The 72,089-nt window shown below is 44.5% G+C and overlaps 1 protein-coding gene across 1 annotated transcript; it reads left to right on the plus strand.

Moving 5' to 3' along the window:
• The first annotated feature begins 6,847 nt into the window (after positions 1-6,847).
• mdfic2 (MyoD family inhibitor domain containing 2) lies at positions 6,848-58,413 on the plus strand. Its single transcript, XM_078413886.1, has 4 exons — positions 6,848-7,051; positions 7,673-7,760; positions 55,592-55,861; positions 56,775-58,413. Exons 2-4 carry the CDS (start codon positions 7,673-7,675, stop codon positions 57,029-57,031), a joined length of 615 nt encoding a protein of 204 aa, XP_078270012.1. The 5' UTR covers positions 6,848-7,051; the 3' UTR covers positions 57,032-58,413.
• Positions 58,414-72,089: the final 13,676 nt, after the last annotated feature.

Raw genomic sequence — 72,089 nt, forward strand, 5'->3', positions numbered from 1 at the left:
ACTTCCAGAGGGCGTTTCAATAGACAATAGACAATAGGTGCAGGAGGAGGCCATTCGGCCCTTCGAGCCAGCACCACCATTCAATGTGATCATGGCTGATCATTCTCAATCAGTACCCTGTTCCTGCCTTACCCCATACCCCATGACTCCGCTATCCTTAAGAGCTCTATCTAGCTCTCTCTTGAATGCATTCAGAGAATTGGCCTCCACTGTCTTCTGAGGCAGAGAATTCCACAGATTTACAACTCTGACTGAAAATGTCTTTCCTCATCTCCGTTCTAAATGGCCTACCCCTTATTCTTAAACTGTTTCAAGTGCACTCTCGTAATATTGTCCGGATTAAAGGAGGTGCAAAAGGAGGATTAAAGGAGGTGCCACCAGTTGCCTGAAAATCGGTGGTGGACCTGCGATTGAAAATAAAATTTCTTCGGACAGTCCAGTTAGTTACTGGTCTACAGTGATTGGCAAAAGAACCAGTGATGGCTTGAGAAAATGTTTTTTTTTAATGCTGCAAGTTGTCACAATTTGGAATCCAGTCCTTAAAGAATTTGCAAAATAAAATTCCACCGTAACATTTCAAAGAATAATTACATAAATAATTCAAGGTAGAAAATACTGGCTAATGGAAGAAATGTAAGATCGTGAGTTCAATTGTAAAAACCTTCCATCGTACCTGTAGAAGCCATTTTCCAAGCTGCTATATTCTATGTTTTGAACAATGTAACAGCTAGTCTGAATATAATACTAATAACTAAGGACAAAGTTTGTAACAATCTAATGTTCAATATTCTGTCTTAAAGGTTACTTTTATGAACCATGACATCATGGTTAACATGAAATAAGAATGCAGCCTGGATAGACTAGATGTCAAGCCAAGTCAAGTCAATTTTATTTGTATAGCACATTTAAAAACAACCCACGTTGACCAAAGTGCTGTACATCTGATTAGGTTCCAATGGAAAAAAAATGAAACATACAGTAGCACGCAAACAGTTCACAGCGCCTCCTCAATGAGCCTCAAACGCTAGGGAGTAGAAATAAGTTTTGAGCCTGGACTTAAAGGAGTCGATGGAGGGGGCAGTTCTGATGGGGAGAGGGATGCTGTTCCACAGTCTAGGAGCTGCAACCGCAAAAGCGCGGTCACCCCTGAGCTTAAGCCTAGACCGCGGGATAGTGAGTAGCCCCAAGTCGGCCGACCTGAGGGACCTGGAGTTAGAGAGGGGGGTTAGAAGATTTTTGATGTAGGGGGGGGAGTGTCCATTTAGGGCTTTATACGTGAATAGGAGGAGCTTGAAGTTGATTCTTTCCCATACAGGGAGCCAGTGGAGAGAGGCCAGAATCGGGGTGATGTGGTCCCTTTTACGGGTACCCGTCAGGAGTCTCGCTGCGGCGTTTTGGACCAGTTGCAGGCGGGACAGGGAAGATTGGCTGATCCCAGTATATAGGGAGTTGCAGTAGTCTAGGCGGGAGGAAATGAAAGCGTGAATGATTTTTTCTGTGTCGTCGAATTGGAGGAAAGGTTTGATTTTAGCTATGGTTCGAAGTTGGAAGAAGCTGGCTTTTACCACAGCGTTGACTTGCTTATCAAATTTTAATGCAGAGTCAAATATCATGCCAAGGTTTTTGACATGCGGTTTGACTAGGCAGGATAGACTTCCAAGACTGCCTGTTATCAATTTGATGGAGTCGGGGGGGCCGAATAGGATGACCTCAGACTTGCTCTCATTTAATTGGAGGAAGTTCTGTGCCATCCAACATTTTATGTCCTCAAGGCAGTGTGAGAGGCTGTTTAAATTTGACTGGTTGTTGGGTTTCAGGGGGAGGTAAAGCTGAGTGTCATCGGCATAGCAGTGGAAAGAAGTGGAGAGGATGCTTCCACTAGTGGGAGAGTCTAGGACCAGCGGGCATAGCCTCAGAATTAAAGGAAGTTCCTCCCAAAGGAGAAGAGGATAAATTTCTTTAGTCAGAGGGTGACAAATTGCCCCATGGTTTGTCGAGAGGACACATGAAAATGGGATAATAGAGAACTAGCGTGAATGGATGATCGATGGTCGACGTGGACTCGCTGGGCCTAAGGGCCGATTTCCATGCTGTATCTCTAAACTAAAGTACGCACTATATTTCTGGTGCACTAGCCAATGCAAAACAAAAGACAATGTGTAGGAAGCAACTGCAAATACTGGTTTAAACTGAAAACAAATACAAAAATCCTGGAGTAACTTAGTGGGTCTGGAGTAACTTAGTGGGTCTGGAGTAACTTAGCATCTCTGGTGTAAAGGAATAGGTGACGTTTCTTCAGAAACGTCACCTATTCGTTTTTGTCACAAAAGCCAATGTGTTCTGCCAAACATTTATAGAGACATAGAGTCATAGAGTGATACAGCGTGGAATCAGGCCCTTTGGCCCAACACGCCCACACTGGCCATCATGTCCCTGCTACACTAGTCCCACCTGCCCGCCTTTGATCCATATCCCTCCAAACCTATGCTGTCCATGTACCTAACTGTTTCTGAAACGTTGGGACAGTCCCTGCTTCAACTACCTCCCCCGGCAGCTTGTTCCATACACCTGCCACCCTTTGTGCGAAAAGGTTACCCCTCAGATTCCCATTAAATATTTTCCTCTTCACCTTAAACCCACCTCCTCTGGTCCGCAATTCACCTACTCTGGGCAAGAGACTGTGTGCATCTACCCGATCTATTCCTCTCATGATTTTATACAGTTTATTTGAAACTGAACCATTCAGATGTTTTTTACTAGAACCATTTATTCTAGTAAGATAGCAAGCCTGGACACCAACATAGCTAGATGTCTTCCAATTCTTCCAGAGTACCCTTTACAAAGTTAGAATCATAGATCAGTATACCCCACCCTTCTCCCATATTTCCCTCTCCCTCGACATGTTGTCGAGACTTTCTGGTTTTATTCTAGTAATGATGATTGATAAAATGCTGGAGAATCCCAGGGCCATAAAATACTTTACTGATACGGGGACATAAAAGTTTATCATGATAGACACAAAATGCTGGAGTAACTCAGCAGGACAGGCAGCATCTCTGGAGAGAAGGAATGGGTGACGTTTCGGGCGAGACCCTTCTTCAGACAGTTTATCATGTTGGTGAGACATTCTTCTGTTTCCTGATTTAATCTGTTAAAAATAAATAGGTCGGTATATGCAAATTCGCAGTTTGATATCTTCTAATATCACTCAATTCCCTTCACAGCCCTCAGACACACTCCTAGACTCAATTAATAACATTACATCAATCAGAAAGGGAAAGATAGGTGACACGGTAGCGCAGCGGTAGAGTTGCTGCTTTACAGCGAATGCAGCGCCGGAGACTCAGGTTCGATCCTGACTACGGGTGCTGCACTGTAAGGAGTTTGTACGTTCTCCCCGTGACCTGCGTGGGTTTACTCCGAGATCTTCGGTTTCCTCCCACACTCCAAAGACGTACAGGTATGTAGGTTAATTGGCTGGGTAAAATGTTTTAAAAAATTGTCCCTAGTGGGTGTTAATATACGGGGATCACTGGGCGGCACGGACTTGGAGGGCCGAAAAGGCCTGTTTCCGGCTGTATATATATGATATGATGATATGATATGATCTATTCTTTACTAATAAAAGAAAACATGACAAGTCTTAACTCCCTAAAAGAGCAGTGGGAAAAGGATCTGGGCATGACAATTTCAGACTTTATCTGGTCAAAGATGATTGGGGGTATATACACACCTTCGATATGCATGAAGCATACTGTTATGCAGTTTAAGATTTTCCACCGATTGCACTGGACCAAAGCTAAGCTAGCCCAATTTACACCCAATATAGACTCCACGTGTGACCGTTGCAGGCAGAACCAAGCCACTTTAATTCACATGTTTTGGGATTGTCCTAAGTTATCTAATTTTTGGCAATTAATATTTGATATGCTCTCCCAAACTACCAATGAATCTTTTGAACCATCAACCCCCTTGCTTTATTCGGTGTGGTAACACAAAATCTTGCATTAAATAATAATAAAATAAATCTTTTGTCTTTTGCCACGATGGTGGCCAGACGACAAATCTTGATCAGATGGAAATATTGTAACCCTCCAACATTTGCACAGTGGATTAGGGATATGTTGTATTTTATTAAATTGGAGAAGATTAGGTATACTGTTAGGGAATCAGCTGACAAGTTTACATTGATATGGCAACCTTTTCTTAGTTGTATTGATGCTTTAGGCTCTGAAAATTTTATGGTTGGGTAGCGTCTTTGATATGTGTGTATGTAATTAAGAGTGGAATTGAAATATTAGAATGGTCCCTGATATGTCTTAACATTCCGATTTTTCTGCTTCCCTCCTCTCTGGGGTTTTTTTTTGTTGTGTTTTTTTTGTTGTGTTTTATGTTTAGTATATTGAATGGTATTGCGGGTGGGGGGGTGGTGGGTGGGGGGATACTTATTAGCATTAATGTGTTCATGCATTGAATTATCAAAGCTGTATTAATAAAAATCAGAAATAAACTTTGTTAAAAAAATAAATAAATAAATAGGTCGAGTCTCCATCAAAGTTTCAATAGACAATAGGTGCAGGAGTAGGCCATTCGGCTCTTCGAGCCAGCACCGCCATTCAATGTGATCATGGCTGATCATTCTCAATCAGTACCCCGTTCCTGCCTTCTCCCCATACCCCCTGACTCCGCTATCCTTAAGAGCTCTATCTAGCTCTCTCTTGAATGCATTCAGAGAATTGGCCTCCACTGCCTTCTGAGGCAGAGAATTCCACAGATTCACAACTCTCTGACTGAAAAAGTTGTTCCTCATCTCCGTTCTAAATGGCCTACTCCTTATTCTTAAACTGTGGCCCCTGGTTCTGAACTCCCCCAACATTGGGAATATGGTTCCTGCCTCTAACGCATCCAACCCCTTAATAATCGTATACGTCTCACACAGGGGAAGCCCCGATGGTGCCAGGACTAGAGGGTGTGAGCTATAGGGAGAGGTTAAGTAGGCTGGGTCTCTATTCCATTGAGTGTAGGAGGATGAGGGGAGATCTTACAGAGGTGTACAAAATCATGACAGGAATAGATCGGGTAGATGCACAGTCTTTTACCCAGAGCAGGGGAATCGAGGACCAGAGGGCATCGGTTCAAGGTGAAGGGAAAAAGATTTAATAGGAACCCGGGGGTACCTTTTTCACACAGATGGTGGTGGGTGTACGGAACAAGCTGCCGGAGGAGGTAGTTGAGGCTGGGACTATCCCATCGTTTAAGAAACAGTTGGACAGGTACATGGATAGGACAGGTTTGGAGGGTTCTGGACCAAGTGCAGGCAAGTGGGACTAGGGTAGCTGGGACATTGTTGGCCAGTGTGGGCATTGGGCCAAAGGGCCTGTTTCCACACTGTATCAATCTATGACTCCATGAATGATTTAGGGACACAGCTATCTAGTGTGTCAATAAACATATCTATGCATTCTATTAATATCACTGGCATTATTGACATTTTTCTCTTTTCACAAGTAATTTAATTGGGAGGCACAGTGGCACAGCGGTAGAGTTGCTGCCTTACAGCGCCAGTGACCTGGTTCGATCCTGACTACGGGTGCTGTCTGCATGGAGGTCTGTATGTTCTCCAAGTGACCACATGGGTTTTTTATGGGTGCTCCGGTTTCCTCCCACACTCCAAAGACATGTAGGATTGTTGGTTAATTGGCTTTGGCCCTCCCCCTCTCTCTCTCTCTCCCCCTCCCTGTTCCCTCCTCACTTCCCATCCCCTCCCCTCCCCTCTCTCTCTTCCTCCCTTTTCCCTCCTCACTTTCCATCCTCTCTTTTTCTTTCTCCTTTCCTCCTCTTTCCATCTTCATGTCCTTTTGCTTTTCACCATCCCCTCTCGTGTTCCTTTCTACTCTTTCCATCTCCGCCTCCCTTCTTTTTTCCTTCCCCTCTCTCTTATTTCCTTCCTTTCCCTCTCTTTTCCTTTCTTCCATCGCTTCTCTCTCTTTTTCTTTCTTCCATTCCCCTCTTCTTTTTTCCTTTCCCCTAATCTCTCTTTTTTCCTCCCCTCATCTCTTTTCCCCTTCCCCCCATCTCTTTCCTTCCTTCCCCTCTCTTCATCTTTTTTCTTCCCCTCCTCAAATATTTTCCTTCCTTCTTTCCCCTCCTCCTGTGCGTCTCTCTCTCTCTCTCTCTCTCTCTCTCTCTCTCTCCCTTCTTTCCCCTCCTCCTGTGCGTCTCTCTCTCTCTCTCTCTCCCTTCTTTGCTCCCTTTTTTCTTTCCTCCCCTCCTCTCCTCCCCCCTCTCTTTCCCTCCCCTAATCTCTCTTTTTTTCCTCTCCATCTTTTTTCCCCTTCCTCCTTTCCCCTCCTTTCTCTCTCCCTCTCCCTCTCCCTCTCTCTGGTCCTCCCTTCCTCTCCTCTCCCTTTTATCTTCCCTTCCTCTCCTCTCTCTCTTTCCTTCCCTTCCTCCTCTCTCTTTTTTCATCCTCCCTTCCCCTCCTCTTTCTCTCTTTCCTTCTTTCTGTCCTCTCTTCCTTTTTTATTTTCTCTCTCTCCCCCTCTCTCTCTCTCCCCCCTCTCCCCTCTCCCCCACTCTCTCCCCCCCCCTCTCTCCCCCTCTCTCTTCCTCCCTCCCCTCTCTCACCCCTCCTTCTCTCTCTCTCTCCCCCTCTCTCTTTCTCCCCCTCCCTTTTTTCTCCCTCCCCCTCTCTCCCCCCCTCTGTCCCCCTCTCTCTCTCCTCTTCCCCCTCTCTTTCTCTCCCTCTCTCACCCCTCCCTCTCTCCCTCCCCCTCTCTTTTTCTCTCCCTCTCTCCCTCTCTCTCTCCCTCCCTCCCTCCCTCCCTCTCTCCCCGCCTCCCACTCCGCTGGTTCGCCCCCGGCGGCCGCGTACACGCCCTGTGCCGGGCTGCGGGCTGTGGTCTGCGGGCTGTGGGTGAGCGATGCCGGCGGACGGAGCCTGCAGCGGAGAGGGGCTCCTGCACTGGGGCAGCAAACTGCACTGCTGGGGCCGGGTACCCAGCGCTGTTCACCGAGGGAGTTGCATTGCTTCAAGACCCTGCTGTCTCCGGTACTTTGCGCCCTGCACTAATTAATATACGAATAAATGCCTGTTATCATCTTTGCAGATTGTAGTTATATTTTACATTCACTGGTTTAAAATGCCCTCTCAGCTTGTGACTTTTTTTTGTAATGATTATTTCTGATATAAACTGTGCAATGGGTGAAGTCAAACAAGGAGTCTAATTCTTTGTTGACAGGCAATGAATGATATGTGCCAATCCTGTTCTGAATGTCTAGTGGTACATATAAATAAGGTGCAACTAACGGTTTGGCAGTGAATTGAGACATCCAGTATTTCAAGAGTGTGGTGTAAATAATTTTGATTAAAGTATACATTTGATTTTGCTGTAAAATAATAAAAAACGATCAAATTCACTGTTGTTCAGAAGTGCAATTTAGCAATAACTCCGGCCTCAACTTGCAAAGTTGCAACTTAATTTTTCTTTGGGCATTAACACGTTGACTTAAGGAGAAGGGGGATAGAAAGAAGCAAAAGTTATGAAAGAAACCCAGAGAATGTTTACATTGCACAATTTTTAGTTTTACTTTATATAAAGAAATAGACCTTTGCCATTTACAATCCATTGAAGCTTTTTTTTGCTGATTCTTGATTAACCTGCCTTTGTAGATGACTGAATTTGCAATGGATGGGAAAGAATTAATTCTTCCAGAATGCCCTGGCCATCGAAAAGAAAATTGCTCAATGCTCAATAAGGGTGAGTTATGGAACCAATTCTGGTTAACTTTGGAAGTACTACTGAATTTTGCATGGAAGAACAAACACACAACATTATTTTGCATTAGTTAGATGTGTATTTAAGTTTTAAAAGGTAAGCAAATAAAATGTGACTGTGTTATCTATTTTGAACCTGTTAGGTTGCTATGAATGGATATTTTGCACCATTTATTCTTTAAATTTTAATGTACAAACACAACAAAATGTATGTTCTAACAAGATTTACATTCATGCAACAATTTAAAGGTTTATTTACAACTTTTCGTAGAACATTAATGTTTGTATAATTCATGTGAGATGGAGCAGGGAAATTTTCAGAAACAAGGACAACACATACATACATATAATTGCTTTCAAGAAAGCAAATATTATTACATTCTTCAGATGCTGAAGGTTCAGTATAAGTAATGGGTTTCCATTTTATTTTTCTGTAAGTCCAGGAACCTTAATTGTTTTATCAGCTAAATATATTGGGATAGATACTAACATTTATGCAGGCATGATACAAATGACAAAAGTGAACAAATATACAAGAACAGCTTAAACAATATATTTAAGGGTAATGTAAATAGAGGTTTTGCACCAGAGGTTCTTCTGCAGTTGTATAGGGCCTTGGTGAGACCACATCTGGAGTATTGTGTACAGTTTCGGTCTCCTAATTTGAGGAAGGACATCCTTGTAATTGAGGCAGTGCAGCGTAGGTTCACGAGATTGATCCCTGAGGTGGCAGGACTGTCATATGAGGAAAAATTGAAAAGACTAGGCTTGTATTCACTGGAGTTTAGAAGGATGAGAGGTGATCTTATAGAGACCAATAAAATTAGAAAAGGACTGGACAAGCTAGATGCAAGAAAAATGTTCCCAATGTTGGGGGAGTCCAGAACCAGGGGCCACAGTCTTAGAATAAAAGAGGGGGCATTTAAAACTGAGGTGAGAAGGAACTTTTTCACCCAGAGAGTTGTGAATTTGTAGAATTCTCTGCCACAGTGGGCAGTGGAGGCCAAATCATTGGATGAATTTAAGAGAGAGTTAGATAGAGCTCTGGGGGCTAGTGGAATCAAGGGATATGGGGAGAAGTTGAACACAGGTCACTGATTGGATGATCAGCCATGATCACAATGAATGGCGGTGCTGGCTCGAAGGGCCGAATGGCCTCCTCCTGCACCTATTTTCTATGTTTCTATGTTATTTAACCCAAGATGATGAATGTTGTACACTTCATAAATGTGAGCTCAAGAAATTTAAGGGTATGAACCATGGAGGGAGGAGAGAAGGGAAGAGGGGGAGAATAGTTTTCTGAAGAAGGGTCTCGACCCGAAACATCACCCATTCCTTCTCTCCAGAGATGCTGCCTGTCCCGCTGAGTTACTCCAGCTTTTTGTGTCTCTCTTCGCTTTAAACCGGCATCTGCAGTTCCTTCCTATACAGATTTTGTCATTCACTGTTTAGAAGTGCATGCTTAAAATAAATATATACAATGATGGGTCAAGGATGTCACTTAATGGCTTCAGAGTTTCTTGAATGAGGAACGTAAACAGCCAGAAGTTGTGACCCCCGTATCAGTACCAACAACGTGGATTGCAAGAGGAAGGGTGCTCTGTGAAGGAGTTTATGAGAATGGAAAGTAGTTGAAAAGCAGGACCTCAAAGGCAGCGAGTACAGAATTTGGGAGAAAGAACCGCTGAATTTTTGGTTGGATGTTGTAGAAAATAATTTTTAGATTCTTGAGGAATTGTTGACAGACAAGTGGGACCTTGGCAAGGGTGAGTGACAACAGAAGCAGGACCAATATCCTTGTTATGGGATACGTTTACTCATTCTGTTGGGGTTGGTGTAAGCATGTTTGGCAGGAGGATAAGAAAGTTTAGATAAAGGGGCAATTAAGAAAGCAGATTAAAAGTATTCAGAGGAATATATTTTTGGTGTTGAATGAGCCCTGATTTAGATTTTTTAAAAGATTTAGAGATACAGCGCAGAAACAGGCCCTTCGGCCCACCGGGTCCACGCCGCCCAGCGATCCCCGCACACTAACACTATCCTACACCCACTAGGGACAATTTTTACATTTGCCCAGCCAATTAACCTACATACCTGTACGTCTTTGGAGTGTGGGAGGAAACCGAAGATCTCGGAGAAAACCCACGCGGGTCACGGAGAGAACGTACAAACTCCATACAGACGGCGGCCGTAGTCAGGATCGAACCTGTCTTCGGCGCTGCATTCGCTGTAAGGCAGCAACTCTACCGCTGCGCCACCGTGCCACCGTGTGCGGGGATCGCTGGGCGGTGTGGACCCGATGGGCCGAAGGGCCTGTTTCTGATGCACTATTACAATAGCATATAGAATGATATGCTTTTCACTCTATATCTTACTGTATATATAAACCCATCCATAATCAGAGCACAGAAAATAATTTTATTTCATGAACATCCAGATAAAAATTGACAACTGACACAAATCTATCTATCTAAATCCTGAGATGCTGCCTGACCTGCTGAGTTACTCCAGCATTTTGTGAATAAATACCTTCGATTTGTACCAGCATCTGCAGTTATTTTCCTACACGAATCTATCCCATGTTCCTGGGAGGTCACAACATTCTGAAGAAAAAATGATAATAAGTTTTGAGAACTGCTGCTAATAACCAAGACAAAACTATTCATCCATTCGATATGGATACTAGAAGGATGAAGATTCCCATTGAGAATATGATTAGATGTTGAACTGATTTAATGGACAATATACTATGCCAGCAACAACTCGCACTTAAATAGCAATTCTTTCTGGAAATTCAGAGGGTGTTGGGGCAAGGGAAATATTATATAAAGGGCATCAAGAAAGTTGGGAACAAAGAACTGTAGATATTGATTTTCACCAAATATAGACACAAAATGCTGGAATAACTCTGGAGAAAAAGAATGGGTGACATTTCGGCTCGGAACCCTCCCGATGAAGGGTCTCGTCCCGAAACGTCACCCATTCCTTTTCTCCAGGGATGCTGTCTGGCCTGCTGAGTTACTGCGGCTTTTTGTGTCTATTTTCAGTTCAAACCAGCATCTGCAGTTCTTTCCTACACCTGCTACATGTACCTTCTCCTCAACTTGCCAGTTGTATTAGTGAGAGTATTTATTCACAAATTGCTAGAGTAACTCAGCAGGTCAGGCAGCATCTCGGGAGAGAAGGAATGGGTGACGTTTCGGGTCGAGGCCCTTCTTCAGACTGATGTCAGGGGGGCGGGACAAAGGCTGTTAGTGAATTAGTGAGAGCAGCCCTTCAAACAGTCAGTCATCAACTCAATGTAAATATTCTCCAGTGAACTTAAGTCAATCAAGACCAAGACTTGGAATCAAAATGCCTCAATGGATCAAAGTATTGGGAGATACTTCCAAGTGCCTCTTGACTTGTGTCACTGAGGTCCCACACAGTAGTTAGTTGTCAAATACTGCATAGTAGACGGAGGACAACCCGAAACGTCATCTATTCTTTTTCTCCAGAGATGCTGCCTGACCTGCTGAGTTATTCCAGCATTTCTTGTCTATCTTTGGAGGAAAAATATTGTTTGCTCAGATGTATGGTTGGATTCCTTTACAACTTTCATTCCATTTTCCAGGGTTAAGTGATACAAATATTTCTATTCAGAAGGCAAAGTCATTTATGGGTTAGTGCTATGATATTTGTAATACTGGGACTGTGTCATACCAAGTATAAAAGACTTTTGCCCCGAGACTGTCTAGAATTAAGTGGCCAAACAAATTTAGTTAATTTAGTTTTGAGATACAGCACAGAACATGCTGTATCACCCCATACACCAACACTGTCTTACAAATTATGGGCAATTTACAGTTTTACCAAAGCCAATTAACCAACAAGCCTGTACATCTTTGGAAAGTGAGAGGAAATCGGAGCACCCCTCGAAAACCCATGCGTTCACGGGGAGAACGTACAAACTCTGTACAGCTCCCGTGGTCGGGATCAAACCCGGGTCTCTGGCGCTGTAAGGAAGCAACTCTACTGCTGTGGCACAACAAATATGTATTGATTCTAAACCAGCTTAACAGAATACTCATAAATGTAAGAGGTGGGAGAATTGAAATGATCGTTCCCCATGCTGCATTTATTCACAAAATGCTGGAGAAACTCAGCAGGTCAGGCAGCATCTCAGGAGAGAAGGAATGGGCGACGTTTCGGGTCGAGACCCTTCTTCAGATTCCTGATGCTGCAGGTTGCTTCAGAAGATAGAAGTGTAATTTGGATGGAGCTGGGAGAGAGCCTGGTTTGCAACTCTGGGTCGGAAGACAAAAATATGACATGTACCATCACGTGGATTGTAAAATTTATGGCATGGATGAAAGACGTTGGAGTAGACAAAATGCCTTTGTATTCTTGACTCATGAGAAACTCGTGAATATAAGAAAAACCTTTCACAATATCTTCCTTACATACTGCCTTACAAATGTTTCTTGGAATACATTATAAACACCAAAGGTAAGGTTTATTTGCATATGGTGTGGCACAGTGCGCAGCAGTAGAGTTGTTGCCTTACAGTGCCAGAAACCCGAGTTTGATCCTTACTATGGGTGCTGTCTGTGTGGAGTTTGTACGTTCACCCCGTGACCGCGTGGGTTTTCTCCGGGTGCTCCAGTTTCCCACCGCACTCCAGAGAGGTACAGGTTTGTAAATTAATTCGCTTCTGTAAATTGTCCCGAGCATCTTATGTAGGATAGGATAGGAGCGGCATATGGGTGATGGTTGGTCAGTGTGGACTCGGTGGGCTGAATGGTCTGCTTCCATTCTGAATCTCTAAACCAAGCTAAACACTGGCCAGAAGTGTGATATAGAAACAGAAAATGGTGAAAACCTCAGTGGAGCAGGAGAGGACACATCTGTGGTAGAGTTGCTGCCTTACAGCGAATGCAGCGCCGGAGACTCAGGTTCGATCCTGACTACGGGTGCTGTACTGTACGGAGTTTGTGCGTTCTCCCCGTGACCTGCGTGGGTTTTCTCCGAGATCTTCGGTTTCCTCCCACACTCCAAAGACGTAGAGGTTTGTAGGTTAATTGGCTGGGCAAATGTAAAAATTGTCCCTAGTGGGTGTAGGATAGTGTTAATGTGCGGGGATCGCTGGGCGGCGCGGACCCGGTGGGCCGAAGGGCCTGTTTCTGCGCTGTATCTCTAAATCTAAAATCTAAATCTTAATATATCAGGCCTATGGTCTTTCATCAGAATCCAAAAGGTGATAAAAGACATGTTTAAAACTGCATAAATGAGGAAGGGTGGAAAGAGCAAGGGGAGAATCTGCAATAGGGTGGAGAACACAAGGAACTGGTGCCACAGATGCTGATGGTGCCATTTAAGAAAAGGTGCTATACTCTTGTTGGTTAACACGAGAACACGTTTAGCCAGTAAAATTAGGGCAGTGGCAAAGGGGGAATGGAATATTCTTTTAAGGAAGACCTTCCTGCTATAGGATGGAGATGTAGAAGAATTGGAATCCATGGTGAACATAAGTTGGTGGTGGCCAGGAAACTGGACATTGTCAAAGTGGAGTGGGCATTTGAAATATCATGAATGTGAAACATTGAACAGTGCAGCACAGGAACGAGCCCTTTGCCCCACAATGGACGTGGAAAGGGACTGGACAAGAAGAGTCCAGCAAGGAAGAAATATGTTCGGTGGACCAAGACCAGGCTGAAACAATGTGTCTACCAGAAAAGGACACAGAGGTCAGGCAACATCCCAGGAGGACGTGGATAGGCGACGTTTTGGCTCAGGACCCTTCGAGTGCCAACCCTAAACACCACCGATCTATGTTCTCCAGGGATGCTGCCTGACCTGAGTTACTCCAGCACTTTGTGTCCTTGTTTTTTTAAGCCAGCACATTTAGTTCTTTGTTTCTACGTTCAAGGAACACCACCTTGTCTTTCGTTTCGGACTCCGGCTACAGTTCTGATGTTATCGATCCACAACATGGACTCGTTTTTTTTCTCCCTCCGCAGAAGGTACCTGATCTGCTGAGTATCTCCTTTCTTTTAAATTTTCAGCACTTAGTTTCCACATCATCCTAAACCTTTCCTCTGTTCGCTCTTTAGACTTTCGAGATACAGTGCGGAAACAGGCCCTTCGGTCCACTGAGTCCGTGCTGACCAGCAATCACACCGTACACTAACACTGTCCTATACATTAATGACATTTTTTTTTACACCTGCTGAAGCCAATTAACCTACAAATCTTTGGAGTATGCAATGAAACCAGAGCATTCTTGAGAAAACCCACATGGACACGGGGAGAATGTACAAACTCTGTACAAACAGCACCCTGGCGTTGTGAGGCAGCAACTTTACCACTGCACCACCGTGCCGCCATTCCATCTGTTCCAGCCCCACGGACTAACTCCTCATTTTCCCAATTCTGATAAAAGACCCGCGGACCTGAAACAAACAAAGTTCTCTCTCTGCGGATGCTGCCTTACCCACCGAGTACCTCCAGGACGTTTTATTCTTTTAAATTTACAAGATGTGCAATGCTTGTACTTTTAGTTTATGGGTCAGAAATGGATTAGTTTGGTTTCTTGCCATGCAGACATCTAAAAGCATGTGATGTCCAAGCTGCCCATTATCGGGCTGAAAGCATTTACAAAGAAATGTGTAGATATCACAGAATTCTAGCCAGCATCTGCAGCGTAAATGGATTAAGTAGCATTAGAACAAGGAGAGACAAAATGTACTTAGTCTGCACACTGCAGTAATATTGGTAAATGTCCAAAAATGGCAACTATGCCCGTTCTTTTTATAAAATATTGCTGGAAGCTAGAAATTATGATTCATTTTGTCACTCCTCTCCAGGTGAAAATTTCATGTTGTTAAGTATCAGTATTCAAGATTAAAATCTCTATATAGCAACATGGTTTTTTTTAATGTTTGATTTATGGAAGTGTCAGCAGAAGGCAACTAATTTATACAGTTGAAACCACTTAATGTATTTGCTTATAACAGGAAATTCTTTTATGGTAGAGGGAAGGAAATGCAGATGCTGCTTTACAGCACTTTGGAGAACATGGAAAGGTGACGTTTTGGGTTGGGACCCTTCTTCCGACTAACTGAGTTTAGTTGAGTTTATTCTCACGTGTATCGAGGTACAGTGAAAAGCTTTTGTTGCATGCTATCCTGTCAGCGGAAAGACAACACGTGATTACAATTGAGCCGTCCAGAGTGTACAGGTACATGATAAAGGGAATAACGTGAATAACGTGTAGTGCTAGATAAAGCCAGTCAAGTCTGATCAAAGATAGTCTGAGGGCCTCCAATGAGGTAGATAGTAGTTCAGCTGGAAGGGATGAGGGGCAGGACAAAGCCAGGCGAGTGATAGGTGGACACAGGTAAAGGGGAGGGGGAGGGTGTAAAAGGTCGAAGGTTGTATGGCAGGTATTGTCATGTACAGCTATTTTCTCACAGGTTTATCAACAAATCTAGTTGGAAAACCAGCTATTGTTAAATGCTGACCTACAGAGTCCAGATTTGCTACATACCTGATAAATTATGCCTGATATGGCTTCTGCCATGTACTTCGAGGTGAAGGCCTTGTATGTTTAGTATTCATAACATGGTGACCATAATATTTGAAACTTTCTCCACTTCATGAAGTAATAGGTGACTGCACTAGCTTTATATCAATGGGTTATAAGCAAGTCCTGATAAATCATGAAAAATAGAGTTTAATTTTTTTACAGTTAGCAATTATCAATTATCGTCTATAAGGATAATGGTTTTTTTATATAAGCAGTTTAAGTTATAATAGTTTCTTTTCAATTAAGTATAATACTTAACTTCTATTCATTTCACAAATTCCCACAGAAGAATTACCATCAAACATGTAAAGGTGAAAGACTCTGACAATTGGCTGATGATGATAGAGCATTCAAAAAGGTTAATGAATGGTGATGTGATGCCTTTTATATAAATGTAATTGTCATATCATTGAAGTTTAAAAATAATCAGAAATTGGTAGAAGCACTGAATTTCAAATTTTTTTTGTCAAAACTTCTCAATTTAGTGATTTAGTCTTTTTTTTTTCCAACAATTATCCTACAACAATTTAATTTAGTATTTCAAACTTTGCAGTTACCAGATAGAGGAAAAGATCAGAATTAGCAAATGTTGGCAATTAAATGTATACCTGCTTTTGCTGGAATTTCAGGTGGAGTGAGACCATGACATGATTGCAGTGACTTAAAAACAGTTTAAGCAATCCAGGATTTTAGTTTAGTTTAGTTTAGAGATACAGCGTGGAAACAGGCCCATCGGCCCACCGAGTCCGTGCCGACCAGCGATCCCCATACACTGGCACTATTCTAGACACACTAGGGACAATTTACAATTTTACCAAGCCAATTAGCCTACAAACCCGTGTGTCTTTGGAGTGTGGGAGGAAACCGGAGCACTCGGAGAAAACTCACACAGGTCAAGGGGAGGCAGAGTAAGGCGGCAACACTACCACTGTGCCACTGTACCACCCCCAGCATTAAATCGTGTGCAAGTTGCTCAACGGTAAACCGTATGCAAGTCAGTCATTGCTGGCGGGCACATCATTGGACAGCTATTATTATTGGCATTATTAGCCATTAAACTCACTGCTTCCATCTGGAAAAGCAGGGGTTAATCAGAGAAAACCGACTCATTGTTAAAGGAAAACCACTCATGAACAGTGTTGTCTCCTGAAGTTAAAAAAAAAATCAGGGTTCTGCAATAGATGTGCCTGTGGTGTTTTAGGGAGATATGACCAAAGCCAAATGGAACATTTTTTTCAGAAAATAGAAGTCCATGTAATTAAAACAAAAAATGTGAGTGTGAATATGGATTTGGTTTGGTGCCAGGGAGCAAAGGATGGGGCAGAATGGATGTATTCAAATTGAGCTGTGGTTTGCGGTGTTGTTTGCCAAGGGAAATGCATTGGAGATGCATTACGCTTGATATCATTTATTTATGAACTCACCAAAACAAGGAGCGCAGAGCAGTATTAGAAAGTCTGCAGATAATACAAAAGTTGGCAGAGCATTAGTTGGTCTCAAGGTTTGTAGGTGTAGACGTCATCATGACAAAGGCAGGTTGGTTAAATGGGCAAACGCACTGGAATTCCATGCACAGTAATGTTAAATTAAAATGGCCACAAAACGTTGGAGTAACTCAACGGGTCAGGCAGCATCCCTGGAGAAAAGGAATAGGGTCAGACTGAGAGTCAGGGGAAAGGGAAATGAGAGATGTAGACAGCGATTATAGAGAGAGACTAGACCAAGTGGACCCGTTGGGCCCAAACCTCTCCTGCATTGGTGCAGTACCCTCTCCTCTCACTCTCCCCATCCCTCCATCACCCCCTCCCCCCTCCCTCCTCCCCTCTCCCCTTCCCCCTCCCCTTCCCCTCTCCCCTTCCTCCCCACTCTACCCCCTCAACCCTCCTTATCCCCCCTCCTCCCCCACTCCCTCCCTCCCCCCTCCAATCCCCCCTCCAATCCCCCCTCCCTCCCTAGGAGATAGATTTAAACTTTAAAATGTGAATAACTTAAAAAATATAACACCGATTTCAATGAAACTTCTTCCATTAGCACCAAAGGGACGACGGTGAATACGGTGGACCTAAAATTGTCACGCTATCGTGTACCGTTTCGGCTTTAGTTCAGGAACAAACAAACAAACGTGAGTTTTAGTATATAGATATAGCACAAATGAATGAAAGATATGCAAAAAGTAATGACGATCAGGGAAAAGTGGAGCCCACAATGATCCATAGTTTGCTGTGAGCTGGGTATTAATGAGTTGCACAGATAGTGAAACTCACCAGGACGACAGTGAAACTAGTACGAAGACTAGGGTGGGTGAGGGATGGAGAGAGACGGAATGCAAGGGTTATTTGAAGTTAGAGAAATCAATATTCATATTGCTGGGTGGTAAGCTGCCCAAGCGAAATATGTGGAATTTTAAATGATACTATTTGGTGATATTAAGGTAAGACCATGCTCTATGTGGTCTGACTTTGTAAAAAGTGTAATTGAGCAGAGAAACATGAGAGTTCAAATACATAGATCTTTAAAAGTAATATAACAACTTGATAAGCTACCGATCAAAACAAGGCCTAGAAATTCAATGTTTTACCAAAAAATACCGTTAAATAGTACTGCATTGATTCTTTGCACTGTTTTAAGAATGTATAGTGAGAGTTTAGAGAGATACAGCATGGAAACAGGCCCTTCGGCCCACCGCGTCCATGCTGATCAGCGATTACCCGTGCACTAGCACTATCCTGCACACTGGGGACAATTTTCAATTTACAGAAGCCAATTAACCTACAAACCTCGTACTAGTTTCACTGTCGTCCTGGTGAGTTTCACTATCTGTGCAACTCATTAACACCTAGCCCACAGCAAACTATGAATCATTGTGGGCTCCACTTTTCCTTGATCGTCATTACTTTTTGCATATCTTTCATTCATTTGTTCTATATCTATATACTAAAACTCTCATTTGTTTGTTTGTTTGTTCCTGAACTACAGCCGAAACGGTACACGATAGCGCGACAATTTTAGAAACCTTTGGAACGTAGGAGAAAACCGGAGCACCCGGAGAAAACCCATGGGGTCACAGGGGGTACAAACTCTGTATAGACAGCACCCGTATTCAGGATTGAACCCGGGTCTCTGGCATTGTAAGGCAGCAACTCAACTGCTGTGCCACTGTGCAGCCCTTCCATATTTCCTTTTGTGGGAAATGCACGGCCCACTAACCCTTCTGGTTTATTTTTGTCACGGGGGTGGCTGGTAGTTATGCAGCCATGGTGTTGAAGGGGCCTGCACAACTTATCACTTCTGCACGTGGCCTTATATTCATCAGGGCAGGGAGTGAGCAACATGGGCTCACATTACTAAAGGCCGGCCCACACCTTGATGCCTGAATGGAAAGGATCTACACGAGGAGCAAGGTCCTTCATGCCAGGTTCCAGGATCATTCAGCACCATGGCCTGGTCTTCTTGGTGGTGCCACTGACTTCCAGCAGTGAAATGGGGACCAAAGCAGGAGACGTTTCACGACCGTGCAAGATGTGAACTTGAGAACACCATTGATAGACATAAAATGCTGGAATAACTCGCATGTCTAGAGATGAAATGGGTGACATTTCGGGTTGGGACCCTTCTTCAGATCTAAAACGACACCCATTCCTTCCCTCCAGAGATGCTGCCTGTCCCGCTGAGTTACTACAGCATTTTGTGTCTATCTTTGGTGTAAACCAGCATCTGCAGTTCCTTCCTGCACTTTGAGAACACCATAGATGTGGTTTCCAAGTGCCACAAGCTGACCATGCAGGCAGCAGGTCTTATCTCCCTACACAGAAAGTCCAGTGGGTTCCAATCCCTCAACTCCCTCGTAGATGGCCTCTAATCTCCAATTTAGAAGGATGAGAGGGGATCTTATCGAAACATATAAGATTATTAAGGGGTTGGACACGTTAGAGGCAGGAAACATGTTCCCAATGTTGGGGGAGTCCAGAACCTGGGGCCACAGTTTAAGAATAAGGGGTAGGCCATTTAGAACTGAGATGAGGAAAAACGTTTTCAGTCAGAGAGTTGTAAATCTGTGGAATTCTCTGCTTTAGAAGGCAGTGGGGGCCAGTTCTCTGAATGCATTCAAGAGAGAGCTAGATAGAGCTCTTAAGGATAGCGGAGTCAGGGGGTATCGGGAGAACGGGGTACTGATTGAGAATGATCAGCCATAATCACATTGAATGGTGGTGCTGGTTCGAAGGGCCGAATGGCCTACTCCTGCACCTATTGTCTATTGTCTAACATTCTCCACACTCACTTCTGGTTCTGGTTGGTTACTGCGCAAACACCTCATGAGTGGTTATCTCGCGCAGGTCGGAGTGAGTAGAGTAGTGATTGAATTTTGAAGTGGGTCTTTTTGACCAAGTTGAGGAGATCTAGTTGCTCAATCCTCTTTTTAAATGACTTGACTTCGGGAGCGGCGCATGTGTTGGGTGGTAACATATTCCAGTCCCTTATCGTCATATCATATTATATACATACAACCGGAAACAGGCCTTTTTTCGGCCCTCCAAGTCCGTGCCGCCCAGCGATCCCCGTACATTAACACTATCCTACACCCACTAGGGACAATTTTTACATTTACCCAGCCAATTAACCTACATACCTGTACGTCTTTGGAGTGTGGGAGGAAACCGAAGATCTCGGAGAAAACCCACGCAGGTCACGGGGAGAACGTACAAACTCCTTACAGTGCAGCACCCGTAGTCAGGATCGAACCTGAGTCTCCGGCGCTGCATTCGCTGTAAAGCAGCAACTCTACCGCTGCGCTACCGTGCCGCCCTCCTTGGGTAACGGGAATATTGGAGCAAAGTTTATTGAAATTCAGCGAGTTGATGATAGACAATAGACAATAGGTGCAGGAGGAGGCCATTCGGCCCTTCGAGCCAGCACCGCCATTCAATGTGATCATGGCTGATCATTCTCAATCAGTACCCCGTTCCTGCCTTCTCCCCACACCCCCTGACTCCACTATCCTTAAGACCTCTATCCAGCTCTCTCTTGAATGCATTCAGAGAATTGGCCTCCACTGCCTTCTGAGGCAGAGAATTCCACAGATTCACAACTCTCTGACTGAAAAAGTAGGGACCGGTATTTTGCCTCGTTTCATGGCAGTTGGTGCTCTGGGATGATGGAAGATTTGATGGCGTGATTTTGTGAATCTCTTTGTAAATTGCAATAAGTCTTAGCCTGATTCTGCTGAGCTCTAGGGGTGTCCCATCCGAGAGAAGTCAGCATATTATTCACGCTTGATTTGCGCTTGTAGTCATTACATTCAAAGTGGACTGCTCGGCGTTGTACTTTTTCCAGGGTGATCCTGTTGTTGTGGTTGAAAAGATCCCATAGGGCTCCACAATACTCCAGTTTGGGCCTGACCAAGGACTTGTCGGCGTTCTCTTTGACGGATGTACTACATGCGTGAACATTTCTTTTAAGAAAGCCGAGAGTTCTATTTGCTTAGTTAGACACTTGACTAATATGCGACGCCCGGTGACTGCACCCTGCCACTCCTATCCTTATCTAAAGCCCCTTTGTCTCCTTTTTACCCCTAGCTATTATCACTTGCTCCACCCATCCACTAATCACCACCCACCCCTTGCCTGTATTCGTCTGTCAGTGGTAGAGTTGCTGCTTTACAGTGCTTGCAGCTCCGGAGACCCAGGTTCGATCCCGACTACGGGCGCCGTCTGTACGGAGTTTGTACGTCCTCCCCGTGACCACGCGTGGGTTTTCTCCGAGATCTTCGGTTTCCTTCCACTCTCCAAAGACGTACAGGTTTGTAGGTTAATTGGCTTGGTGTATGTGTAAATTGTCCCAAGTGTGTGTAGGATGGGGATCGCTGGGCGGTGCGGACTCGGTGGGCCGAAGGGCCTGTTTCCGTGCTGTAAACTCTAAACTAGATGAAAACTTGAATTGAATTAAATTGAATAATTGATTGTCACATGTCACAAGTCACAGTGCAAGAAATTCTTTGCTTGCAAACCATGTCACGGTGTGCAAATAGTCGCCTATTAGGGCACTTACAAAGTTACAATTCTCCCCCCTTCCTCCCACGCCAGATCCCCCTTTGTTCTTCCCCCTCTCTCACGGCAGTCCCCCCCACGCCGGGTCCTCGTTGCCCTTCCCCCTCTCTCACGGCAGTCTCCCCCACGCCGGGTCCTTGTTGCTCTTCCCCCTCTCTTATGGCGGTCCCCCCAAGCCGGGTCCTCCCTTGTTCCTTTCCTCGGCAGCCGCGTCCTCACTTCCATGTGGTCCATCCTCGTCCATCGGCCAGTGCCCCCGTCGACAGCCGAACCCACCTCTCTGCCATCGCTTGTCAGGTTTTGGCCCACCCTCATCTCTTTTCCAGCTTTCTTCCCCCCTCTTCCAACCGCCCCCCCCCCCCTCCCCACGCCGCCACAACCCCCCGTTCCAATCAATCTGAAGAAGGGTCTTGACCCAAAACATCATCTATCCATTTTCCCCACAGATGTTGCCTGACCTGCTGATTACTTCCAGCACTTTGTTTTTTTTTGCTTAAGGTTCCAGCATCTGCAGTTTCTCATGTCTCCGGTCTACTTAAGAAGTTTTCTTTGTAAATAATGGGGGACAATTCAAGGTAAAGATTCCTGAACATCCTCCAGAAATTAATAGCAGGAGTTTTTATCCTTTCACCCTTCCAGTTGTGTGACTTCCTCTGAGAGGAAGAGAGATTTTTTTTTAGTTTAGTTTAGAGATACCGCAGGAAAACAGGCCCTTTGGCCCACCGAGTCTGCACCGACCAGCGATCCCCGCACACTAACACTATCCAACACACACTAGGGACAATTTACATTGATACCAAGCCAATTAACCTACAAACCTGTATGTCTTTGGAGTGTGGGAGGAAACCAGAGCTTCCAGGAGAAACCCCACTGAGGTCACGGAGAAAATAGACAATAGACAATAAGTGCAGGAGTAGGCCATTCGGCCCCTCGAGCCAGCACCACCATTCAATGTGATCATGGCTGATCATTCTCAATCAGTACCCCGTTCCTGCCTTCTCCCCATACCCCCTGACTCCGCTATCCTTAAGAGCTCTATCTAGCTCTTGTGCAAACTCACCCGTAGTCAGGATCGAATACGGGTCTCTGGCGCTGTCAGGCAGCAACTCTACCGCTGAGCCCCAAAGGGTGCTCGTCCAGGATTTGAACCAGGGACCTCTCGCACCCGAAGTGAGAATCATGCCCCTAGACCAACGAGCCGCTGCTTTTTGGTAGCAGAGGATGGTAATGGTTATGGTGAGGAGGAGTGAATGAAGGAATGATGAGAGGGGACTGTGTAAAGAGAGAGAGAGAGATCATGGCAGTCTAAGATTGAGAATGAGATGGAGAATGAAGAGAGAGAGAGTCAGAGATTGCAGAGAGAAATAAAAAGCCTGCAAAAATGAATACACACTTGCCTGCTTGCTTTCCTGAGATTGGCCGCACAACTATTATATCAAACTCCATTAACCCAGAGGTAGCCAATTTGAGGTTTATAATCTTATTTTCCCATCCAACTCAAAGCCACTAACCATTAGAATTAAAAAGTAGGTCAGAGTAAAATGCATTCATTGTGTGCACTGATATTACACAGCGTGAACCAACAAGCAATCTTTCGTGCAATGAAAGTCATATTTTGATGGTGTTTACAAAACAGAATATGCATTTGATGTAATCTGGTTTTAAAACTAAGCTGAAATTTGGCTTTTTTGGAATAATACTTAGTAATACCTTTAAACTACCCTGTGTTCCTTACCAGAAATGATCCCCAACACAAGGATATACAGGTTTGTAGATTGTGTAGGAAGGAACTGCAGATGCTGGTTTAAATCGAAGGTGGACACAAAATGTTGGAGTAACTCAGTGGGTTTAGGCAGCATCTCTGGAGAGAAGAAATGGGTGACATTTCGGGTCGAGACGTCGGCCCGGGTCGGGTTGGGTCTGACGAATGGTCTCAATAGACAATAGACAATAGACAATAGGTGCAGGAGTAGGCCATTCAGCCCTTCAAGCCAGCACCGCCATTCAATGCGATCATGGCTGATCACTCGCAATCAGTACCCCGTTCCTGCCATCTCCCCATACCCCCTCACTCCGCTATCCTTAAGAGCTCTATCCAGCTCTCTCTTGAAAGCATCCAACGAACTGGCCTCCACTGCCTTCTGAGGCAGAGAATTCCACACCTTCACAACTCTCTGACTGAAAAAGTTCTTCCTCATCTCCGTTCTAAATGGCCTACCCCTTATTCTTAAACTGTGGCCCCTTGTTCTGGACTCCCCCAACATTGGGAACATGTTTCCTGCCTCTAATGTGTCCAATCCCCTAATTATCTTATATGTTTCAATAAGATCCCCTCTCATCCTTCTTAATTCCAGTGTATACAAGCCTAATTGCTCCAGCCTTTCAACATACGACAGTCCCGCCATTCCGGGAATTAACCTAGTGAACCTACGCTGCACGCCCTCAATAGCCTGTCTCCTGCCGAAACGTCACCCATTCCTACCAGGTTTGTAGGTTAATTGTCTTGCGGTACATGTTTTTAAAAAAGTGTCCCTAGTGTAGGATAGTGTTAATGTGCGGGGATCGCTGGTCAGTGCGGACTTGGTGGGCAGAAGGGCCTGTTTCCGCGCTGTATCTCTAAACTAAACTAAACCAAACTAAACCAAAGCTTTGGAATAAAACCTAGATTTTCATTAAAACTTTGTGCTGCAAGTATATTTCTTTATTTTAATAAGAATTTTTTTTCCAGTACGTGTCCTTTTTAGGTAGTGGTTTGCACCTCTATTGATTTTAGCCTGCAATATCTTTCTGTCAATAGTAATACATCTTAACAAATGTTGCTGTGGTGTTAGACAACTAATCAATTCAAGTAAACATCATATTATATTCTACTTAAAATAAGGCTGTAAAAGCTAGATGTTCCACCATTAATTTCTGTGAATACTTGTTCCTCGAGGCATATAATAATAGTAATTTCTGTATAATTGTGCACTCCATCCACACAGTATACAATTAAATAGATTAATGGCCTTGTTTTTACCTTTCCAAATGTTAATCCATCATTCACCTATAAATGGATTTCTCTTACAGGCTGGGAAAAAAAATCGGCTCTTCTGCATTTGTATTTTAATCAACTTCTAATCACAATTGTACTACAGTGGGCGCGTAAAGCTGTGTTTCAGCGCATATCATCTCCGCATTGAAGAAACTGTTTAATGACTTACTTCACAGAGATGAACCATTGTGTCTGCACAGGAGCACATTTGTGCTTGTAAATGCCAATAAATTAAACATATGGCAAAAACATCTTCATTGTCCAGAATACCTGTGATACCATCTCTGGCTGTTTTGAGATGGAAATTCGTTCTATCTTCTGCGTGCAAACATGCCACGAAAGATGGCGCAGCGGTAGTTCCTGCCTCACAGCGCCAGAGACCCGGGTTCGATCCTGACTACGAGTGGTGTTTGTGCGGAGTTTGTACGTTCTGCCCGTGACCGCATGGGTTTTCTCCGGGTGCTCCAGTTTCCCCCCACACTCCAAAGACGTACAGGTTTGTAGGTTAATTGGCTTGTAAATTGTCCCCAGTGCGTAGGATAGTGCTAGTGTACGGGGTGATCGCCGGTCGGCGTGGACTCAGTGGGCCGAGGGTCTTGTTTCCACGCTGTATCTCTAAATTCTTAAGTCTAAAATCATAACAAGTGGGTCAGAGCCTCAGGTGTCTTCAACATTAATGCTTAATTAAAACAAACATCTTTTAAAAAAAGTTTGAATTGATATTAGTGGTGAGGAAGACAATTTACATTTAAAAGGAAGAGAGGGAGCTGAAAAAATTCAGACACTTGTCTAAGAGGTAGGTTTTAAATAAAAACACTTTTGTTTCAGGATAGTGCTCTCCAAATTTACGTGCATTCCTTGAGATGATACCTAATTCTATCTTATGTGTGTAAACACTCCAAGAAAATCATCAGACAGGGAACAAGCTGGTCAGGCTCAAGTGCCTTCAACATTATTGTTTAATTTAAACATAAACTTAACCATCTTAGAGTTTGAATTGAGTTTTTGTGGTGAGGAAAACAATTTACATTTAAAAACAAGAGAGGCAAGAGCTGAAAAATTGAGACAAATGGCTCGAGTCCAATGGCTCAGGTAGGCTTAAAAAAACCTATTTTGTTCAGGAACTGTGCTCTCCAAGTATCTACCGTAATCTTTATAAATTAACCTCACAAACAGGTTGTCCTACTCGGGTTGCACAGTGAACTAGATATAGATTGGTACAGAGTCAATTGCAATTTTTGCTTGACTCGACTGGAAGTGCCTTTCAGGTACTGATACATCCTTCAGGCTTCAACGTTGAGATTGTCAAAGAATGCCTTTCAGGAAGCGGCAGTACAAATGTTTATTTAAAATGGATCGCACGCTCCTGTTAACTAATACCTTGTCTGTGGTGACAAATGGGAAGCCAAATCCTACCCAAAAGCCCAACAAATGTTAGATCTGAACAGCCCAAGCTTGTCATTTGTGAATTGACTTTGAAGAAATAACGACAAGTCTGGACTAATTCCAATGTCGGGTAATAGCGCAACAATGTCAGAGCTCAACAGTGTGCCTCCACCTGGCGCACAGTATTCAAAGTATTCTCAAGCAGCATCAAGATGACACTTCTATTCCCTTCATCAATTGTCCTCACAAACTGTCAGAAAGTGATTGCTAGTTGAGTGCCACTGTGCGATCAATTTTATGCTGAAAATTCACACCCACTAGAAATACATTTTGCATGGGATCATTATAGTCATCAAAGAGAAGAGATTCCCCCCTCCCCCCCCCCCCCCCACATCAGTCAGGGCAGCTTTCAAACACAGTTCTTCCATATCTGTCAGCACATAACAATTTATTCTGCTACTTTGAAAAAAATCAATTCAAGCCATCTTTATGTCAAGTTTGCTTTATCATCAGGTGTACCCATCACCTTATCTTTTTTTTTTGCTGACTCCTCAGTCCTGTATTTCTCCCGGTGGAATCTTCATGTCATTGTTTACCCGTTGATTGAGTTCGTTTTTTTTTTAGTTTTAGAGATACAGCGCGGAAACAGGCATTTTGGCCCACCGAGCCCGCACCGACCAGCGATCCCCGCTCAATAACACTACCCAACACGCACCACGGACAATTTTACATTTATACCAGGCCAATCAACCCACAAACCTGCACGTCTTTGGAGTGCGGGAGGAAACTGAAGATCTTGGAGAAAACCCACGCAGGTCACGGGGAGAACGTACAAATTCCGTACAGTCAAGCACCTGTGGTCAGGATCGAACCCGGGTCTCTGGCGCTGTAAGGTAGCAACTCTACCGCTACGCCACCGTGCCGCTCATTTTGACTCTTTGCGTTCGTCCATCTGTGCGCTCTTTAGCTTGATCCTCACCTTTGTTTTACTCCCTCTGTCGGTTAACCTACCTCAGGCTGAACGTGTACATGAAAACGTGCCAGCAAAGAAAAAGGGCTAAAGTCTAATCCCTATTGCAGATCAAATTTTTGGAAATCTTTATTAATAACATTTTTGAGAGGCTCTGAGAATGATATAATTATAGACAATAGACAATAGGTGCAGGAGGAGGCCATTCGGCCCTTCGAGCCAGCACCACCATTCAATGTGATCATGGCTGATCATTCTCAATCAGTACCCCGTTCCTGCCTTCTCCCCATACCCCCTGACTGCTATCCTTAAGAGCTCTATCTAGCTCTCTCTTGAATGCATTCAGAGAATTGGCCTCCACTGCCTTCTGAGGCAGAGAATTCCACAGATTTACAACTCTCTGACTGAAAACGTTTTTCCTCATCTCCGTTCTAAATGGCCTACCCCTTATTCTTAAACTGTGGCCCCTGGTTCTGGACTCCCCCAACATTGGGAACATGTTTCCTGCCTCTAACGTGTCCAACCCCTTAATAATCTTATATGTTTCGATAAGATCCCCTCTCATTCTTCCAAATTCCAGTGTATACAAGCCTAGTCGCTCCTGTCTTTCAACATATGACAGTCCCGCCATTCTGGGAATTAACCTATTGAAATTGACCCAAGGGGTAATTTTCACCCATTATGCTGTTATTCAGAAAACTATACCATGTGACTACATATTGGGAAAAAATTGGCATGAACTCTGTTTCTTCACGGTTCAAAACTGCACGCAGTGTGTCATCAGCTTTCTCTATTAATTAATGACAAAGCCTCTCACCACCAGAGAAAATTATTCTTTAAAAATATCTTTTAAATTATGAAATGGTTTTGTGTACTGGGGTACTAGATTAAATGTGGGGCATTGCTAGAGATTTAGTATCAATATATATATACGAATATCACAAATGAGAGGTTTTGTTCAAATGAATGTTTTTTTTGTTGTTGCTGTGATATAGTCGTTGTTGGCAATGTCTTCACTGTAAAGCCTTGCTATAACGGACTGCAGGGTGGTGTCCGTTATTGCCGATTGTCCGCTATAACCAAGTGAGGGGGGTAAAGTTATAACCAAGGCTGGGATAAAGAAACCTGGCGTTGTAGGGATTAAACAAGCGATAATTCATAGGATGAAGAGATAGGAGTAGAATTAGGCCATTTAGCCCATCAAGTCTACTCCGCCATTCAATCACGGCTGATCGATCTCCCTATCGAGTTAGATAGAGCTCTAAGGGCTAGTGGAATCAAGGGATACAGGGAGAAGGCAGGCACAGGTTACTGATTGTGGATGATCAGCCATGATCACAATGAATGGCGGTGCTGGCTCGGAGGGCCGAATGGCCTCCTCCTGCACCTATTTTCTATGTTTCTATGTTTCCTAACCCCATTCTCCTGTCTTCTCCCCATAACCCCTGACACCTGTACTAATCAAGAATCTATCTATCTCTGCCTTAAATATATCCACTGACTTGGCCTCCACAGCCTTCTGTGGCAAAGAATTCCACAGATTCACCACTCTCTGACTAAAGAAATGTCTCCTCATCTCCTTCCTCAAAGAGCATCCTTTAATTCTGAGGCTACGCCCTCTAGTCCTAGACTCTCCCACTAGTGGAAACATCCTCCCCACATTCACTCTGTCCATGCCTTTCCCTATTCTGTACGTTTCAATGAGGTCCCCCCTCATTTTTCTAAACTCCAGCGAGTACAGGCCCAGTGCCGACAAATGCTCATCATAGGTTAACCCACTCATTCCTGGGATCATTCTTCACAGGCCTCGGAGCCACTGATCCCTCGGCCCCACACGCTCGCGGTGCGACGGACGGGCCCGGTACTCACGCCATCTTCACGTGGCTCACGCTCTTCCCTCCTGCCACGTGGCACCAGCTCGTTATAAGCGGAGCCTCGTTCCACTATAACTTAAATCCACTACATAGAGGTCCATTATTGCAAAGGTTTACTGTACTGTATTTGAGAAGCTGGTTGTGAAGGTCCAGGCCCTTTCAAATTGAGCAATATGGAAACTACGCCTTACCTGGCCATTTCAGCGGTCAATTAAGAACCAAGCACATTGTTGTGAGTGAGGTGTCCGCAAATTAGACAGACCAATGCGAACTCTAGACTTAGACATTTAGTGAACTAATAGGACGTTTACTATTAGCGACAGTGGCATTTTAGTTACGAACTTAGTTAAATAATTGATTTAAAATTCCACAGATGTTCTGTTGGGATTTATACACATGCTCTTGGATTATTAGTCTAGGATTATGAGCCCAATAACATAACCACAATGATACTGTATGTACCACAATTTGCCAGATTTTCTCTCGTACAGTATAATAATTTGTTTATTTTACAATCTTAGTTCAAATTGAAAGCTTATAATCTATATACTAAAACTCTTGTTTGTTTGTTTGTTTGTTTGTTCCTGAACTACAGCCAAAACGGTACACGGTAGTGTGCCAGTTTTAGGCCCACCTTACTCACCATCATCCCTTTGGTGCTAATGGAAGAAGTTTCATTGTGTGCTATTGGAAGAAGTTTCATTCACATTTTAAAGTTTAAATCTATCTCCTCACAGGGAGGGGAGGGGGAGTGAGGGGGGTGGGGGGGAGGGAGGGGGAGGAGGGAAGATAAGGGGAGTTGAGGGGGTTACGGAGAGGAGGAGAAGGGGGAGCAGAGGGGGAAGGGACGGGGAAGGGAGGAGAGGAGGGAGGGAGGGGGGATGATAAAGGGATGGGGAGGAGGGAGGGGTGGGAGGGAGAGGGGGAGTAGAGGGTGCTATACCAATGCAGGAGAGATTTGGACCCAACGGGTCCACTTGGTCTAGTTATTTATAAAAGACAAAGTGTATTATTAACATTGTAGGTGATACAGTCGTAGCTACACAGCTTGGGAAGAGGCCCTTCAGCCCAAATTGCCCATGCTACCCAAGATGCCCATCTATACCAGTACCACCTGCCAGCATTTGGCCCATACCAATCTAAACTTTTCCTATTCATGTGCCTGTCCAAAGGTCTTTAAATATTATTATAGTACCTGCCTCAACTACCTCCTCTGGCAGCCCGTTCCATATACCTACCACCCGATGTGTGAAAAGGTTGCACCTCGGGTTCCTATTAAATCTTTCCCTTCTAAACGTAAACCTATGTCCTCTGGTGCTTGATTCCCCTACTCTGGGTAAAAGATCTCTGCACCTCCACCCTACCTGTTCCCCTCATGTGGTCACAGGGAGAACGTACAAACTCCATTCAGACAGCATCCATAGTCAGGATCAAACCTGGGTCTCCGGCGTTGTAAGGCAGCAACTCTATTGCTGCACCACCGTGCCTTGTTTTCAATAACATTCTCCTAAATTTATAGTAGCAAAACTATCAAATCTTGGCATTGTGAGTAAGAATACATTTCTCATTGAGCCAATAATGGCCATTTGCAAACCTCCAGACCCACGCACAAAGTACTTTGTGTTTTAACAGTAATTCCTAGACCTAACCTAAACACTCTTCCAACATTCCTACATTCTAGGGACAATATAAAGAAGCCTCTTTTGGAATGTGGGATTTGGAATGTGGGATTATAAACTCCACACAGACAACACCCGTAGTCAAGATCGAACGCACGTCTCTGGTGCTGTGTGGCATCAACTCTACCGCTGCGCCACCGTGCCGCCCCTAACATCCTAAAGCAGTAAGGTAAAATTATTAGAAAGTCATGACGTGTATTATAAATCACTAATCATGGTCACAGTTTTAGAAGTCAAATCAGGACTTAACTCTCAAGTTGCTGCTCAGTTAAAATGGAGCGGTTTAATCACAAATTAAGGTAGAACAAAACGTGTAGCAGGGAACAGCAGATGCTGGTACATACTGAACAGAGACACAAAGTGCTGGATTAACTCAGCGGGTCAGGCGGCATCTCTGGAGAAAAAGGATGGAGAGTTCCTGTTATGTTATTGTTGTGTTCCTGTTATGTTCCTGTTATGAGACCGCACCTGGAATACTGTGTGCAGTTTTGGTCTCCAAATTTGAGGAAGGATATTCTTGCTATTATCATATCATATCATATATCTACAGCCGGAAACAGGCCTTTTCGGCCCTCCAAGTCCGTGCCGCCCAGTGATCCCCGTACATTAACACTATCCTACACTCACTAGGGACAATTTTTACATTTACCCAGCCAATTAACCTACATACCTGTACGTCTTTGGAGTGTGGGAGGAAACCGAAGATCTCGGAGAAAACCCACGCAGGTCACGGGGAGAACGTACAAACTCCTTACAGTGCAGCACCCGTAGTCAGGATCGAACCTGTGTCTCCGGCGCTGCATTCGCTGTAAAGCAGCAACTCTACCGCTGCGCTACCGTGCCGCCCTATTGAGGGCGTGCAGCGTAGGTTTACTAGGTTAATTCCCGGAATGGCGGGACTTTCATATGTTGAAAGACTGGAGCGACTAGGCTTGTATACACTGAAATTTAGAAGGATGAGAGGAGATCTTATCGAAACGTATAAGATTATTAAGGGGTTGGACACGTTAGAGGCAGGAAACATGTTCCCAATGTTGGGGGAGTCCAGAACAAGGGGCCACCGTTTAAAAATAAGGGGTAGGCCATTTAGAACTGAGATGAGGAAAAACTTTTTCAGTCAGAGAGTTGTGAATCTGTGGAATTCTCTGCCTCAGAAGGTAGTGGAGGCCAATTCTCTGAATACATTCAAGAGAGAGCTAGATAGAGCTCTTAAGGATAGCGGAGTCAGGGGGTATGGGGAGAAGGCAGGAACGGGGTACTGATTGAGAATGATCAGCCATGATCACGTTGAATGGCAGTGCTGGCTCGAAGGGCCGAATGGCCTCCTCCTGCACCTATTGTCTATTGTCTATAGTGTATGGGTGATTGCAGCTCGGCGCGGACTCGGTGGGCCGAAGGTCCTGTTTCCTCACTGTATCTCTAAACTAAACTAAACTGAACTAAATGTCCCAAAATTAAACACGAACAATTTGTAAACTGACGAAGGAATCCTTTTCAATTCTTAAACGTGCAAATAGCGGTGAAGAGAGTGAAACCGCACATTTGACATTGTGTTTTGAGGGGTAATAGCTGAGGAATTATTTGGTCAGATGAAAATTACACTTTGTTAAACCATACAATAATCTGCTCTTTGTATCGTCGACGATTGGGAAGCAATTAGTCGACCACATCTCAGATCTGGTTTAGATACACGATGCTACAAAAATACAGAAAAGAAACACATGTCAGTCTGCCTTCATCCAGAAAGCTTTTATGTTACTAAGGGAGAGCCAAGAGGGAACTGATACATGGATAACCTTACATAATTGGCAGGAAAATGGTAATCTACAGAATCACATCAGCTTTTGACAAAAGCCTCTTAGTGAAACCTGGAGTGACAGATAACTGTATACCTTAAAGATTGTTACACTTAGCATGTCTGGGGCTTTTAAGAGAACAAGGGATGAGAGCACTGATACCTAATTGTGTTAGGAGAATGTGCATGTGAAATTCTATTCCTGTTGGTCAGTACTTTTTGCAGACAAAGGGATTACCTTCCGATCCCTAAGATGGACACGAAAAGATGGACCCTAAGATGGACTCTCCAGCTTTTTGTGTCTTTCTTCGGTTTAACGCAGCATCTGCAGTTCCTTCCTACACCTTCAGATGCCTGTTGCACTTGGGGTGGTGAAGGTTTTCCCTTCATAGTTTCTGCAGTGCAGGATGTATTTTAGTCTTAAAATGGGCGCCATATCTGAGGAAGGATGTGTAGGAAGGAACTGCAGATGCTGCTTTGCACCGAAGATTGATGCAAAGTGCTGGAGTAACTCAGCAGGCCAGGCAGCATCTCAGGAGAGAAGGAATTGGTGATGTCTCATGTCTGAAGAAGGGTCTCGACCCGAAACGTCACCCATTCAATCTCTCCAGAGATGCTGCCTGTCCCGCTGAGTTACTCCAGCATTTTGTATCTATCTGAGGAAGGATGTGCTAACTTTGGAGTGGGTGCAGAGGAGTCTTACGAGAATGAACCTGGAGATGATTGGGTTAACATATAAGGAGCATTTGAAGGCACTGGGCCTATACTCGCTGGAGTTTAGAAGAATGAGGGAAGACCTCATTGAAACACACAGAACAGTGAAAGGCTTGGATAGAGTGGATGTGGGGAGGATGTTTCCACTAGTGGGAGAGTCTAGGACTGGCAGTCATAGTCTCAGAATTAAAGGACATTCCTATAGGAAGGAGATGAGGAGATATTCTTTGCCACAGAAGGCCGTGGAGGCCAAGTCAGTGGATATTTTTAAGACAGAGATAGATGGATTCTTGATTAGTACGGGTGTCAGAGGTTATGGGGAGCAGGCAGGAGAACAGGGTTAGGAGGGTGAGATAGGTTAGTCATGATTGAATTGCAGAGTAGACTTGATGGGCCGAATGGCCTAATTCTGCTCCTATCACTTGACCTTATGACATGACCTTATCTCTAACCTGCTTGGATGCTCACTTGCTAAATTTTTCAGAACTTATAATCATATCATATATCTACAGCCGGAAACAGGCCTTTTCGGCCCTCCAAGTCCGATCATATCATATATCTACAGCCGGAAACAGGGAAACAGAGTGATATAGTGTGGAAACAGGCTCTTCGGTCCAACTTACCCACACCGTCCAATATGTCCCAGCTGCACTCGTCCCACCTGCCCACGTTTGGTCCATATCCCTCCAAACCTGTCCTATCCATGGACCTGTCTTAACTGTTTCTTAAACGTTGGGATAGTCCCTGCCTCAACTACCTCCTCTGGCAGCTTGTTCCATGCACCCACCACCCTTTGTGTGAAAAAGTTCCCCCTCAGACTCCTATGAAATCTTTTCCCCTTCACCGTAAACCTATATCCTCTGGTCCTCGATTCACCTACTCTGGACAAGATTTAGCCGACAATTTCAAGATGAGACAGAGGTTTTTTTTATAACATTTAATGAACTGATTGTGGACCTGGTAGCTTCTTCTCTACCTCTGATAAAGAATATTTTGATCATAAAACCTTTTCCTGGTTTACTTAGTCTTAACCCTTTTCTTACTTTTCATTGTCTGCTTTGGAGTATTCTTTCTCCACATTCGATTCCCCCTTGGAGATTAATAGGGTAATTTTTTAATCTATTACTAGGTACGTTTACTTTTAATTAGTGCTGAATTATTCAGGTTCACTTCTATAAATTGATATCGACTTACAAAGGTAGTATTTTGTTTGTCTTCTCTAAAAGGTTTAGGTTAGAAACAGTAAATGCTTGTGACATATGTGAGCAGTAAACCAGTCACTAAACAATGTTAATAAAGATAATCAGTTGTCCTTAAAAAAACCCTGATTAATAGATTGTTTAATTAATTGTTGAATACATTGAAATGAAAGAACTGTTGTAGAATTAAAGCTTTTACGTTTACTGATGCTGGTCTCTGTGGAGAATATTCGTCCTGCACAGCCACAGAGTCTTCCTTAACTTTAAATCTTTTCCCTCTCCTAAGTATTCCTTGTTCTTTTATTTCAGATTCATTCCCCCTTTATGCCAACCACCTACTCTCATTTGGCAATGACCATCGATAGCTTCTTTCATCTTATCATTTCAGCTGGGTTATTCAATGGCATTTTAGCTGCCTATACTCTCAATAAAAGAGACAAAGTGCTGGAGTAACTCAATGGGTGGGTGGGGCAGCATCTCTGGAGAATGTGGACAGCTCTGGATAGGACTAATTAGTCTGAAGAAGGGTCCCCACCTGAAACATCACCTATCTTCGTTCTCCAGGGATGGATGCTGCCTGACTCGTTGAGTTACTCCAGCACTTTGTGATTTTTTGTTGTTGTAAACCAGCATGTGCAGCTCCTTGTTTCTATGCTTTCGATAAGCTGGTTGAAGCTTCATCAACCTATAGGCACTGGCTTTAAGTTCCACATGGTATTGGGGGTAGGGTACTGACATGGATAGAAAATTGGTTGACAGACAGAAAGCAAAGAGTGGGGATAAATGGGTCCCTTTCGGAATGGCAGGCAGTGACCAGTGGGGTACCGCAAGGTTCGGTGCTGGGACCCCAGCTATTTACGATATACATTAATGACTTAGACGAAGGGATTAAAAGTACCATTAGCAAATTTGCAGATGATACTAAGTTGGGGGGTAGTGTGAATTGTGAGGAAGATGCAATAAGGCTGCAGGGTGACTTGGACAGGTTGTGTGAGTGGGCGGATACATGGCAGATGCAGTTTAATGTAGATAAGTGTGAGGTTATTCACTTTGGAAGTAAGAATAGAAAGGCAGATTATTATCTGAATGGTGTCAAGTTAGGAGGAGGGGGAGTTCAACGAGATCTGGGTGTCCTAGTGCATCAGTCAATGAAAGGAAGCATGCAGGTACAGCAGGCAGTGAAGAAAGCCAATGGAATGTTGGCCTTCGTAACAAGAGGAGTTGAGTATAGGAGCAAAGAGGTCCTTCTACAGTTGTACCGGGCCCTGGTGAGACCGCACCTGGAGTACTGTGTGCAGTTTTGGTCTCCAAATTTGAGGAAGGATATTCTTGCTATGGAGGGCGTGCAGCGTAGGTTCACTAGGTTAATTCCCGGAATGGCGGGACTGTCGTATGTTGAAAGGCTGGAGCGATTGGGCTTGTATACACTGGAATTTAGAAGGATGAGGGGGGATCTTATTGAAACATATAAGATAATTAGGGGATTGGACACATTAGAGGCAGATAACATGTTCCCAATGTTAGGGGAGTCCAGAACAAGGGGCCACAGTTTGAGAATAAGGGGTAGGCCATTTAGAACGGAGATGAGGAAGAACTTTTTCAGTCAGAGGGTGGTGAAGGTGTGGAATTCTCTGCCTCAGAAGGCAGTGGAGGCCAGTTCGTTGGATGCTTTCAAGAGAGAGCTGGATAGAGCTCTTGAGGATAGCGGAGTGAGGGGGTATGGGGAGAAGGCAGGAACGGGGTACTGATTGAGTGATCAGCCATGATCGCATTGAATGGCGGTGCTGGCTCGAAGGGCTGAATGGCCTACTCCTGCACCTATTGTCTATTGTCTATTGTCTATTGTCACATGCAGGATAAAATTTACTTGCAGGATGTTGTGGAAGATTTGATATACAGTAGAATGTGTACACATGAACTTTCAGGTGTCAAGGAAATGCTATATTTGGTGTAGGAATGAACTGCAGATGCTGCTTTATACCGATGTTAGGCACAAAATGCTGGAGTAACTCAGCAGGTCAGGCAGCATCTCTGGAGAAAAGGAATAGGTGACGTTTCATGACAGAACCTTAATCTTTAAATTATTTGAAATGAAATTTGACACATGATGAAAGAGTGGATCGACTGGGCTTGTATTCACTGGAATTTAGAAGGATGAGAGGAGATCTCATAGAAATGTATAACATTCTTAAAGGATTGGACAGGCTAGATGTGGGAAAAAAATTCCCAATTTTAGGGGAGTCCAGAACCAGGGGTCACAGTTTAAGAATAAGGGTCCATTTAGGACTGAGATGAGGAAAAACTTTTTCACCCAGAGAGTTGTGAATCTGTGGAATTCTCTGCCACAGAAGGCAGTGGTGGCCGATTCACTGGATGTTTTCAAGAGAGGGAGGTTTAGTTCTTAGGTCTAAAGGAATCAAGGGATATGGGGAAAAAGCAGGAACGGGGTACTGATTTTAGATGATCAGCGATGATCTTATTGAATGGCGGTGTTGGCTTGAAGGGCCGAATTGCCTACTCCTGCACTTATTTTTTAATGGTTTTATGTTCCATGTAAAAGGCATATTACATCAGTAATATGTAATACTATTACATAGTAATAGTATGTAATACTATTGTTGTTGGCATTGTTGTTGGCATCCAAGTGTTTAATCTAATCCGTGACTGTATCTTTGTCTCCCCTCAATTCAGGGGGACTGGAGTTTAATTTAATTGGCAAAATAAATCCACTCCACTTGCAAGCAGTCTGCAAATTGCTTTGAGGTTTTAAATTAGCACAGGCAATTACAATTTTAAAATATATATTTTTGAAAATTGAATTCAATTCGCGGAAGAATCATTGACTGCAGTTGATTTTGCTGTCTGGAAAATATTCACGACAATAATACTTAAACCAAACATTGCCAATTCTGATAACACGCAGAGATATCAGAATTTACACTTCATTGTGATGGCATGTTGGAGAAATTGGTCACTGCAGCATTCTGATGAAAGAAGATGAAGCCCAAATTTATTTCAGCTTGAAGGCTGGAGTTTTTAAATAACTCCCCCCCCCCCCACAGAACTGGCCCAGAATATTTTTTGAGCGTGTCATGTTGTTCGTGTTAAATGCAGTGCTAATCCCTTCTTTGGACCTAGACTGCTCCTCAAAACGATGGGTATCATATAAACCTCGTGCATGTTGTGCAAGAGAGTGGCAGACCCAGTCTTTAACAGAGAGTGTAATTTTATGAAACATACTAATTAAAAAGATAAGTAGATACTAGTTGTGATTAGGAGGAGTCGTGGGCTTAAGCAATCTCCTTAAGTTTGCTTGATTAACTTAATGGGTCAGAAAGGAATTGCCTTAGGTTTTCCTTCAATTGACTGTAATTAGCATCTCCTGTTGTTTTGCCTTTCCCAAGATATTAACATGGTTCGAGGGTGGGCGTACATTCTCCAAGGTTATATCATTAAATGGATGGTGGATTTGATAGGCCTACTGGTCTGTTCAGATACTTTACATTTTTAAGTATCTTTTGCAGAAGAATGTGCAAACTAATGATATTGGGGAGCATAGTTCTGCATTTGAGTCATTATCAACCTTTCACAGCTTCTGGCTTTGTAACTATTCTGCTCGTCCAAAGATGAGTATAATGTAAACTTTGTGTACTTTGAGTGGGGGAAAAAGCCGGGCCAAGTCTTTATTGAAGACCAAGTTAAACAGGAGCAGCAGCCTTTTAGGAAACTAATTTTGTGCCCCCTCTTAATTTTGCTCTCAGCAACTATAGAAACTATGCAAAGTGAACCTCCAAAACATTTTAGTCAGTCAGTTCAGTTCATTCCAGAGATACTGCATGAAAACAGGCCCTTCGCAGGGCTCCCAACCCTTCCGAATTTGGCGGAAAGTTTCCGCTTTCTTATTTCATTCCCGCCATTCTGATTTCACCTCACATTTTTCCGCAAAACACATGCCCTGCCCCTCGCCTCCCGCCGCTCACTTCGCCTCACTACTGGCCCGGCCTCGCCTCGCCGCTAGCCTCGCCTCACCTCGCCGCTGGCCCAGCCTCGCCTTGTCGCTGGCCCGGCCTCGCCTTGTCGCTGGCCCGGCCTCGCCTTGTCGCTGGCCCGGCCTCGCCTTGTCGCTGGCCCGGCCTCGCCTTGTCGCTGGCCCGGCCTCGCCTTGTCGCTGGCCCGGCCTCGCCTTGTCGCTGGCCCGGCCTCGCCTTGTCGCTGGCCCCGTCTCGTCTTGTCGCTGGGCCGGTCTCGTCTTGCCTCGCCTCGCCGCTGGCCCGGCCTCACCTCGCTGCTGGCCTCGCCTCGCCTGTCGCCGCTGGCCCAGCCTCATCTCGCCGCTTGCTCGGCCTCGCCGCTCGCCTTGCCGCTGGCCTAGCCTCGCTGCGGAGCGTGAGGCCCGTTGATGTTGAGAGGGGATGGGGGGGTGTTGGGGTGCGGGGGAGGGGTGCAGTGGAGTGGGAGGAGGGAGTGTGGGTCGGGGGGGTGGAGGAAGGGAGGGGGAGTGGGGAGGAGGGGTGGTGGAGTGGATTTGGGGGGAAAGCTTTAGCTTCTTCCCCACCTTGGCTATCTACTCCAGCCAATTCTTGTCACACGCCTCAGCCCCCCCCCCCCCCCCCGAACCAGATCCCCAGCACCTTCAAGAAGTCAGGCTTAATGGTGAAGGGGATGGAAGATCGGTCGGGTCAGTTGCCAAAGAGCATGGCCTCACTCTTCCTGCTGTTCACCCTGGCTCCCGTGGCAGACTCAAACTGGTTGCAGATGTCAATTAATCTGCGGACCGACCCTGGATCCGAGCAGAAGACGGCGACATCGTCCATGTGCAGGGAGGTTTTGACCTGAGTGCCCCCACTGCCTGGCAATGTCACTTCTTGTCCTTCCTGATAGACTCGGCAAAGGGTTCAATACAACAGACGAACAAGACAGGGGAGAGAGGGCAACCCTGCCTGACTCCAGACCTGACGGGGAAGCTGTCTGATTCCCACCCATTGAGGTGGACTGCACTACAGATATCGGTGTAGAGCAGATGGATCCACTTCCTGATTCCCTCCCCAAAGCCCATTTTGGAGAGCACGCCCCTCATGTACGTGTGCGATATCCTGTCGAAGGCCTTCTCATGGTCCAAGCTGACCAGGCAGGCATCCACCCGTCTGTCCTGCACGTAGGCAATGGTGTCTCTCAGCAGCACCAGGCTGTCTGAGATTTTCCTGCCAGGTACAGCACAAGTTTGGTCCGGGTGGATCACCTGTCCCAGAGCAGACTTGACCCGGTTGGCGATGGCCTTAGACAGGATCTTGTAATCTACATTCAACAATGTGATGGATCTCCAATTCCTTATATCATTAATCTCCCCCTTCTGCTTGTGGATTAGGGTGATGCTGCCCTTCCTCATAGAGTCTGACATGCTGCCGGCTAGAAGTATGTGGTTGTACACTTCCAGCGGGTCCGGGCCCACCCAGATCCCACAGAGCCGAGTACAACTCTGCCGGTAAGCCATCGCCTCCGGGAGTTTTACTCGAGTCGAAGGAACGGATGGAGCCAGTCAGCTCCTCCAGGGTCAGTGGTTGGTCCAGACTCTCCCGCTTGCTGTCGTCCAAGACTTCCGTGAAGGAGGACAGGAAGTTCTGGGAGGCGGTGCTGTCTGTGGTCTTTACATCGTACAGATCCTTATAAAAGGATCTGCAGATCTTGAGCATGTCTGACTGCGAGGATGTTACCGAGCCGTCCTCCTCCCTAAGGCTGTTGATCACAGAGAACCTTATAGAAGAAGTAATGTGAGCACGTCTCATTCTGCTCCACGTGGCCGACCCTGGACCGGAAGATGATCTTGGAGGATTTGGAGGTAAACAGCCGAGCTTGCCGGCCCTTCAACTCTCTAAGTTCCTCCCTCACATCCACCCCTCTCCTCTGCAGAAGGAGCAGTTGCTGCAAATCTGTCTGGAGTTGACACAATTCCCTCTTACCCTGTCTTGCTCTCTGAACCCCTTTGGAGATGAAGAACTTCTTGATGTTCGAGTTGGTTGCTTCCCACCAGAGTGTCGGGGAGTCAAAGAGGGGCCTCACAGTTCTCCAACATGCGTAGTCCCTCTTTAGCTCCTCAATGTTCTCTGGGGTCAACAGCTCCACATTTAACTTCCACGTCCCTCTGCCCGCCTTCCGGTCCTCCTGTAGGTGACAGGTGGCCTGAAGGAGGCAGTGGTCAGATAAGAACACCGGCGCGAGTTCGGCGTGTCTGACCGTGACGGCCTTCGAAGTGAAGAGGAAGTCTATCCGGGACCGGGCTGGACCGTCCGGTCCTGACCAGGTGAACCGCGGCTGGGCCCCGCCCGCAGGGTCGCTGAAGGCGTCGTGCAGCTTTGCGTCTTTGACCATCTCCATCAGGAGCTTGGGGGTGCTGTCCAGTCTGTGGTCGGCCCTGCCAGATCACCCAGCCGGTTCGATGATGCAGTCGACTTTCAGAAAGCCTTCGACAAGGTCCCACATAGGAGATTAGTGGGCAAAATTAGGGCACATGGTATTGGGGGTAGGGTACTGACATGGATAGAAAATTGGTTAACAGACAGAAAGCAAAGAGTGGGGATAAATGGGTCCCTTTCGGAATGGCAGGCAGTGACCAGTGGGGTACCGCAAGGTTCGGTGCTGGGACCCCAGCTATTTACGATATACATTAATGACTTAGACGAAGGGATTAAAAGTACCATTAGCAAATTTGCAGATGATACTAAGTTGGGGGGTAGTGTGAATTGTGAGGAAGATGCAATAAGGCTGCTGGGTGACCTGGACAGGTTGTGTGAGTGGGCGGATACATGGCAGATGCAGTTTAATGTAGATAAGTGTGAGGTTATTCACTTTGGAAGTAAGAATAGAAAGGCAGATTATTATCTGAATGGTGTCAAGTTAGGAGGAGGGGGAGTTCAACGAGATCTGGGTGTCCTAGTGCATCAGTCAATGAAAGGAAGCATGCAGGTTCAGCAGGCAGTGAAGAAAGCCAATGGAATGTTGGCCTTCGTAACAAGAGGAGTTGAGTATAGGAGCAAAGAGGTCCTTCTACAGTTGTACCGGGCCCTGGTGAGACCGCACCTGGAGTACTGTGTGCAGTTTTGGTCTCCAAATTTGAGGAAGGATATTCTTGCTATGGAGGGCGTGCAGCGTAGGTTCACTAGATTAATTCCCGGAATGGCGGGACTGTCGTATGTTGAAAGGCTGGAGCGATTGGGCTTGTATACACTGGAATTTAGAAGGATGAGGGGGGATCTTATTGAAACATATAAGATAATTAGGGGATTGGACACATTAGAGGCAGATAACATGTTCCCAATGTTGGGGGAGTCCAGAACAAGGGGCCACAGTTTGAGAATAAGGGGTAGGCCATTTAGAACGGAGATGAGGAAGAACTTTTTCAGTCAGAGGGTGGTGAAGGTGTGGAATTCTCCGCCTCAGAAGGCAGTGGAGGCCAGTTCGTTGGATGCTTTCAAGAGAGAGCTGGATAGAGCTCTTAAGGATAGCGGAGTGAGGGGGTATGGGGAGAAGGCAGGAACGGGGTACTGATTGATAGTGATCAGCCATGATCGCATTGAATGGCGGTGCTGGCTCGAAGGGCTGAATGGCCTACTCCTGCACCTATTGTCTATTGTCTATTGTCTATTGAAGTCACTGGCCAGTCGTGGCCAGCAGCGGTGGGAGCTGCCTGAGAAAGGCCAGCCGCTCGCTCCGCACGGGTGAGGCGTACACATTAATCAGCCGGAGCGGAGAGCCATGGTACGTTGCCTGACCCGCTGGGTTAGTGCAGCTTTTTGTGTCTATCTTCAGTGTAAACCAGCATCTGCAGTTCTTCCTCTACACATTTAAGCTGCTCCTGAGCCTGGACCTTAGTTTTCAGGCTCCTTCCATTACCTTCAGTTATATTCTCTGTCTTTATTTAACTATTTTGTCTGCTTTCACTTTTTATTATGGTCAGGCATTATCCTTTTCTTCGCAAGCCCTCTCTGTGGTTTTATAATATGAAAATGTCAGTTTTCTTCATGATTTCACCGACACAAGATCCAATTCTCTAAGTTTAGTTTAGTTTAGAGATACAGCGTGGAAACGGGCTCTTCAGTCCACCGAGTCCGCGCCGACCTGCGATCCCCGCACATTAACACTGTCCTACACACACTAGGAACTGTTTATATTTACACCGCCAATTAGCCTACAACGTCTTTGAAGTGTGGGAGGAAACCGAAGATCTTGGAGCAAACCCACACAAGTCATGGGGTGAACGTACAAACTCCATACAGACAGCACCAGTAGTCAGGATCGAACCTGGGCCGCTGGTGCTGTAAGGCAGTGACTCTACCGCTGAGCCACCAAGGGAAAGATAAGAGAGACCAAAATCCTCACAGCACAAGAAGGACCGGAGAGGCTTCTCTGCTCAAGCAGTAGGAAGAGTCATGATCATATGGCCTTTTTTATTTTACCCTGAGTGGTAATAAAAGAACCATTGAAACATTTTCTTTCCTGTCTATAAGGCAATAGAACTTGATGAAAGTTATCTGGTTCATGGCAGTGTGACCTATTAAAGTGGCTCCCGAGAACACTAAATGTCGAATCACTGATAGGTTATCACTCTGTGCAGTGGCATTGAAATATATTATTTATTCTGTTAGGCTGTTTATTTAAATGTTATTTAGTAAGCCAATAGCAGGGAAAAAAAGCTTTCAGTTCAGAGTAGAGTTCCACCTCTGTGTTATACGGCAACATCATAATGTTACTCAATGGTGTCGTTCTTTACAGACTTAATGTGCGATCTATTAAAACAGTTTGGGCTACAGTTTTTATGCGCCTGCCTGCCTGCCATGCAACTTAAAGTCAGTAGGAACTCTATTGTATTCTTCGTACACATTTTCCCACCTCCCACAGAACTTATAAACAGGGCGATGATGTATCCAAGCATACATCATCTTCATCTACATACTAAAACTCTCGTTTGTTTGTTTGTTTGTTCCTGAACTACAGCCAAAGCGATACACGATAGCGCGACAATTTTAGGCCCACCTTACTCACCGTCGTCCCTTTGGTGCTAATGGAAGAAGTTTCATTGAAATCGGTGTTAATTTTTTTTAGTTATTCACATTTTAAAGTTTAAATATATCTCCTAGGGAGGGAGGGGAGGAGGGAGGTGGAGGGGGGTGGGGGGGGAGGGAGGGTGGAGAGGGTGCTGCAGGAGAGGTTTGGGCCCAACGGGTCCTCTTGGTCTGGTAATAGATAAAGAGACAGAATGGGTTGGAAGAGGAGGTTGTTTAAAGCGTGGAAAGGGTCTGCCGATGCTTTAAGTCCGTTACACCGAAGATAGACACAAAATGCTGGAGTAACTCAGCGGGACAGTCAGCATCTCTGGAGAAAGTAAAGGAATAGGTGATGTTTTGGGTCGAGAGCTTGAAGGGCCGAATGGCATAATTCTCCTCCTATCACTTATGACTTTGATGGATGTTTTTAAGGCAGAAATAGATAGATTCTTGATTAATGTGGGCGTCAGGGGGTCTTGGGGAGAGGAAGGAGAATGGGGTTAGGGGTGAGAGATAGATCCGCCACGATTGAACGGCGGAGCGGACTTGATGGGCCGAATGGCCTAATTTTGCTCCTATCACTTATGATCCGCTGAGTTACTCCAGCATTTTGTGTTTATCCTAGGTTGTTTCAAGTGCCTTCTGCAATTATTATCCAGTCACCACCTAGGATGCTTTGGGACAATGGCCTGATAAGGTCTGAATTCGCATGATTCAGATATATTCCCTGACTCGACACAGGGCGTAGATTGGGTAGACAAACAGAACCTTTTTCTCAGGGTGGAAATGCCAAAGTCTAGAAGGCTTAGCTTTAAGGTGAGAGGAGAAGAGTTTAAAGGAGATGTGTGGGGCAGGTTTTTTTTTACACAGAGGGCAGTTTGGGTTTTTTTTGTTATGAAGAGCAGGTGTTGCCTTCAAAATCTCTTTGTGCACCGAGGTGCACAGCTGTGGGTGGGACAATGGTAGAGTTCATGTCATAGGGAATAGGAGTAGAATCAGGCCATTCGACGCATTTAGTCCACTCCGCCATTCAATCACGGCTGACAAGAGACTGCAACTGCAGGAGATGTGACACCAGTCCCTATACCTCCTCCCTCACATCTGTCCAGGAACCTTCCAAGCAAACCAGAGGTTCACGTGCACCTCCTCTAACCTCATCTACTGTATTCTGTGTTCCCGATGTGGCCTCCTTTACATCGGTAAGACCAAGTGTAGACTAGGTGACTGTTTCGCCGAACATTTGCGCTCGGTCCGCAAAGGCCTGCTGGATCCCCCAGTTGCTAACCATTTGAACTCCCCTTCCCACTCCCCTTCCCATTCTGTCCCAGGACAGAAACTGACCTTTCTGTCCTAGGCCTCCTCGTGAATAGAATTTGATCCTCTCTAGCCTATCAAGCCTATCCAGGCTTGATGTGGAGAGGATGTTTCCACTAGTGGGAGAGTTGAGGACTAGAGGTCATAGCCTCAGGACGTTCTTTTAGGAAGGAGATGAGGAAGAATTTCTTTAGTCAGAGGGTGGTGAAACTGTGGAATTCTTTGCCACAGGAGACTGTGGAGGCCAAGTCAGTGGATATTTTTAAGGCAGAGATAGACAGATTCTTGATTGGTACGGGTGTCAGGGGTTACGGGGAGAAGGCAGGAGAATGGGGTTAGGAGGGAGAGATAGATCAACCATGATTGAATGGCAGAGTAGACTTGATGGCCTAGACTTGATAGGCCGAATGGCCTAATTCTGCTCCTATCACATGATCTTGTGATCCTCCATTGCCAGAGTGAGGCCACATGCAAACTGGAGGAACAGCTCCTCACGTTCTGTTTGAGTAGCTTATAACCTAATTGTATGAACATTGAATTCTCCAATTTTAGGTAATTTTCCTGCAAACCACTCGTTCTGCCCCTCCCCTCCTTTGCTCGTCCTTTCTTCCCTGTGCCCAGCCTAGATTCACACCCATTTCTCCCTTTCCCCTCCTTTCAGTTCTTCCCTTCATTCCATACAGGCATCTTCAGGGGAACACTTGCATTGTTCTAATCTACAGTGTTTGGTGTATTTGGTGTTCACAAAGTCATTTTAGTTTATTATCACGTGTACCGAGGTACAGTGAAAAGCTTTTGTTGCGTGCTGTCCAGTCAGCAGAAAGACAACACACGAATACAATGGAGCCATTTACAGTGTGTGGATACATGATAAGGGGATAACGTTTAGTGCAAGGTAGAGCCAGCAAAGTCCAATCAAGGTTAGTCCGAGGGTCATCAGAGGTAGATGGTAGTTCAACTCTGCTCGCTGGTTGTGGTGGGATGATTCAGTTGCCTGATGAGTTGCCAATGCGGTCTCCTCTGCATTGTAATCCAGACATGGACTGGGTGATCATTGTCCACAGAAGTGGCTCTGCTTTCTGTGTGCGGCTAGTGGCTGCAGTAGGAAATGCAGCGCAGTGCGACGTGCCAGCAATTAATAATACACCAGGTGAGACGTTGAAGTGGGCAGGCAGATTTTCTAAGCTATTGACTTTCCTCTGCCAAGTCTAATTGTGGTAAAGCGCGGAATATTATTATCTGAAAATAAAGAACCCCCGCCTGTCATTTCCAGCAATGACTGTTCCTTTTGAAAAACTAATTATTGGTGCAGCACTATGAACACTTTAACACACCTAATTTTAGAGGATATTTTGGCCTACCACACACATTTCTTTCGGCTCTTAATAGCAATGAATAAATACCCTACAATAATTCTGACTTTGCTGACGTGTGTCTCTTGCCACCAATTAAGACCAAAGCTGGCTGCCATTTGATGCTAAAATTCCACATATTGTCAAAGAAAATTTATTCATTTTATCATAATTGATACAAAGGATAATTGGCTTGACTTTGGAACACTAAGCAATTATCTTCCAGAAGTGTTTGTGAAGAAGCCTCTGTGTTTTGTGATTGCTGTGATAAGGCACTGACATAGGGGACTACACTCCTGATTAGTGTGGTAGTCAAGGTTGATTGGAGCTGCAAATAGAAACAGTGCAAATTGGTTTAAAAAAAAAATGTTGTGAAAAATGTGGTCAAACTAATGGTGCCCTCCTGTTTAACAATTTCTCATCTCTGTGTGCTCTGCCCTACAATAAGTATGTTAAAGTCATCGAAAGACAAATATTTTCAATGAAACCCATTCCATTAGTTCCACACTGTTTTGTTCTGTTTGCCCAGTCTCCTTGCAAACCATGCTGAACCAATTATGTTGATTGTTTCAAAAAACTTTAGTAAACACACCGGCCTCCCCAACAAACAGATTACTCAGCCTTTCCCCGGGTAATTTGCAAGACGCAGGTTCGCAAATATGTAATTTACATCTGTTTTAATGTGAAATAATTTTGAACTTCCCTGAACAAGGGGAAAAATGAGATTTGTTGAACATGGCACGTTAAAATACATAATAAATTCAGCAAACGTGCTGAAACAATACATGCAAGAATCTGTCTAGACGCTGTCTACCGTGCTAATTGTCCAAACTTGTGAAGCTTAGGAGTAAACTATTTTCAGATTTATGTATATAAAAATAAATCAATGAATCTCATTAAATTTTATAATGCAATTGGACTCATGATTGAATTTTAAATGATGCCTTACAATTTCTCAAGGTCTCTACGGCTGGAATATATTTATATTCTAATCCTTGTTTAAAATGAAATAGAAAGTTCCCCTTTCCCTGAAAAGAAGGAAATTAGGAAATAATTAATTGGGCCGTATAAATAATGAGCGATTCGTGCAGAAGCTAATGTGCAATCGGATGCTCCTATTTGGGGAGCGAGTCCCAAGTCTTTGTAAAAACCATGGCTTCGTTTTGGAAATTGCAGGGACACATTCTTCCTCTGAATGTTATTTCCACTAACAGTGCCAGATTGTGGAATGGGCACTTGGAGAACACTTGGGCCTCATTAGGTGATAGGTAAATTGTGTTTTCCAGTCTTTAAGGCTGGTGCTCTTAAGACTAGAGGAAATGTGGAGTAATGGGCGACACAGTGGTGCGGCAGTAGAGTTGCTGCCTTTCAGCACCAGAGACCCCAGTGAAAAGCTTTTGTTTTGTGCCATCCAGTCAGCGGAAAGACAACATATGATTACAATCGAGCCACGTACAGTGATAAACGAATAACTTTTAGTGCACAATGAAGCCAGCAAAGCCTGATCAAGGATAGTCCGAGGGTCTCCAACGAGGTTGATAGTAGTTCAGCACTGAACTGCTCTACACTCAGTTCAGCACTCTATCCAGGCCTTTCACTATTCGATAAGTTTCAATGAGGTTTCCCCCCTCCCTCATCCTTCTAAACTCCAGCGAGTACAGGCCCAGTGTCGTCAAACGCTCATCATATGTTAACCCAAACATTCCTGGGATCATCCTTGTAAACCTCCTCGGGACCCTCACCAGCGCCAGCTCTTCCTTCCTCAGATATGGGGGTCGGAATTGCTCGCAATGCTCCGAATGCGGTCTGGACTATTGTAAGAAATGTTGTGTCTATCTTTGGTGTGAACCAGCATCTGCAGTTCCTTCCGAAACTAGACTGAACTCTCTCAAAACTCATTGACATACCTGTCAAATCCAGGCCAGTGATATTGCAATCAGGGTTTATTAATCTTGACAATACTGTCAGTTTCTCCGCTTGTTAAGTCTTCAGGTATTCTAGGTCAATACTTTTTTCTCCTGTTTTCTCCTACACGTTGAGTGAATATTGCACAGATTTTCAGTTGTTATAAAAAGGTCTTAAAATTAGTGTTTTTACACATCTAAATATTAAATTGGCTTTATAAAGGCAGCGAGTATACAATTAAAATTTATGCAAAAAAACCCCAACATGCAGAGTTCAAGTGTGGCAATGAAAAGGGTGCTTTAATATTATTAAGTTCAACAAATTAATTGGGTCAGGTTTTACTTGGATTTGGTTTATAATCCCTGCTCACAATTATCCCACACCTCAATGTAAGATGCACAGGTAATTCATCTTGCACAAAAAGAGCACAGGTAAACTGCGTGGTTTTCTCCGGGTGCTCCGGTTTCCTCCCACATTCCAAAGATATACAGGTTTGTAGGTTAATTGGCTTCAGTAAAAAAATTGTGAATTGTCCCCAGTGAGTGTAGAATGGTGTTAGTGCACGGGGTGATCGCTGGTTGGCATGGACTCGGTGGGCCGAAGTGCCTGTTTTCACGCTGTATCTTTAAAGTCTAAAGTCTGAAGTAAAGTCTATTCTTGCTGGTTCAAGGCATTCTGGACTCTTGCAGTGTTTTTGAACAGTGCACCAAAGAAGCCCAACTCTAAACTCCATTAAAGGCCTTGATAGACAATAGACAATAGGTGCAGGAGGAGGCCATTCGGCCCTTCGAGCCAGCACCGCCATTCAATGTGATCATGGCTGATCATTCTTAATCAGTACCCCGTTCCTGCCTGCTCCCCATACCCCCTGACTCCGCTATCCTTAAGAGCTCTATCCAGCTCTCTCTTGAATGCATTCAGAGAATTGGCCTCCACTGCCTTCTGAGGCAGAGAATTCCACAGATTTACAACTCTGACTGAAAAAGTTTTTCCTCACCTCAGTTCTAAATGGCCTACCCCTTATTCTTAAACTGTGGCCCCTTGTTCTGGACTCCCCCAACATTGGGAACATGTTTCCTGCCTCTAACGTGTCCAACCCTTAATAATCTTATACGTTTCGATAAGATCTCCTCTCACGCTTCTAAATTACCAGTGTATACAAGCCTAGTCGCTCCAGTCTTTTGTACGAGCCTAGTCGCTCCAGCAATATCTCTCTTTGAATACATAATTCTGAAGAAAGGTCCTGACCCAAAACATCATCTGTTCATTTCCCAACTCCAATGCTGTCTGGCCTGCTGAATTCCTCCAGCAGTGTGTTTGTTACTTAAGCTTCCAGCATCTTCAGCCTTTTGCTTCTCCATATCTCCTTTACAAGAAGGATTCCTAAGCTTTCTATTAAACTGAAAATGCTTATTGGCTCCTTAGTCCTGTCTGTGACTAGAGGTTATACAATGTGATTTGCAATTAGTTTTGTTATTTTAGTTTAGAGATACAGCGCCGAAACAGGCCCTTCGGCCCACCGAGTCCACACCAACCAGTGATCCCCACAATATCCTACACACACTAGGAAGAATTTACAATTTAAAGGGTCTGTCCCACTTAGGCGATTTTTTTGGCGACTGCCGGCGTCTGTCAAAGTTGTAGCAGATCGCCGAAATTTTCTTTCTCCCGACGACAATGACCACGACAATGCCGAGTCAGGTCGAGATTACAGCGTCTTCGGAAACATCGCGAAATTCCCACGCGGTCAGTGCTTCTCCGGCATCCTAATTTTCGCTGAAATCACTGACAAGTCGGTAAGTACTTGAGAGTTTTGAACTATAACATCTTGTATGGGTTACTTAAAAACCAACACTGTAACAAGGCATAAACTGGATTTACTTCAAGTTTACTAATACCTGTATTAAAAAAATTATTGTAAAAAGTGGTTAAGTGGATTTTTGTGAAAAGTGTGTGGGCATTCTTTGAAAATGTACGGGAGATGCATATCTGATTTCTGGGTTGCATATCTGGGTTGGGAGCTCACTTTAAATGTAATGGCTGATGGCCATTATCATCGCGAAAATTCCCACGCTTACCTGACCGTCAAACTGTCGCCTCCAATCTACCTGTCAAATGTCCTGACGGTAAATAAATTGGTTAAACACAAGCATTTTATGGTATTTTTAAATGACTTTACTTATTTTAATATTATGTGCTTTTAAATGCATCTAAGAGAACCTAGCAGACCTGGGGACAGCAGGCGACAGCGACCGCAATAAGCAACAATACCTGGCGACAAGCCAGCTGTCACCGAGAAATTTCAAACCGGATGATTTCTCAGCGACGCGCTGAGATCCACTACGATTTTTGGAAGACTCCTCACGATCATGCCCGCGACACCCCGGCGTACTGTCAGCGACAGCCTCGTCGCCGGCAGTCGCCTAAGTGGGTCAGGCCCTTTACCAAGCCAATTAGCCTACAAACCTGTTCGTCTTTGGAGTGTGGGAGGAAACAGGAGCACCCGGAGAAAACCCACGCAGGTCACGGGGAGAACGTACAAACGCCGTACAGACAGCATCCGTAGTCAGGATCGAACCTACGTCTCTGGCATTATAAGGCAGCAACTCTACCGCTGTGCCACTGTGCTGCCTGCTATTTGGTATATGAAACATTTGCTGATTCACTGAAAGTCAAAGCTTCACATGTTAAAGAAGGGTTTGTCGAACTTTCAAAATATTTCCCTTGTGTTTGGTATTGCACTGGTATTTGCTTCGATCTAGTTTCCTGAGGTAGAAAGCAGGAACATTTGTAATAATTGAGCCTGTTCTTTGCATTTTTTAAATGAACATTTTTGATTTGATCTAATTATTGCCTGCAGAACAGTAAGGTGTGACATTCACTCAAGTGAGTGTGTTGAACTTGCCTGTGTTATTTCAAGTTCATGGGGAACTAGTTATGCAGAGACTAAACAGAGCAAATAAAACATTTTTCACTACTTTCTCAATGTTTGTGTGGTGGTGATCAATTATACCTAAGATGGACACAAAATACTGGAGTAACTCAGCGGGACAGGCCACATCTCTGGTTGTGATTGTGTGAAATTGTTTATTTTTATTGCTCTATTGCTGGACTGTGGGTGACCTTTCATTTCACTGCACATCTTGTATGTGTATGTGGCAAATAAACTTGACTTGACTTGACTTGACTTGTAAGGTGTGAAAATGAGAGCTCAAAGGGGACAAAGTGCAAGGAAAATTTAGAATAGATCATTGCTAGCTAGAGGAAGAGGAAAATGAGGCATACAAAGTAAAATTTAATCAGGAGGACAGTCAAACTAGTCGGAGAACTAGGGTGGGGAGGGATGGAGAGAGAGGGAAAGCAAGGGTTACTTGAAGTTAGAGAAGTCAACATTCATACTCCTGCCCAATTATACCTGTTTGGTCACCACTATTTTTAAAAACTGATAAGATTTGCACATTTTGAACTGGTAGCAACTGATGTGGGTTTAAATGTATAAGAAAATAACTGCAGATGCTGGTACAAATCGAAGGTATTTATTCACAAAATGCTGGAGTAACTCAGCAGGTCAGGCAGCATCTCGGGAGAGAAGGAATGGGTGACGCTTCGGGTCGAGACCCTTCTTCAGACTGATGTCAGGGAGGCGGGACAAAGGAAGGATATAGGTGGAGACAGGAAGATAGAGGGAGATCTGGGAAGGGGGAGGGGAAGAGAGGGACAGAGAAACTACCTAAAGTTGGAGAAGTCGATTTTCATACCACTGGGCTGCAAGCTGCCCAGGCGAAATATGAGGTGCTGTTCCTCCAATTTCCGGTGGGCCTCGCTATGGAACTGTGAGGGTTTAAATGTATTTTTATTTAGTGGAGCACACAGTGTATTTCTACTTTCAGCATCCCACTAAAAGATAATCTGGTCCATGGAGGGAGGCTATTGTCATTAAATGCAACATGTCCCTCTTAGTATGACATTACAAATTGAATGTTTAGAATTGTGGCCCAACATAAATTTGGGAAGTTTTGAAAGTTAATAGCACTTATTGTCTCACATTCATCAGAGTCCTGTAATTTATTAAGTAAATCTGTTATTTCATGCATTTACTAATGAGCTATTACAGATGGACTGCCAGTCTCTGTATAACTAATTCTCCATGCATATGAAATCACACATATAAGTTCAACACACACTTGAGTGAATATGATTGTCATTTAAAAAAATAGGTTTTGGCCTGACCTCTCTGTATTAAGATGAAAATAAGATTGCATAAATGGCATTCAGTTTAAACAAAATTATTCTGCTTCATTCGACATGCTTCACACGATCAAGGAGTTAGGCCCATCTTAATTGTTTTTTTTGAGAAATGGCAGGATTTTACATGCATAAACAAATGTAGGTAGGCTTGGTTTCAGAATGAAGAGTTTGCACAGGGTCTCAACTTCAGTGGGGGTTTTTTTTGCGTGACTCCCACACCAGTCCAGTTTGTTTTTTACAGGAAAGAGATTGTGTTTTTTTGCTAAAGATAGGCACAAAATGCTGGAGTAACTCAGCGGGAAAGGCAGCATCTCTGGAGAGAAGGAATGAGTGACGTTTCGGTTCGAGACCCTTCTTCAGACTGACTTACTATCTTCTCAGTTAGACATATATTCGAGGCGTCTGGAGAAGGGTCTCGACCCGAAACATCACCCATTCCTTCCCTCCAGAGATACTGCCTGTAGCGTTTTGTGTCTATCTTCGGTGTAAACCAGCATCTGCAGTTCCTTCCTACACATTGTGTTTTTTGCTGCCAGCATTGCATTTTGTGGAGTCTGTGAGGGCAGTTCTTTAATCGTGTTCAAGTCTGTATTTCACTTGAGTGACTTCATGCACATTGAAAGAGTTTTGTTCAGGAGACTGCCAACTGTGTACACCACGCTGGCAAATGGCCTCACTCATCTCTTTGACAAAACACAGATGACCCTTTAACTTCCTCATCTTGAAAGTACAATGAGATGTAAGCAATCTCTTGATCTTGGCAGCCTTGTGGCATCAATATCTGTACCACCCGAGCATGAATCAATGATAATTTGTGGTGGAACTAATCTACAATTGAAATAATAGTTTATTATCAAATTCCAGCCTCCGAACAATCACCAGGGGATGCAATTTCCCTTTTGCTTTACACAAAGATGTTTGCAAGAGAGTGAGGCCAGGATTAATATGGCAGTTTTTATGGTCAGATGTGGATGGATCAGGAACTAAACGTCAGAATAGGCGAGAGAAGAATAAGACGTGACCCTAATTCAATGGCATTGCCACTATCAAGTGCCCTGCCATCGGCAACTTAGAGTTCACCATTGATCAGTATTTCAATTAGGGACAGTCACATAAGTACCGTGGTTACAAGTGAAGGACAGAGGCCGATCATCCTCCAAGGGCTTCTCTTGACCTTAGAAATACACCGCAGAAACCGGCCCTTCAGCCCAACGAGTCTGTGCCGACCAGCTCTCACCCCATACACTAACCTACACACACGGGACAATTTTTACATCTTACCAAAGCCAATTAATCTACAAACCTGTACGTCTTTGGAGTGTGGGTGGAAACCGGAGCACCTGGAGAAAACCTACAGGGATAACACAGGGAGAATGTTCAAACTCCGTACAGACAGCACCCTTAGTCGGGATCGAACCCGGGTCTCTGGCACTGTGAGGCAGCGACTCTAACATGCGCCACTGTGTCACCCATTGAGGTTTCAACATTCACAAGGCATTATTCAGGAGTGTCATTGAATGCCCACTGCTTGCATGGCTGAATACAAGTCCAGCAACTTCCAAGAAGCTCCGTGCCATCGAGGACAAAGAATCCTACTTGACCCCATTCTAGAGCAGAACCATTTATTTGTCCCACCATCTGTGCGGCGTAGCTGTGTTGTGCACTGGCTATGAAATACAGTGCATTTACCTACATCGTATACTCTGAAAGCATTTCTTGAACCTGGAGTCTCTACCACCAATAATAGCAAGGGGGCAATCAAGATCCAGGTAAGGGCAGCACAATGGCACAGCAGGTAGAGCTGCTGCCTCTTAGCACCAGAGACCCAGGCGTGAACATGACCTGGGGTGCCGTCTGTATGAAGGTTGTACATTCTCCCTGTGCTCCTCCCACATATCAAAGACACTTGAGTTGACAGGTTAATTGTCCACTGTAAATGGTCCTAGTGTGTAGGGAGTGGATGAGAAAGTTAAATAACATAAAACTAATGTGAAAGATGATCGATTTGTCAGCGTGGGCTCAGTGGGCCATAAGGCCTGTTTCGATACTGTCACTAAACTAAACCAAACCAAAACCAAACCAAACCAAATCACAATTAGACACAAAATGCTGGAGTAACTCAGTGGGACAGGCAGCATCTCTGCAGAGAAGGAATGGGTGACGTTTCGGGTCGAGACGTGGTGAGTCTGTGGAATTCTCTGCCACAGAAGGTAGTTGAGGCCAGTTCATTGGCTATATTTAAGAGAGAGTTAGATGTGGCCCTTGTGGCTAAAGGGATCAGGGGGTATGGAGAGAAGGCAGGTACAGGTTACTGAGCTGGATGATCAGCCATGATCATATTGAATGGCGGTGCAGGCTCGAAGGGCCGAATGGCCTACTCCTGCACCTATTTTCTATGTTTCTATGAGACCCTTGTTTAGACTCTCAACCCGAAACGTCACCCATTCCTTCTCTCCAGAGATGCTGCCTGTCCCACTGAGTTACTCAGCTTTTTTTTTTTGTCTATCTTCAGTTTAAACCAGCATCTGCAGTTCCTTCCTACCCAGCCAGATCACAGCTGCACGTCACTTTGAAGTCACACATCACCCTAACTTGGAAATCTATGGCCAATTCTTCATCATGACAGGTTGTGAATCCTAGACCTCCCTTCACAAAGACATTGTAAGATTCTCAGAGGAACTGCAGCAGCTCAAAAAAAACAGAGGTGAACAATATGGGCATTAACTGCAGAAATTGTCAACCCTGACCCTGATTTTTAAATCTCTATTACCACCAATGGCAGTGTATCTCATATCCCAACCACATGACGTATTTTACAAACGTTTTTTCCATGGTTCTTTTGCAAATCATAGTTTTCTCTATTACTCTGTCCATACATTTTGTAAAATATTAAATACTTCCATCAGATCCTATTGCAGCTCTTCTATCTAAGACATCTTATTTTACTGGAATCATTATGATCAATCTCTTCTGCATCCTCTTCGAATTCTTTACATCTTTCGTGGAGAAAAAGAATGGGTGACGTTTCGGGTCGAGACCCTTCGTCATCTATCCATTTCATCTACAAAGCTGGGTTTGGGAACGGCTCCATCCAAGACCGCAAGATATTGCAGTGAATTGTGGACGCAGCCCAGACCATCACACAAACCAACCTCCCTTCTATCGACTCCATTTATACCTCACGCTGCCTCGGCAAGGCCAGCAGCATAATCAAGGACGAGTCGCACCCTGGCCACTCCCCTCTCCCATCAGGCAAAAGGTATGAAAGTGTGAAAACGCACATGACCAGGGACAGTTTCTTCCCAGCCGTTATCAGGCCACTGAATCACCCACAACCAGAGAGAAGTGCTGAGCTACTATCTACCCCTTTGGTGACTCTCGAACTATCCTTGATTGGACCTTGCTGGCTTTACCTAGCACTAAACGTTATTCCCTTATCATGTATCTATACATTGTAACTGGATCGATTGGAATCATGTATTGTCTTTCTGCTGACAGGTAACATGCAACAAATGCTTTTCACTGTACCTCGGTACACGCGACAATGAACTAAACTGAACCCGAGATGTTGCTTGACCCGCTGAGTTCCTCCAGCACGTTGTGTTTTGCTGAAGATTTGTGAGTTATTTGATCTGTGTTGAGTCAGCAGCTTCCCCCCCCCCCCCCCCCCCCTCCCCCCCTCTGTTCCATTTCAGGTGAGACGTTCTCTTCACCAGATAGTCAGTCGTCGGATGATGGACGATGTAACGTTGTTAGCAGCGGAGGGGCAGAGTACAAGAAGGATGGCTCAGAATACAAGAAGGATGCAGCAGTGTGTTCAGTCTGCTCACTCTCACCGTCCAAAGAAGCACCGAGCGATGACTACTGGATGGGTTCAGCTTCATCGCCCTATTCCATGGACAGTAAGAAAAATAAATTTGGCTTCCAAACACCAGGTTCTCAGAGTCATAACACACATACTGAAGGTAGGCCTGTTGGTAGATGAAATGTTAAAAACACCAGAGTAAACTTGGCGTACGACTGTAATCAAGTCAAATGGAGAATTTGGCTTTGATATTTCACAGTTCCCTGTTCACATCTGCTTAGCTTGCCCTTGCACCCTGCATGCCTGGGAGCTTATTCATTGGCACGAAGGGCCATGGCCTTCATGTAGGCCGAGGCCTGGTCATTACATATCTGGGTTATGGACGAACGCCAGGATGGGTCAGTGGTCTCTGACCTGATGTAATGGGAAGCCAGAGGGTTGTTGTACTCCCTCAACGTGGATAAAGCCAGTCCTTTTCAAATTTAATCTCCAGTGCCTCTGACTATGAAGAAGATTGCCTTAACCTGAAACCAATTAGTTTTCTCAAAGTACGTAGAAAATTGAACAGTACAGCACAGCAGTAGGCCCACAATTACTGTGCTGAACATGATGCCGAGGCCAATTCTATTGGCCTGCACAAAATCCATATCCCTCCATTGAAATCTTGGTTCAAATTCTATCCACTCCATCTCAAACTGGTGGAATATTGTGGAGACACAAGGAACTGCAGATGCCAGAATCTTAAGTCAAAACGCAAAGTGCCGAGTCTGAAGGAACGTTCTGACCCGAATCGTCATCTGTACTTTCTCTCCACAGATGCTGACTGACTCATCGAGTTAACCCAGCATTTTACACTTTGGTCGAATATTGTAGTTCCCAGTGGAAAATCAAAGTAGAAGAGACTTTTAACATGGCTTACTGATTGATTCATTTTGCGCTGCTTTGCATTGCTGCCCGAGTTGCTTCTGTCACATATTCCATTGCATCTCCCAGCTGTCTTTAATGTTTCCATCCTCTCTGTTTCACAACTGCTAACTGTACCTGTGTCTTTATCATCTCATCTTTCTCATCAGATGAATGCGCCTCTCTCATCCTGACCTGTCTGTTTTGCCAGTTTTACGATTTTCTGCTCATGCTCCCTCACACATGCGCACATCTCTGGACCCGGACATGTTGCTACGAATGCCACAAATACAGCACGGACACAAGCAACAGCAGCTGCGATTGTAACTCCAAGTGTGAGTTTGACTGTGGTCTGTTTGACGCCTGTCAGGAAACCAGTGAATGCTTGGAACTGGCTTTAGAAATTTCTGAAGTTTGTTATCGTTGAACTCTCTCATGGCCATGAAATCATTGTCTGGATAACTAGCTGCACACTCCCCTTCTCTCTCTTAGGGCAAGCGCTACACAACGAGGTCACCGTTGCAAGTTTAAACACTGTGAATTCAAGCACTTTTTTCTGAAAATATCTAAAATAAACATGTGTTCCAGTGTTATAAATTGTCTGTATATATCATGTAATGCCAGATGCTTTATTTTCTCTGTCCCCATCCCTTGGTGTGGTTATGAAAACTACTGTGGTGAATGCCTGTTAGGGGTGGCTAATATTGCAAAACTCTGTTCTTGTGTAAATCCATCTCCAATGTCACATCATGTGGATTGAGTATGATGACTGAATATCATCAGCTACTGTATACTAGGGAAGACACTGGAAGCTACAGTCTGAAGAAGGGTCTCGACCCGAAACGCCACCTATCCCTTTTCGCCTGAGATGCTGCTTGACACGCTGAGTTACTCCAACATTTTGGCGTCCATCTTTGGTGTAAACCAGCATCTGCAGTTCCTCCCAACACACATAGTCTGCATTACTGTGTGGACTGCAAAAACACGAAAGAAAGTTGTGTAAATTCAATCAGTTGTTCTGAATGTTGTAGTCTTTGCTTTCTATAATAACCACGATGGGACAAATCTATGGCCTCCCATCCTTGGCTACAGAATTGTGAGTATTTAACAGCATGTTTACAGAAAATGAGATCGCCGAGACCCAAGGGGGACAAATGGAATGTGTTCAAAATGGTTTGTGTGTAACTTTGTTGGCGCCCTTTATGTGGCAACTCTTTGCATACCTTGGGTATGCAAAAGAAAGAATATTACTGTGACTAGTCACATGTGACAATAAAGTATCATTCATTCATCTATACCGTATGCCTTGATATCATATGGATAAATTCTGGTTTGGATATTTCAGACACTTAAGAAGTTAAAGGAAGGTTATTGATATTTGAGCACTGAATTTCAAAACAGATTTTTTTTTAAAATGTACTTCACTTAAAATTACGCAAGGGAATATTTGAGAATTTAGATGTCATTTCATATTAATGTGGCACAGGACATGTAGAGTTTTGAATGGTAAAACTGATATGAATAATCATACTTTGACATGTTGATGCAAGTATTTAAGATCTTTGCAAGGAGTTTGGCTGTGATATTTTATGCATCTTTTTCTTTTATCATCAACTGTATAAATAAAGATATATATATATACTATTGAACATTATCACGCATTTGATGTCTGATTGCTCTATGGGGCCTCCTATAATATTTGATATTAGTTTAGTTTAATTTAGAGATACAATGCGGAAACAGGCTCTTCGACCCACCGAGTCCCAGCCGACCAGCGATCCGTGCACACTGACACTATCCTACACACATTAGGGACAATTTACAATTTTTACCAAGCCAATTAGCCTACAAACCTGTGCATCTTTGGGGTGTGGGAGGAGACCAGAGCTCCCGGAGAAAAGCAACGCAGGTCACGGGGAGAACGTACAGAAACTCTGTACAAAGAGCACCCGTAGTCAGGATTGAATCCGTGTCTCCAGTGGTGTGAGGCTCCAACTCTCCAGCTGCACCACCATGCCGCCCTGACCAAGGCACTGACTCCTCTTATAAACTTTGAGTAATGCAACTGTATTAGGGTTTCTCAGTTACTTTTATGACAATTCAAAAATCTCCTCATAAAATTTGATTAGTAAGGGCGTCAGAGGTTATGGGGAGAAAGGCAGGAGAATGGGGTTGAGAGGGAAAGATAGATCAGCCATGATTGAATGGCGGAGTGGACTTGATGGACCGAATGGCTTAATTCTGCTCCTAGAATGTATGAACTTATGAAAAGATAAAGATATTGTACAATATTAAAGAGAATGCAAGGCCCTCCTTTGGATAGGATTTAAGAACATTTACTCCGTCTTTCAGTGGAATTGTTAAACTAAAATCCCATTTTGGGCTTGAGAGGAAATTCATAAGAGAGCAAGAATAGTCCGAGTTGGTTATCTTGGTTATCTCGCCAGCTGTACCATTGAGCAAAGTCACGGCTTATCTTTCATCTCCACTCCACTTTCCTGTGCTCACACCTGTAAGATTTGAGAAGTTTTCCCTCATTCTGCAAACAACCAAACCAAAGAGCTGCAGTTTTTGGACATTTTAAACGGGAGACTGGGGCTGATAGCGGAGAAAGGCTGCGGTCAGTTTAACAAGGGATTTCACAATCCGTGGGTCCTAAGATGGCCGCGGGACCTCGTGACCAGCCACAAAAGCAAAAACCTTACAGCCCAGTCTCTAGGTTTCTGCAAAGCCACGGCCAGAACAATGGATGGATATTGGCCGTGCAGAAACCAGCAAAACCAGGTCGAAGTCCAGACACTGGGGCGCTGACATCAGCATATTCACAATGCCACAAGCCGACCTACACAGTTAATCCCGTTAAGGGGGCACAATAGCCCATAGAAATATACCTGGCAGGTGATGGAAAACCATTTACACCCATCACCTCTTAAGGGAAAATAGCTTAACAGACCGTCTAGCCATCACCGGTACCCCCGGACATAACGCAGAACAGAGAGAAAACTCAAATACCCATCTTTGAAACAAAGAGATCCCGAGATCTGGCGGGAGATAGGACGGGTCAGAATGGTATAACTGGCCACGACTTTTGGGTTTTAAACTCATGCAAGGAACGCAAGCCAGGAGGGAGAAGAACTAATGCAAGACAGAAGTCAGAGAACGCAACAAACGGCACAGAGAACGGAGACTCACCGAGAAGAACGGAAGGAAGAAACTCACGGAACAAGCACGACCCTCACGAAGAACAGCGGAGAAGCAGCACGAACAGCCAGTAAACCCAGTAATAGCCCCATGGTGAGCATGTACCCTGATCCTGCACATCCTGGACATAGTTTAGTGTAGAGGGGAGGGTGTTTTTAATTAACGTGGGTGTAAGTGTATATGTGTTGGCCAATTTTGCGATGTGTCGTACGTGCCCCATCTTAAAGTATTCATGTATATGTTTTGTAGAACTACGTTTTATAATTCAGAGTAAAAGGTATTCATGTATATGTCTTGTAGAACTGTGCGTTTTATCATTCATAGTCAAAAGTATTCATGTAATTCGGTATGTGTCTTATAGATATGTCTTATAGAACTGTGAAAAGCATCCATGTACAATAGTCCCAAGCGCTCAATAAAAGCCTTTTCCATTTAAACCCTGGTCTTCAAATCTGGTCTGGTTGAGTTTTTCCTGCACTATCAACGCTCCTGCATCTAAGTCCAGTGTCTAGAACCGTAGGGGGTGAGTGGGTCGAACCACTCACGGGGAACCAGTGTGCGCGGCCTGGTCAAGGGATCAGAGCAAGGCACGGGGACCTTAGGTCGGGCGAAAGCTCGGCGCAGAAAACCCCTTACACACCATATCCCCTGATTTTCCTAATATTCCACAGCATTATCTGAAAAACAAGAATAGATGAAGAGGGATCCTCCTGGTTTGGGGCTATTTACTTAAAAGAAACAATGGATCAGAGGAGATACGACAAATGTTTTTCAAATTATTAAGAGATTGGACTCAGTCAGATTGGGTAAGTTAATTGAGAATGAATATGTGTTTTAGAGGATAAGTATATAAAATGTTTAAATGAAAGGTTCAGCTGCATGCCAGCGATTATTTTCTCTCGCAGTGAGACATTTATCTCAGGAACTGACGGCCTAAACGCATGCTTCCCCCTCATATGGGTTCCAAAATGTACAACATATTAGAAAATCTGCTATCTCTGTGGAAAGCAAAAAATGGTTCGGAAATAAAAGTGGTACAAAAGTCACAAGACCATGTTATCATTCCTCTCATCTTTCATTTCATCTGCCGATACCCCTCTGCCTCATGTGTTTGTCCAACCTTTCCTTAACTGCATCTCTCCTCCTGGTTTCAATCATGTCCCTTAACAGGATTCCCAAAAAGTTAATTTGCAAGTCGAATCGGTAGTAAGGAAGGCAAACGCAATGCTAGCATTTATTTCAACAGGGTTGGTATACAAAAACAGGGGTGTAATGCTGAGGCTCTATAAGGCGCTGGTCAGGCCACATTTAGAATATTGTGAGCAATTTTGGGCACCATTACTGAAGAAGGATGTGCTGGCTCTGGGGAGGGTCCAGAGGAGGTTTACAATAATGATCCCATGAATGAGTAAATTCATGATGATGATGAATGTTTGTCGACATTGGGCCTGTACTTGCTGGAGTTTAGAAGGGTGAGGGGGGACCTCATTGAAACTTACTGAATAGTGAAAGGATAGGATAGAGTGGATGTGGAGAGGATGCTTCCACTAGTGGGAGACTCTCGTCTAGGTCATAGCCTCAGAATTAAAGGACATTCCTTTAGAAAGGAGATGAGGAGGAATTTCTTGAGTCAGACAATAGACAATAGATGCAGGAGTAGGCCATTCGGCCCTTCGAGCCAGCACCGCCATTCAATGTGATCATGGCTGATCATTCTCAATCAGTACCCCGTTCCTGCTTTCTCCCCATACCCTCTGACTCCGCTATCCTTAAGAGCTCTATCCAGCTCTCTCTTGAATGTATTCAGAGAATTGGCCTCCACTGCCCTCTGAGGCAGAGAATTCCACAGATTCACAACTCTCTGACTGAAAAAGGTTTTTCCTCATCTCCGTTCTAAATGGCTTACCCCTTATTCTTAAACTGTGGCCCCTGGTTCTGGACTCCCCCAACATTGGGTCAGAGGGTGGTGAACCTGTGGAATTCATTGCCACAGAAGACTGTGGAGGCCAAGTTAATGGATATTTATAAGTCAGAGTTAGTTAAATTATTGATTAGTACGGGTGTCAGGGGTTATGGGGAGAAGGCAGGAGAATGGGGTTAGGAGGGAGAGATAGATCAGCCATGATTGAATGGCAGAGTAGACTTGATGGGCCGAATGGCCTAATTCTGCTCTTATCACTTATGACATGAGAGTAAGTTTGACATTCTCACAAGTAATCTATTTGTAGATGCTGCCTGACCCACCGAGTTCCTCCAGCACATTGTGCCTTATATTATAAACCAGCATCTGCAGTTCCTTGTTTCTGCACTCTGTAAATTGTCTTGCTCATTATACTAATTGATCATCGTGAATTGGCATTGATTGGCTTAGAAAACAGAAGCTTGAATGTTGACACGTGGATGCTTTAGAGATGTCAAGTATGCAGAAACGTTCGAAATACTTACATGGGTATCACGGACTAAATTGCTCACAATTAGTTTAGTTTAGTTTAGTTAGAGATACAGCGTGAAAACAGGCCCTTCGGCACACTGTGGGGTCCACACCGACCAGCGATTCCCACACACGAACCTGCACACACAGGTCAATTTACAATTTTACAGAGCCAACTAACATACAAACCTATATGTCTCTGGATTGTGGGAGGAAACCGAGGATCTCGGAGAAAACCCACGCATGTCACGGGTAGAGCATACAAACTCCATACAGACAGCACCGGTGGTCAGGATCGAACCCACAGTTCTGGCATTGTAAGGCAGCCATTCTACCACTGCACCCCTATATCAAGTTCATAAGTTCATAAATTGTAGGAGCAGAATAAGGCCATTCGGCCCATCACGTCTACACCGCCATTCAAACACGGCTGATCTATCTCTCTCTCTCAACCTGCCATTCTCCCTTCCCCACTAACCCCTGACACCCCTACAGATCAAGAGAATCCGTAAATATCCACCTTAAAATATCCACTGACTTGGCCTCCACAGCCGTCTGTGGCAATGAATTCCACAGATTCACCACCCTCTGACTGAAGAAAGTCCTCCTCATCTCCTTGCTAAAGATTCAAAGCCAAGTTCAAACCCAATTTACTCTAATCCTCAGCCTGTATCAGATGCTTTGAAGGATCAGTTGAAGACAGAATTGGGTAGATTAAAATGAATAGTGTTCTCAATGAAGAACAGCCAGAGTGATCCTCAATGAAGACCAGACATATGTTCAAAAATGGATAAGAGTGCTTAACAATATGGTGGTCTAGGCAGTTCAGGTAGTACGCCCAGCTTAGTGCGGCACGGTGGCACAGCGGTAAAGAACTGGGTGCGATCCCGACTACGATTGCTGTCTGTACGGAGTTTGTACGTTCTCCCTGTGACTGCGTGGGTTTTCTCTGAGATCTTAGGTTTCCTCCCACACTCCAAAAGCGTACAGGTTTGTAGGTTAATTGGCTTGGTATGCATGTAAATTTGTCGCTGGTGTGTGTAGGATGGTGTTAATGTGCGGGGATCGCTGTTCGGTGCGGACTCGTGGGACCGAAGGGCCTGTTTCTGCGCTGTATCACTAAACTAAAGAGTTATCATCTGCAGAGTTGGCAAGAGCCAAACTTTTCAGTAAACTAGACATTTACATGCTCAGCTGAATGTGAATAAGGAGAGTCAGCAATATTTGACAACACTTAGTCAAATAATCAGAGTGACTTGATGAGTACAAAGGAATTCTGTATTAAAATAGACATACTTTTATTCCCCCCTCTGGGCTAAAAGTAGATGTATATGACTGCAACAAGACCAACAAAAAGTGGGGAAAAAAAGAAAACCACAGATGATTAGGAATCTGAAACATAATCAAAGTTCTGGAAATTCCCAGCAGGTCAGGTAGCATCTGAAGGGACAGTGACTTGAAATGGTAATACTATTCTTTTAGGAAGGAGATGAGGAGAAATTTCTTTAGTCAGAGGGTGATGAATCTGTGGAATTCTTTGCCACGGACGGCTGTGGAGGCAATGTCAGTAGATATTTTTAAGGCAGAGATAGATGGATTCTTGATTAGTACGGTTATGGGGAGAAGGCAGGAGAATGGGGTTAGGAGGGAGAGAGAGATCAGCCATGATTGAATGGTGGAGTAGACTGGATGGGCCGAATGGATTAATTCTGCTCCCATCAGAAAGCCTTCGACAAGGTTCCACATAGGAGATTAGTGGGCAAAATTAGAGCACATGGTATTGGGGGTATGGTACTGACATGGATAGAAAATTGGTTAGCAGGCAGAAAGCAAAGAGTGGGGATAAATGGGTTCCTTTCAGAATGGCAGGCAGTGACTAGTGGGGTACCGCAAGGCTCGGTGCTGGGACAGCACTTATTTACAATATACATTAATGACTTGGATGAAGGGATTAAAAGTAACATTAGCAAATTTGCAGATGACACAAAGCTGGGTGGCAGTGTGAACTTGTGAGGAAGATGCTATGAGGTTGCAGGGTGACTTGGACAGGTTGTGTGAGTGGGTGGATGCATGGCAGATGCAGTTTAATGTGGATAAGTGTGACGTTATCCACTTTGGTGGTAAGAATAGGAAGGCAGATTATTATCTAAATGGTGTCAAGTTAGGAAAAGGGGACGTACAACAAGATCTGGGTGTCCTAGTGCATCAGTCACTGAAAGGAAGCATGCAGGTACAGCAGGCAGTGAAGAAAGCCAATGGAATGTTGGCCTTCATAACAAGAGGAGTTGAGTATAGGAGCAAAGAGGTCCTTCTGCAGTTGTACAGGCCCCTGGTGAGACCGCACCTGGAGTACTGTGTGCAGTTTTGGTCTCCAAATTTGAGGAAGGATATTCTTGCTGTTGAGGGCGTGCAGCGTAGGTTTACTCGGTTGATTCCCAGAATGGCGGGACTGTCGTATGGTGAAAGACTGGAACAACTAGGCTTGTATACACTGGAATTTAGAAGGATGAGAGGGGATCTTATTGAAACATATAAGATTATTAAGGGGTTGGACACGTTAGAGGCAGGAAACATGTTCCCAATGTTGGGGGAGTCCAGAACCAGGAGCCACAGTTTAAGAATAAGGGGCAGGCCATTTAGAACGGAGATGAGGAAAAACATTTTCAGTCAGAGAGTTGTAAATCTGTGGAATTCTCTGCCTCAGAAGGCAGTGGAGGCCAATTCTCTGGATGCTTTCAAGAGAGAGCTAGATAGAGCTCTTAAGGATAGCGGAGTCAGGGGGTATGGGGAGAAGGCAGGAACGGGGTACTGATTGGGAATGATCAGCCATGATCACATTGAATGGTGGTGCTGGCTCGAAGGGTCGAATGGCCTACTCCTGCACCTATTGTCTATTGTTTATCACTTATGACCTAATGACTATTTTGTTTTTCTCCAGAGATTTTCCCTGTTTTTCTCCTGGGCAAAGCGGTAGAGTTGCTACCTTACAGCGCCAGAGACCCGGGTTCGATCCTGACCACGGACGAAGCCTGTACGGAGTTTGCACATTCTCTCCGTAACAGCAGGGGTTTTCCCCGGGTGCTCCGGTTTCCCCCCATTCACTCCAAAGACGTTCAGATTTGAAGGTTAATTGACTTCGATGAAGACTGTAAATTTATCCCTAGTGTGTAGGACAGTGCTAGTGTGCGGGGTGATCGCTGGTCGGCACGGACTCGTTGGGCCGAAGGGTCTGTTTCCGCGCTGTATCTCTAAACTAAACTAAACTCAGTATGTTGTCTAACCTACGGAACCTTTTTCTTTTTATAAATAAAGAAAAGGTGGAAACAATTTTGAAGGGATGGAAACATGGAAACAACACAGGGCAGCGTTCTCTTTGAGGCATGGCACAGTTCTGTACTAAGTTTTTGCCAGATCTGACAACGATAATGAGAAATGCACAGCAGGTTATTGACAAAAGGTGCAAGGTGAAATTGAGAGAAAGAACCACTAATCAATACTGTAAGAAGAATCTAGGGATTGATCGCTTGTCACTATGATACAACACCCACATTGAAACTTGTATGTGCTGTTTCAAAGTACGGACTGACACTGTAGTCAATCACTTAAGTAATGTTAAGAAAATCTATTGTGTTTGTATCATCTACTTTGAGAATACCTGAGAGAAATTATGCTCAAATTGAAAAAGAAGTGTAAGTGTTAACAGTTTCTTCCCAATTGTTATCAGGCAACTGAATCATCCCACCACAACTGGAGAGTGGACCTGAACCACTGCCTACCTCATTGGAGATGCTTGGACTATCTTAGATGGGACATTATTGGCGTTACATTGCACTGAACGTTATTCCCTTATCGTGTATCTTTACACTGTCAATGGCTCGATTGTAATCATGTATCGTCTTTCCACTGACAGGTTGGCACGCAACAAAAGCTTTTCACTGTACCTTGGCACAAATGAGAATAAACTAAACTGAACTGAAAGGATTGTCTCTGGTGTGAAAGTTTCACTCATTTCTGTTGGGCAAATCTTTGGACTTGATAAGTTCATAAGCTCTAGGAGCAGAATTAGGCCATTTGGCCCACCAAGTCTATTACGCCATTCAATCATGGCTAATCTATCTTTCCCTCTCAACCCCATTCTCCTGCCTTCTCCCCATAATCCCAGACACCCTTACTAATCAAGAATCTTGCAAACACAGACAGTTAAGCTTCTGTTAGCAATTCTTGACCCTAGGTGGGCAAAACTGTCAATGGTTGTATTAAGAACACAAAAGGGTAATTCTCTTAACTCAATATTGTACAAATATCCAAAGCAGAATGCTGTTATTAAGATAACAATTAGATTTTAGCTATAGGGAAAGTATGATCCTCACATCAAAAATAGTGGATAATATTCAATTTGCAATGGAGATTCCTCCCCCTTCCCCCTCCCTCCTCCCCTCCCATCCCCTCCCCCCTTCCCCTCCCCCCCAACTCCATCCCCCTCAACCCTCTCTTATCCTCCCTCTTCCCCCCTCCCTCCCTCCCCCTCCCTCCACCACCCTCCCTCCCTCCCCCCTCCCTCCACCACCCTCCCTCCCTCCCCCTCCCTTCCAAGGAGATAGATTAAAACTTTAAAATGTGAATAACTTAAAAAATATAACACCGATTTCAATGAAACGTCTTCCATTAGCACCAAAGGGACGAGTAAGGTGGGCCTAAAATTGTCGCGCTATCATGTACTGTTTTGGCTGTAGTTCAGGAACAAACAAACAAACAAACGAGAGTTTTAGTATATAGATTAGAGTCATAGAGTAATACAGTGTGGAAACAGGCCCTTCGGCCCAATTCGCCCACACTGGCCATTTTCAAGTATTAAATCAATCCTCTCAAAGACCAATATCTGGCAATGATAACTCCCAGTCCAAGTTTTAGTTCTTTGAGAAGACTAATTTCAGAAAATTCCCGGTTTGGGCGAGTTGGGCCGAAGGCCGGTTTCCACACTCTATCACTCTAAAAGCTTCAGACGGAATCTTATTATTGGACTTAATTTTAGACTTTAGAGATACAGCACGGAAACAGACCCTTCAGCCCAGCAAGTCCGCGCCGACCAGCGATCACCCCGTACGCTAACACTATCCTTACAGTGTCCCAGGCACCCTTACTAATCAAGAATCTGTCCGTCTCTGCCTTAAAAATATCCATTGATTGTCCTCCACAGCCGTCTGCGGCAATGAATTCCACAGATTTACCACCCTCTGACTAGATCTGGGTCCAATAATTTCAAAGGAATTGAATTTTGGAAGTGAATAAGTCCCAAATGCTCCATATTTAATATTAGAAAATAACTGCAGATGCTGGTACAAATCGAAGGTATTTATTCACAAAATGCTGGAGTAACTCAGCAGGTCAGGCAGCATCTCAGGAGAGAAGGAATGGGTGACGTTTCGGGTCGAGACCCTTCTTCAGACTGGGGTCACGACCCGAAACGTCGCCCATTCCTTCTCCCCTGCCATATTTAATATTGGCAATCTTTCTACCACAGAGATAATTTTTAATGCTTTAATTTCTGCAAATGTAGGAAGATCACATTAGTTTCTCCCAATTCCAACTGAGTGCAGTGACCCAGCTTTTAGAGTGATAGAGTGTGGAAACCACCCCTCCATATTGAACAGTATGTGTGCGTTTCTGTCACCCTGGATTAAAATCAGTCCCTCTGCCTGCATTTCGAGGGACATGTTCCTATCCGATGGTGCCAGACAAAATCGATGTTTCAACTTATTGGAAAAGTTTTTTTTTTTGTTTTAATGGATCTTTCGCAGAGAAAATGAAGCGGCATTCACGAAGTGATTCAACTGATACCAAACCGAATGGTTCTGCAAATTGACTATGATTAACATTAAAGCCAGCCAGATTGTCTCCAGCAACAGAAACGTTGGCCCAACAAGCGTGTAACTTGAGTGTTGACTTATTTCTTGAAGTAAACTGGATATTAACCTTCTCCCCATAACCTCTGACACCCGTACTAATCAAAGTACCCCTGACTCTCAGTCTGAAGAAGGGTCTCGATACGAAACATCACCTATTTCGTTTTTCCAGAGTTGCTGCCTGACCCGCTGAGTTACTCCAGCTTTTCGTGTCTATCTTCAGTGTAAACCAGCATCTGCAGTTCCTTCCTACACATTAGGAAGCTAACTTATCAACTTGGGTTATATAATGAACGTTTACAAACCAAACTACCTTAATTTTCCAAAGGTAAATATCTGCCAATTATAAAAACTTGATTCATACATCCTTCACATATGGGTTCTGGTATCAATTTGTATGAATATTTTCAGAAGGAAAATCGCCACTGAGCCCTTCATTATTTTACATTTATTCCACTAGTGAACCATGACTAGTAAGCCAAATATCTATTAAATCTGAAGTAAAATATTTTGAACTACAAGGTTCCCCGTCCCACAAAAAAGAATCACAAGTAAGTTATTTTGCAACTTATCACATCGTTCCTCAGTCAGTTGATAATTTGGCAGCAGGAAATCAATCTTTACGTCAGAAATGTTGTGGACATCAATAGGGCACTTATTCCCTCGAGCTTCAATGCCATGTAAGTAGATTATGGCTGACTCCATTTACCTGCTTTGGCTCCATCCCTCTTAATATCCTCACTGAAAACTTGCTGTTATTATCGGTTATTTTTAGCATTAAACAAATGCCTCATTTTATTTCTGTTTGTCTGCAGCATCTTGTGTTTTTGTTTAGTTTCGTTTGGAGATTCAGTGCGGAAACAGGCCCTTCGGCCCACCGAGTCCACACCGACCGATGATCCCCGCACACTAACGCTATCCCACACACATGATGGACAATCTACATTTTTATACCAAGCCAATTAACCTACAAACCAGTACATCTTTGGAGTGTGGGAAGAGATCGGAGCAACCAGAGAAAATGCATGCAGGTCACGGGGAGGACAGACAAACTCCGTACAGACAGCACCTGCAGTCAGGATTGAATCGGGGTCTCTGGCGCTGTAAGACAGTAGCTCCACCGTTGTGCCACCGCGCAGCCCTTAGTTAAATGAAGAAGGTTTGAGGTTTTCCTATTACCCGAGTAATGTGGTGAAGAAAATATTCTCAGAGAAGGGGCCGTATCACATCACTGGAAACATTTCCTCCTCATTCCTTCCTGTCTATGGATAACTGGGAGAATTTACCACTTCTGGAAAGATGGAAACCTCAAATGCCTCTCATTAACACAGAGAAATGCACAGGGTTGTTTACAGACAGATTTTGTATTTTCTGTTCTTAAATAAAAAGCACCATGGGTGGTATGGAGTTGCTGCCTTACAGCACAAAAGACCCAGGTTCGATCCTGACTACAGGTGCTGTCTGTACGGACCTTATACGTTCTCCCCGTGACCTGCATGGGTTTTCTCCGGGAGCTCCGGTTTCTTCTCACACTCCAAAGGCGCACAGGTTTGTTGGTTTAATTGACTTGGTAAAATTGTAAATTATCCCGTGTGTGTGTAAGATAGTGTTATTGTACAGGGATCGCTGGTCGGCGCAGACCCGGTGGGTCGAAGAGCCTGTTTCCATACTGCATCGCTAAACTAAACTAAAAGTAAACTTCTTTCATGTCCCTTTGATGACTTTGCTCAGGCTGTGAGTTTTATAGCTAAAGAACCTTAGAAATGAAAACATATTAAATAATTCTGTGGCTGTTTCTGTTGTCGTGTTACAATTTTCTCTGGAAGCACAAGACATCAAAGGGAAGTTACAAAAATGGGCATATTATGTTTGAAGTTCGTTCTAAATTACGTTGAGGGTTCAGTATTTTATGGCACCAGGTCCTATGAGGCTGAAAAGAAGAAAGACTTTGCATAAAAGTAGATAATATCTCTTCTTCTTTCCCATAATGTTGTGTTGGCGTTTTCTGCAACTGGTACAAAAGGTGATTTAATGCACACCTTGATTTAATGCAAGTTGCTTTGATCAGTTGAAAGATACAGCACGGAAACAGGCCCTTCTGCCCACCGTGTCCATGCCAACCACCCATCACCCGTTCACACTGGTCTATTCCCGACACACTGGGGGCAATTTACAGAGGTCAATTAACCCACAAGCCCGCACGTCTTTGGGATGTGGGAGGAAATGGGAGCACCCAGAGGAAACCCACGCCATCATAGGGAGAACGTGCAAACTCCACAAAGAGAGCAGCCAGGGTCAGGATCAATCCTGGGTTGTCTGGCGCTGTGAGGCAGCATCTCTACCAGCTGGGCCACGATGTCGTCTCAGCTGCTCATTTGATTCATGCGCCTCATACTGAATTCCATGTGCATCCCCAGCACTGCCAGGACTTCAAACATCATGCTGAAATAATGTAGTAAATAATGAATGCTAGGATGATATACCAGAACATTTATGGTAAAGCAGTTTCAACCAAGAAGGAGCCAGCATTTTGATGAGAGAAGATGGGGGGGGGTGATGATTGGCAAGATAATGGCATGTTGTTTTTTGTTGCAGATGCATTTTAAAATGCGATCTGTATCCCTGTTGGTTCGTGCTGCGAGGCAACTTGCTGCCTTTCACCGGCTACACGTCTCTCATCAATTTCATTAATCTAGGATGATGTCTGCCCTCCAAAGTGATTTGCGAAGGAGAAATAAATCCTGCCAGCCCGCTCTATCCTTGAAAACCAAATTTGTGGATGTTTTGCAACATTTTTATTTTCTCCCAGGGACAGGGCTAGGCAATATTTCCAAGGCTGCTCTGATCTGGGCCCGCAAGTCAGAGCGCAAACGCTGCTGCACTTCTCCAGCGAAGCAATCTCTAACACCCACTTACGCAGAGCCAAACCAAGCGGCAATAACAAGCTGGGAGGCAGCCTCCTTGGGAAAGTGATGGATTCTCCAATTTAATTAACTTTTCCCCTCGATGGAAAAACAAAACTCTCCGTGATGCTCTTCTCTGCTTGGTTGTTACAAGATATTATTTTAGGATTGATTAGGGAATTCTCAACTCGTATGCCGTACTCCACAACGGCCAGCTTCTTTCCTTCCGTCTAGAATAGAACACACTGCACATGGGACTTTAGTTCAGCTTAGAGATACAGCACTATTCAACTGTGTAGCCGCACGTGGCCAGTTATGGAGACTTGGGTAGTTGCCACTGAAGAAAAGTTTAGTTTAGTTTTCCTTAGTGCTACAGCACAGAAACAGGCCCTTCGGCCCACCAAGTCCATCACGTCAGCGATTACCCGTACACTAGTTCTATCCTGCACACCAGGGACAATTTACAGTAGCCAATTAACCTGCAAACGTGTACGTCTTTGAGGTGCGGGAGGAAACTGGAGCACCCAGAGAAAACCCAGGGAGAACATAGAAACTCCGTATAGACAGCACCCGTAGTCAGGATCAGACCTGGGTCTCCGGTGCTATAAGGCAACAACTCTACCACTGCGCCACTGTGCCACATATGACAAAACATGATTCCAATCAAGCCGTCCACAGTGTACAGATAAAGGGAATAACGTTTAGTGCAAGATAAAGTCCAATAAAGACTAATTAAAGATGGTTTGAAGGTCTTCATGGAGGTAGATGGGAGGTCAGGACCACTCTCTAGATTGAAGGTAGACACAAAATGCTGGAGTAACTCAGCGGGACAGGCAGCATCTCTGGAGAGAAGGAATGGGTGACATTTCGGGTCGAGACCCTTCATCAGACTGATGTCAGGGGAGTGGGTGGGACAGTGATAGAATGTAGTCGGAGACAGTAAGACTGGTGGGAGAACTGGGAAGGGGAGGGGATGGAGAGAGAGGGAAAGCAAGGGTTACTTGAAGTTAGAAAAGTCAATGTTCATATCACTGACAATGTTCATAC

The sequence above is a fragment of the Rhinoraja longicauda genome, chromosome 17, assembly GCF_053455715.1.
Source record: "Rhinoraja longicauda isolate Sanriku21f chromosome 17, sRhiLon1.1, whole genome shotgun sequence".
Taxonomy (NCBI): Eukaryota; Metazoa; Chordata; class Chondrichthyes; order Rajiformes; family Arhynchobatidae; genus Rhinoraja; species Rhinoraja longicauda.

Excerpts from the sequence above, each read along its gene's own strand:
- mdfic2 (XM_078413886.1), top strand. The coding sequence starts at position 7,673 with ATGACTGAATTTGCAATGGATGGGAAAGAATTAATTCTTCCAGAATGC. Across the intron at positions 7,761-55,591 it reads TTGCTCAATGCTCAATAAGG|GTGAGACGTTCTCTTCACCA; the intron begins GTGAGTTATGGA and ends GTTCCATTTCAG. Across the intron at positions 55,862-56,774 it reads TCATAACACACATACTGAAG|ATGAATGCGCCTCTCTCATC; the intron begins GTAGGCCTGTTG and ends CTTTCTCATCAG.